Source organism: Lemur catta, chromosome 1, assembly GCF_020740605.2.
Source record: "Lemur catta isolate mLemCat1 chromosome 1, mLemCat1.pri, whole genome shotgun sequence".
Taxonomy (NCBI): domain Eukaryota; kingdom Metazoa; phylum Chordata; class Mammalia; order Primates; family Lemuridae; genus Lemur; species Lemur catta.
Genome location: NC_059128.1, coordinates 253,080,712 through 253,152,800, shown reverse-complemented (window position 1 = coordinate 253,152,800; position 72,089 = coordinate 253,080,712). Strand labels below are relative to the sequence as shown.

At 34.8% G+C, this 72,089-nt stretch overlaps 1 pseudogene; it reads right to left on the bottom strand.

The window, feature by feature from the left end:
- Positions 1-17,817: 17,817 nt before the first annotated feature.
- Positions 17,818-62,411, bottom strand: LOC123649511 (annotated as a pseudogene).
- Positions 62,412-72,089: the final 9,678 nt, after the last annotated feature.

Genomic DNA, 72,089 nt, shown 5'->3' with positions numbered 1-72,089 from the left:
GCTGAAGTCAGGGCTTTATATAATAATTGGAAAAAAGCAGATTAAAAACACTACATGTAATATGACTGTATTTTGGACATCTGTCATTTTTGATGATTTTCTCAAAACTCTGTTTTATCATAAAACCTGAAATTCTTTGCATGTTGCATTGTGTAAATCACTTTTGGAGTTATTCTATCTGCCCTTTACAATTATTCTATGAGGTACATGAGGCAAATTTTAATTCCATTTTATAGATAAGAAAAGCAAATTTCAAAGAAATATTTATCGATTACTGAAGGTTGTGAAGACAAAATATGCTACAATTTGAAAACCATATTATATCAATTATTTTAAGTTGATTTCAAATGGCAAATTTCAACAGTGCTAAAACCCTGATTACTTTTGTATGAGCCTAATACTAGGCAAAGTCTCTCACTTTCTGTGCTGGGCTACTAGAGTTGGGAGAAGAGTGATGTGGGCACTCCCTTATGGCCACCACAACTAGGACTGGGCCTGGTTACACCTGAAGTCATCCCAGCCTTCCCCATATTCTGTGGTGGCTGTTGCCTGAGTACCTGCAACGGTTATGGAAAAGCCAAGGGCTCTTTAGTCAGCAGGTGTGGAATCCTGCCAGTACTGGGTCCTTCCCTTCAGAACACTGGATTCCTTTCCGTCAGAAGGTGGGTCTAGAAATATTGTCCAGGAACTAAGGCCTTGAAGTAGGAGCCTCAAGGGTCTGCTTGGTATTTTATTTTACTGTGGCTGAGCTGGTACCCAAGTTGCAAGACGAAGTCCTTTGTATTCTTCTATTTCCTTTCCCCAAGTGGAAGAAGGCTCTCCCTGAGCTGTAGTTCCTGTAGTTGGGGGAGGTTGACAGAGGCACTCACTTGGCTGCCACCACTGGTGTCTCACTGGGTCATGAGACTCCAATGCTGGCTCCAAGTCAGCACAACCATAGGAGTTGAAAGGACTACAAATTTTGTGGTCTGTCTGACTTTCAAATTTATCCCAGGCCTCAGGTCGCTTTTGAAAACCTGTGGTTGAGCTAGTCAGAGGATTTCCCCCTAGTAGGGCTGGTCTAAATACTTCCTCCATGAGACCTGGCAGAATTCTGCCCTGTGCTGTGTTCCCCTATGACAAGGCAGTCCTGAGTTCCATAATCACTTCACTCTCCCTCCCCCTTCTTTGAATTTTTTTTAGACAGAGTCTCACCGCCCCATGTAGATTGCAGTGGTGTCATCATAGCTCACTGCAACCTCAAACTCCTGGGCTCAAATGATCTTCCCAACACACACCCAGAGAAGTTTTCTATTTTTTTTAGTAGAGACCAGGTGTCACTCTTGCTCATGTAGGTCTCGTACCCCTGAGCTCAACCAATCCTCCCACCTCAGCCTCCCAGAGTGCCAGCACTACAGCTGTGGGCCATGGTGCCTGACCTTGAATTTGTATTTTTTCAAAGATGACTTTAATAAAGCCACCAATTACCAAAATTGTTGAGTATTCTCTTATGACAAAATATAATGAATATTTTGTATTTTGTTGTAATTGTTTTATTTTATGAGCCATATTTTGCCTTTATTTATTACCTCTGTGTCTTTTTGTTTTTAATTTTTTTCTCTTTGTTATCCTAATTCCTTCCTTCTTTCATTAAGTATATTTTGCTGTCTTCTCTAACTTCCTGAACTGGTATTTTGTTTTATCACCCAATTTTACTTAAGCACTTTCTCTCTTTACTCTTAAGCATGTTGATAAACTTATTTAGTGTTTTTTACTTTGCATGATATTACATTATTATAGATGAGGAAATTTGTATACTATGTACCTTTTCATACTCATTTTTCCTTCTTTTCAACTTAACTCATTGTTACTTATATAATTTTTACATTATTGGGTGATACTCACCTGTTGTTCCCCTACCCAAAGCTCTACAGATTTTTCCCCTGTAATTTTACAGTTGGATACAGTAAATTCTCATCAACAGTGTTTTGTTCTAGTGTCTTCACACATTTCTTGGTTTTCCAAAGTTTTTCCTATGGTACTATTATCGACATAGAATGAGAGCACCATTCTTAAGTTCTTACATATCCAAAGATGTTGTTCTTTGTCTTTGTGTTTGAGTGGAAGTTTGAGTATGCAATCAGTGGTAAATATATTTTTAATTGAAATTTTTATACATAATGCTTTATGATCTTCAAACATTGAATTTTATTATGGAGAAATATAAAGCTAGATGGATCTTCCACTCTTGTCTTATAAAATTTTCATCCTTTTCTTTTGCTCCTAAAATTTGTTCTATTTTGTTATTCTGCCTTCCCCTTTGAAGATTCCATTTATGTATATGTGGTTCATAGTTTCTCTGACTTATATATACATCAGTTTCTCTTTAATCCATTTAATCTTTTTACCTATGTTTTTAGGGTATATATATATATATGTGTGTGTGTGTGTGCGTGTGTGTGTGTGTGTGTGTGTGTATCAGTTATCTTACTTTCTTTTCCATGACATCTCCTTTTACTTATTTTCCTACTAAATTCAACCAACTACATTTATGTGAAACATTTAACTTTTCTTCTACTTTATTCTGAGAAAAACACAATATTTTATCTCCTTGTGTTTGCCATCTGTTACAAAGTAATGCTTTTATGCTTTGAGTTTTTTCCTAAGTTCTCATTTCACTAAATTCTATTACAATCTCTGAAATTTTTACTTACTTCATTGAATAATTTCTTCTCAAATATTTTTATATTTCAATTCTTTTTAAATGATACTTTCATCATTAGCTTATATTATGTTTGCACAGATTCTATTGGTTCCTTTTAAATAATAAGCACTAAAGTAACTGAGATTTAGTGGCCCATGCAATTTGTGGTGGATTTGATGATAATGAAGTGTCAGGGGCATGTTTTGGGATGTAATATTTCTTAGGGTACAGAGTTGTGTGTTGGGTTTATAATGAGCTTCTTTCAGGCAATGAAGAAAGACAGTTGTCAGGTGTTTCACAATGCAAAGGTATCCTCTGCTGCCTCAGAAGTACAATGAATTCTGAAATATGGCTTGTCCCTGAGATTCTTTGTTTACACCCATCATCTTTGCCTTTTATAACCCAACCAGACTCATGGTGACATGGCCATTACCCAGACAATTCCCATTCATGCAGTAGCCAACAAGCATGTAAAGTGTGTTGCTCATTTAGAGAAATGTGAAATTTTGCTGCATAAAGCCATAAAGTCTTATAGGAGCTCAGTTTTCTTTCTAATGTTTCTTTGTTCTATTTTTCCTGCACAAGTACTGCTACTGTTCGATCTTTGTAGCTTTTAGACACCCTTCAGCCATTTTCTTCCACCACTCTGTAAATATTATTTCACTGCCTTCTGGCTTGCAATGTTGCTGGCAAGCTATTGGATGCAAACTTGATTCTTTTCTATCACAAATTGGGAATTATAAGCTCCCCTCTTCCTCCTTCTCTCTCTCTCTCAAAATTAGATTTGAACAGTTCAGTACAGTTCAGTTATGCAGTAGTTTTTCTTAGGTAGTATACAGAGGTTTGATTATTGTATCTACATAAATTGTAATTTCTTCCTATATGCTGCTTTTCATTCTGTTTAGTGACAGTTAACATAAAATCCATCTTTACTCTCATCAATAGTGCCTTTGCTCTTTTCTCTTTATTTGCATTTCTCTAGTATCTCTTCATTCGACTTCTATTTATAATCTTACTTTATCAATTTCTTTAGTGTTTTCTAATAATATAGAGCTAAGTTTTTATTTTTGCTAAAGGCCTTTGTTAATAAGAGAATACAGTCTATTTACAGTTACTGTAACAACTGATATGTTTGACTTTATTTTTTCATTTTTGCTCTTTATTGTCTTGGTTATTTTCTTTCTCTTTATTTTTAATCTCTATAAATTTAAAATTTATTTAGTTGCTATTATTATTTTTATTGACACATAATAATTGTACATATTTATGGGGTAGAGTGTGATATTTTGATACACACATACAATGAGTAATCATCACACACGGGTAATTAGCATATCCATCACCTCAAACATTTATCACTTCTTTGTGTTTGGAACATTCAAAATCTGCTATTTGAGAATGTACAATGAATTGTTGTTAACTGTATTCTACCACTATACTTTGTCCTTCTATTAGTAGTGTCTTCTCTTTTTTTTAGACATATTATTAAACCCCTATCAACTATATTTCTCACCAAGTGGACCTTTTACTTTTTTGTTTTCCTATCTCGGTTCTAATAGGATATGACTTTTACTATTTTATTCCCCTTTTCTATTCAACTTTTTCAGAGCATTATTAAATTTCCTCTTGATTTATGTCTCTTATGTATTAAGAATCCTTAGCTATTTTGACATATACCAAGTCCGTTTGTAATTATTTACTTAGATTTCAAAGAAATGCATTACCAAATTACTAATACTTTATACATTTCCAGTCATTTAATATTACTCATTTAACCTATATTTTTACAAAGCTCATTGATCCTATTAATTTCTTGTCTTTCCTCATATTTAATTTGTTGTTCTGATTCATTTGTTTTTTGGTTAAAGTCATTTCTTGAATATTGCTCTTAGAGTGTAGTTTGATATCTTCTCTCTTTCCTTATATGCATATTAAATATTTGTATCTCATAGTGACAAGTAAATGATATCTTAATTAGACATAGAATTATTGGGCATGAACATCCCTCTTTCCGACCATTTTATAAATGATATTTCTTATGCTCCTCAAATTGCTGATTCCTATTCTTTTAAAGGTAATGTTTTCTCTTTGACTGGCAACTTGTCAGAATCCTTATTTATATTTTGCAGGTGATGCCCAGGTCTATATCACTTTCTAATCTGTCTTATTATAAGCTTGGCAAAATGTTCCATTAGAAAGTTCCAGTATATCTTTATTATTTATTTTGTTATTTCCTCTCTTTTTTTCTCTGTTCTTTTTTTCCCTTCTGGTTATTTTATGCCAGTTTGGTGGTACTTGCATTGTGGTATTCTCTGTTCCATCTGCTATTATTTACATTTTATAGTCATAATATAGCCCCACGTAAGTCCATATTTAATACTTGTATTTAGTGGGAGAGCAGAGACAAATGTGCTTATTCCATATAACTCAGATCAGGAAATTCTCTAGTGATCAAAATAAGGAAAAAAAAAAAAGAACAAGCAGTATATTAAAAAGGATAAAAAGATGAGTTTATAAACTTGAAAATAGGCATAAAATTAGTCCAAATATAACAGAGATAGTTATGGAGATTTAAAAACATGAGAGATAAGTTTAGAAACATAAAAACTTAAATGAAGTATTGCATGCATTAAATCAGAATTTTAGAACTAGATAATAAAGAGAATGAGTGAGAAGAAATATTCTAAGAGATAATAGCTGAGAAATGAAACATACTGATAAAGTTAATAAAAATTCTGCATATTTAACATCACTTTAACATATGTTAAGCTAGGGGAAAAAATAGATATAACATGTAATCAACAAAGATTGATTACAAAAATCTCTAAAGCAATTCCACAAATCAAGAAAAATCGTGAAAAAAAATGAAAAAACGATATGAAGAGGTTTGTTTTTGATTGTTTTCTTCCATAAGAGAAAACACTAATGGAAAATAAAAAGATATACAATATTATAGTCTCTTGGTAATCAAAGGTATGCAAATGAAAACTATAAGGAAACCTCATTTTACATGTTTTCTAAATATATTCAACATTTACTTTATTGAGTATTCATTAGATACAAAGCATTGTACTAAGAACTAGAGGGGCCATAAAGTTGGAGAATATAAAGAAAATTAACAGCTATTGACAAAATGTTAGAGGAGAAATAATTTCTACAGAGATAGAGTAAGAAAATATTATCCCAGTTTAAAAGGGACATTGTTAAGACTGAATTATTAGGGTAGTAAAATGAAAGTGTGGGAAAGGAGCTGTTCTATTTAAATAATTTATAGGGAAATAGTAAGATGTACTAATTTTTTCCAACTGTAAAAATGTAGGTCTACCACAAATGTTTCTTAACTTTTGGTCTTTTGAGCCAGAATTAACTATTCTCTTTATTTCTAATATTGGACTAGCCCTTATAACCTAAAAATTAGTACTATATATGTCTACTTCTCTAAATATATGATAAAAATGTTAAGAACAACAATTCTGTTTTTTCATCTTGGAAAGGCAGAATTCATCATTGTATATGTCCTAAAAAATTTTGGTTGCATGAATAAAATGTAGAAAACCATTTATTTAGTGTGATAGACATTGAATACCAGGCACAGAAATCTCTGCTGTCTTTGGTAGACAATGAAAAATCAATGAAGATGGAGTTACATGATCAAAACTGTTTTTTAAGAAGATTAATTTGCCTGTATTGTATGTGATAGACTGGAGAAGGGAAGAAACTGACTTATGAGCAATTAATATTGTCCTTTTTGAGAAAATAAGTATTTGAATGAGAGTGGCAGCAGATGAGTAAAGATGATGAGGCCATTCAGCAGGTAAATTGAATATTAAATGAAGAGGCTTTAACAACTTATAAAGTGAATATTGATGGGTAGGAGAAAACAAAAGCAGGAAGGATGATGACTGTTCAGTTAGAAGCTTGTCTATAATGTGTTGATTATTCAAACTCCATGTTAGAAGAGGAAATGAAGCTAGTAAACCTGTTAAGTAGAAACAAACACCAACACAATTCAATTGTGGGCTAATTAGATATTTAGGGCAGCTCAGAATTAAAAAAACAAAAGGTAAAGAAATGTTGATTGTGCAGGAAAATATGCAAATCATTCAGTGTGGAAATTATTTCTGAAAGAAGATGAATATTGTAAAAATTATATTAACAAAAGAGTAAGCAGAATTGAAAAATAAGAGTAGCAGATGTTATATTTTGTTTCCCACTTGTCAGAGCAAGCATATCCTGCATTCTCAATATTATGATTTAAATTTCTGTTATCCACCATCCACTAAGCATCAGGTGTTTGAACTTCGTCTCAATACTGGATAGGAAACCTTAAACAAAAAGTGTCACTTTTCTCTGGAAGCGCTGCTACATAACTTTTAACAATTTGACCTTTGTACTGTCAAATTCTTCACATATAATTGGCCAATATGAGTTGGAATATTTGCAATATACTTCAAGACTTTATTTATTTATTTATTTTTAAAGATAGCTTTACATTTATTCAGCAAAAGTTGAACTGGAGAATCCAGGTTCAGGAAAAACAAACTATGTCAATCTGCCAAGGCTGGCAAGTCAGTATAATTTTATGTAATTTTTTGGTAAATTTCAGAACATTATGGGGGTACAAATGTTTTGGTTACATGAATTGCTTTTGTAGAGTTTCAGTCAAAGTTATAAGTGTGTCCATCACCCAGATAGTGTGCACTGTACCGCATTAGCTGTGAATTTACTCGTCCCATCCTTCCCCCTCGTACATGGTTGTTTTCAGTTTAATTTTACTACTATATGTGCAAATAAGTATTGATCTATAAGTTTAAATTTAGCAGTGAGTACTTATAGTTTTTGTTCTTCCATTCTTGTGATATTTCACTTAAAAGGATGATCTCCCGTTCAATCTGGGTTGTTACGAAAGATTAATTCACCATCTTTTTTATGACTGAGTAGTACTCTGTGGTGGACATATATCACATTTTATTGATCCACTCATATATTGATAGGCACTTGGGTTGTTTCCACATCTTTGCGATTGTGAATTGTGCTGCTAAAAACATTTGAGTGCAAGTGTCTTTCTTATAAAATATCTTTTATTCTTTTGGATAAATACCCAGTAGTGGGATTTCTGAAACAAGAAGAAGCAGGGTATAGGTGAAGATCAACCTCCAAGAGGCTTGGAATCCAGCAATAAGGTAAGGTGGAGTGGTTTTCTTCTCCCTCCCCTGCATCACTGATTGTCAGTGGGATCCCAAGCTGCTGGAAAGACTTTCTGCCCATACGAGCCCAGAGGCTGTTGCTGCTGCTTTAAGACTTTAAAGAGTTGAAAAATTCTTTCCCTTCATTGTCATTGTCTATGCATTCATAATCTACTCCTTCACTCTGTTTTACACCTAATATTTGAATAATGTTATAATGTAAAATAACAATATAATATATAATGGAAACTGACATATAAATAATACATTACAAATTAGAGTAAAATATTCCTAAATGCTCAGAACTGTATTCTTACTCAAGATTCAAAAATTAATTTGAAAATACTATTTTAAATTTTCTAATACAGATAATAATTTATAATGTAAGTAGGAAATGACATGAGGTGTGTTTGGAAATCTAAATCTACTTTTCAGCATGGGTACAGCCTCCATTTGAAAATCTTCTTTTCATGTTTGCTTTTATATTATAGATGTGTACTATTTCAAGTTAAAATTTAACACACCATGTTGCTGAATTATTATTCTCCATTAACCACTCACCTGCATATATTTAATGATTCATAATGCATGATATACTTCTGTAGACTTTATCAGATAAAATGCTAAATTGATTTAAAGTCAGAATAACTAAATTCTATTAAAATATCATAAAATTTAACATCCCTGTCAATCAATTTCTCTCTCTCTCTAATGTGTGGAAATGAGGTTTGCTTATTACTCTTTCAAAAGAAGAACTAATTGATGATAGGTACTTGTAATAGAACCTCCAGTTCTTTGGAAGAAAACTCACCAGGTTAGTACTTGTAGCATCAGAAAAATCGATTAATATATAAATAAATAATTTTGTTTTTGATGACTGCTGTATACAATTATCTCTTTAGCCAAACTCTGTATTTATAGTCACCATTGAGAGGAAAGCTGATTTCTCCATTGAATAGCTTATAATAAAGCTCAGTCATTTCTGACTACATTTGTTCTTGTCATTTTTTGAATCACATTTTTCCTCTTCTTCAGAATTATTACAAAACACCAACAACCAATGTGCTCCCCTTTTAAATGATACCAAACCCATATTATGGAAGCAAAATCTTCTCAATGATTTTTTTTTGTTTTTTAGACAGAGTTTTACTCTGTCGCCCCAGCTAGGGTGCAGTGGTATCGTCATAGCTCACTGCAACCTCAAATTCCTGGGCTCAAGCAACCCTCCTGCCTCAGCCTCTGCAGTAGCTGGGACTACAGTCTTGAACCATGATGCTTGGCTAATTTTTCTATTTTTAGTAGGGATCTTGCTCTTGCTCAGGCTGGTCTTGAACTCCTGAGCTCAAGCAATCTTCCTACCTCAGCCTCCCAGGATGGTAGGATTACAGGCATGAGTCAGCACACCCAGCCTCAATAAATCCTTTTTAGATGCTCCAAACTGAGTAACGTATTATATTTTATGTTATCTGCATAGTCAGGCTATTGGTTTCTCTATGGTATTAAATATCCCTGTGAATATCTTTATCATGAACATAATCCATACATTATCAGTTTGCAACAAGTAAAATATATGTAAAAATGTTCTAACATTACACAAGCAATTCATGTATATTCTTTAATGGTTCATAAATTTTGAAATCAAAACCAGTGGATTTTGTAATCCACTGAGGTCACCAATAGAAACTTTATTAACACTTTTAGACTAAATCTGAATCTTTTCTGCCTTTTTCTATTAAATGAAATAAAATTTTTATTATAATATTTAGTGAGAAATATAGTCCAGGTTGTATTTTAGGGGTTAGGTGGCATAGAAAAATAATTTTACTTGGTCCTTGTCCCCAAAAATTTGAAGTTTAATCCTCCAATCATTCAAAAGTTTTATTCTTATTTCCACAATTCCTATGTTGTATCATAATACCTGGACTAGAACAATTTGTTAACTCACATATCTTTCTACCCTATATATGAAAATAACTGACAATATAAAATTTTGAGAGATGTTTACTGCTCCAGTTAGAATAAATTGTATAAGGTGTATTTTTTGTTGATTGTTATTACACTGAAAATAAGCAGAAACCAAAAATGTATCATTCAATATTCATAAAGATCATTTATGTTTATATTCTTGGTGAAAAAATATTATAATAATCTTGTTTCAGAAGATACTTTATATAATTATTTTTTATTATCAGAGCTTTTTAGTGTTAATTTAAAAATCAAAGGAAAGTTTGATTTAGGTCATTAAATATGAAAAGTCCAATTTCAAATCAAAAGTGTAGCTTATGATATCTCAAACAAGTAGCAGTACAATTAACCAAAGTATGAGCCTAAACTATCCTCACAGTTTTCCCATCTTAAGGGTAGCTTAAGGGTATACCAGCAGCAAAGGAGCCTGGACAGCAAGTGACTATGAAACCCTCAAAAGCATTTTCCACAGCTTGTTGAGAATTGAATATTTTTCCTTCCAAGAAGTGGTCCAAAGCCTGGAAGAAGTGGTAGTCAGTTGGTGCAAGGTCTGGTGAATGTGGTAGATGACAGAGAGTTTCCAAGTTCAGCCTCTGTAGTTTGAGCAGTGTTGTTTGTGCGACATGTGGTCGAGTGTTGTCTTGCAAGAGGATTGGCCTGTCTCTATTGACCAATCTCAGCTGCTTAATCACAAGCATCCCCATCATTTCATTCAATTGGTTGCAGTAGATATCTGCTGTAATTGATTGACCAGGTTTCATGAAGCTGTAGTGGATAATACCAGCACTGGATCACCAGACACCATTAACTTTTTCTGATGAATATTTGGTTTTTGACTGTGTTTCAGCACCTCATCTTTATCCAATCATTGTGCCCAGTTCTTGCAATTGTAAAAAAGAATCCATTTTTCATCACACATAACAATATGGTGTAGAAATGGTTCACCTTTATGTCCTGATAGCAAAGAAAGGCAAGCTTTGAGATGATTTTTCTTCTGAAGCTCATTTAATTCATACATTACCAATCTATCCAGCTTCTTTACCTTGCCTGTTTGTTTAAAATGGTCCAATATTGTTGGAATAGTAATACCAAATATTGCTGTTAATTCACATGTAGGTTGAGGTAGATTCACTTCTACTACAGCTTTCAGCTCATCATTATCCACCTTGGTCTCAGGTCACTCATGTGGCTCATTTTCAAGATTAAAATCAATAGAATGGAACCTCTCAAACCATCGATGTACTGTGAGTTCATTAGCCACATCCTTCCCAAACATTTTGTTGATATTTTGAGCTGTCTACACTGCATTGGTTCCATGGTGGAACTCACATTCAGAAATAATACAAATTTTTTATTTATCCATGGTTTCAAAATATTGCTCTAAAAAAATTTGAAAGATAATCATAAGCCAAACCATATATTTGAAAGAATGAGGATGTACCTTCACAATAAACATAAAACAAGAAGTGTCAAAGTGAAACATCAGAGATATCAACTGGCAAACTTAATACTTTAGGAAATCATATATTCTGTACTTAACAATCTAATTTTTTTAAATCTTGAAACACATCACTTCTAATGTAATATTTTCATTTGGCCTTATATCAAAAAATTGGATCATGATCACAACTAAAAATTACAAATACAAATAAATTATAGCCATTCCCAGTATAAACGCTTTGGTTTTTCTACTTATAATATATATACCTTAATTTTTAATAAATTAATTGCTTAAGAACTTTAAATAAGCTGGAGCCTAAATGCCATTTGGAATACTCACTTAATTTTCTGTAAATTGGATAAAATATCTTAGGGTATTTTAAACAACAACTGAATGTTTCATACAACTTTTGACAATTACTTACTAGTGCTTTAATAGACTCAGTAAGGTTTGTAATGATTCATGATAACCAGGCACTATTGTTGAATGTTGAGTATATTCATCCTCTGTGAACACCACCGGCAAGGGAAGTCCTGCAATATATGATACAATTAGCTTGATTAGTTTCTTTCCATGTCCAGGTTTTCAAAAAAATATACATTGGATGAAATTGTCTACGTCAGAAAAAACACAGCATTATTTTTATATTAACTGTGCAGTATTATTTTATATATAAAAAGATTTAAAGGCATCAGTTAAGAAATCTAAAAAATTAGTTAAAATAAAATATAGTTTATTTGTGTTATCAATAAATCTTTCATTTCATTTGCAGTTTTTCCCACAATGGTATAATGTTCTTAGGAACTCCACTTTTTTCACATTTTCATTTATGCAAACTTGTAATATAAAATCATTTAAATTTCTTTGTGTCTTTTAAATGTCTTCTAGCATGTTTAGAGGCAAATTAATGTAGAAGAAATGTATTATTTGATAAATAAAATGAAATAAATTTAAATATTGATTTATTCACCTTTCTTTCCTTATGATTTTAGTCTGTTATTTCAAGTATCATGCACATACATATACACACTTAAGGAGACACATACATACATGTATACATGCATCTATAACTATATATACACCTATATAGATATATTTATGTCTATATAAATATATATAGACACACTACATAAATATAATAGATTCTATATATATAGTGAGTACATATATATCTCTACATACACACATACATTTGATATTACTCCTTAAAGTTGTAAAGTATATGTTCTTTCTTTCCCTGAGTGAAAAAATAAAAAATGTGGAAGTAATAACAGAAGAATTCAATTTTTCTCTGTAAACTGCTGAAGAATGAAGAGGTGAATTATGATTAGTTTGACATTCTTCCTTTTTTCTTTCCTTTATAAATACAACCTTAATGGAAAGATCAGAAGCTTATGAGATGGTTTAAAAAAGTAGAAGCAGTAAAAAAACTGTGATTTTTTAGTGTAAACAGCATCTTCTGGGGGTCTTGGAATTGTTATATATTCACTGTATGACTTTGACTATTTATAAAATCTGGAATTTTGGTCCTTTATTTGTAAAATCAAAACATGGAAAAAGAGCAATGGCATTCAGTATAAATATACTTGAGCACACCATAATAAATACATTTTAGAATTAAAGATTAGATGACACAGACCAACTCCTTTTTAGGGACTATTTAGGGGCTATTTAGAAATGATTTGTGAAATATCAGAAATGCCTGATTGAAAGAGCTGGTAAACCTACAAGGTAGTGAATAAGTATAGGTCCAAATAATCCAAAATTGCCAATTTGGCTTGAGACCATTCTTGAACACGTGATTTAGAGATTGTGCAATGCTTTTGACAACCTTCAGAGTCTACAGTGACACAAATTAAAACAAAGAAAATGCTACTGTGAATTCTCATCACTTTGGAAGGGGAGCTTAAAAATCTATATATGAACAATAAAAGGGAATTAAAAAAGAATAACAAAACTCAAATTGACTGGAGTCTATCTGTGAGTCATTGGGGTGACCCAGAAATTTCAACCCTTGAGAGAGAGATTGTCTTGTTATTGCCTTTGAGCATTTGTCAGAGAAAGTGGTGATCTTCCCTAAAGCAAGATAACATCACATCAGACTGCAAATTATTTCTACAATTTCTTCAAGTACAAAAATCTGTCCCACAATCAATAGGTCCAGATTCTGGAATTATCAAACAATTAACTTCAAAATGAATTTTTTTAATTCAAGAGGTAAAGACAAATATTAAATATTTCAGGAGAATTATTAACCATAAAGATGTAATAGTAGCTTTGAAAAAGCACTAAATATAAATTCTAGACCTTAACATATTAACTACAATTAAGACATCTGTGAATATGATTAAAAGTAAATAGAACACAGAAAATAAACTCAAGTTAGCAAAGAAAAATTGAAAATGTTTCAATATTAAGGTAGTGTTATCAATTATTATCATAATTTGATTAATTTACAATGTATTACTACATCAAAAGATCAAATATCCACTATAAAAATATATAACTATTATATACCTATGATAATTAAAAATTAAAATATTTTAGAAAAATAAAAATTAAAGTTTAAAATTATTTAAAACTGATTTTCAACTGGCATATAACATATAAACGCTCGTGGTATTCATATACACTCATATACACACATATATATGAAAAATAGTAATGAAACATAAAACAATCATCTAACAAAAAGGGTTAACAAAGCTGTCTATGGTTAAAGATTAAATGAGACTGATGAGGAATAATAAGAGAATAATAATCAAGGTTAAGAATTAAAAATGACTTACCGCTCTAGATCTTGTTTATTTTGACAATATATTAAAAGGATACTAGGATAAAACTCATGAGAATATCTTTGAAAATTTATGAAATGAACAAATTCCTAGAGAAACTTAACAACTACAGCTCACTTAAATAACATGACAATATATAGAAAATTGAAATATTTTCCATAATTTATTATGAACAAATTTTTAAATGTTAGAAAGAATTTTATAGTGGACAACCATATAGTCATCACCTATATTCTATTATTATTTTACTATACTTGTTGTATTTTACTATACTTGTTATTGCATAACTGTATATCTAAACATTCCTCTAGCCATCAATCCATCTTATTTTTAATGTATCTAAAAATAAATTACAGATTTCAGTACAGTTTCCCCTAATTAGCAAGTGTATTATTAACTACAGTTCATTTTTATGCACATTTTATATTGATATAAAGCTTGCATATAATAAATTATACAAATTTTAAATGAATATTCAATGAGCTTTGACAAAAGTATACACCTGTGTAACTCTAAAGTCTTACAAGGTGTAGAACATAACGTAACATAATGTCCACCCCTGCTTTCTCCCAAGACTATCATCTTTTGATTTAATGCCATAGTTTAATTTTCTCTGTTCTAGAATTTCATATGAATTTCATATGTCATTTCAAATGACGTTATAGTGGATGTACTTTTTTATGTAAGCTTCCTTTCACTTAGGACAATGATTTTGAGATTCATGCACATAGTTAGTATAAGTAGTTTATTCCTTTTTGTTGCTTAGTAGTATTTCAATGTATGAATATAACTGCAGTTTCTTTCTTCATTCTTCTATTGATGGACACCTGGGCTATTTCAGTTTCTGCCTAAGTAAAGCTTATGTGAATATCTTTAAGAAGTGATTTCTAAAACATATTCAGAAATGAAGGGTGGAATATAGAAGTTAGCTGTGTTTATGAAGCTCTGTGCCTTTCATTCAAGGGACTATATGGCAAAATCTCCTAAGACTCTCTCACATGTCAGATTACAGCACTCACTGAATGCCCTTTGTAACAGTGAGAGTGAGTGAAATAGCAGAGCCTAAGCTCTTGAGCACTACCCACTCATGGCTGAGACTTGCTGGGGACACTAGCAGAGAAAGTCAATAAAGTGGAACCACACAACTAAATGTGACTCTCCCATCACCATTGTATGTGCCCACAATATATCCCTATATTGCTCCCCGTTGCCTTTAAGGGATAGGCCAGGAAGACAGAGGAGAGAAAGAAAAAGTCTGTTAAAAGCAGTGTAAACTCAGAAAGAGAGCTTTTAATCATAACCACATGTTAATTCTTAAATTTGATTACATAGCTTGTCCAAAATGTACTGAGATTTAGACTTCAAAAAATTAAAAGAAGCTTTAAATTTAAATTAATTATTAATATCTCAGTATTATTGCCAAAAGAAATGAGTACCTTAAAATCTTTGTAAATGTAATAAAATATTAATATTTGTGTGTATCTAGGTTTTAGTTATCCAATATATATTACTTATAAAATATACTAAGATGAGCAAAAGCAAAAATGCCATTTCTGCTTTGAGCTATTTATGACTTACATCAGTCTCTATAGCTTTATCAAACTAATAACTCATCACTTTAAATTCTTTGTGACAATGAGGACTTTTGTTCTTTCCAATTAGGTAAGTGAATCTTTGCCTAAGAGGTTAGGTTTAAGAAATGAATCACGATCAATACATGACTATAAGGCTATTATAGGAAAATATGAAGTGCTTTCAGTGTAATATGAAGAGGTGTGGAGAAAGATTCATATATTTGAACAGATGATGAGGTATGCAGAAAGCATAAGAAAAAATTGTTTAAAGTGTGCGGAAGTAGAGGAAAAGGGAGAGATAATAAATATTTCATGGTTAATGAGGATCCCAACATTCAGGATCAACATCCCATAAATTTTATATGTGAGCATAGCCACGTTTTGCTGTGGATAGTTTAAGAAAAAAAAGAAATGATAACTCTAAGCTACCAGAAAAATTCAGTAACACAATGCTACTTACCACAATAAAATAGTCACCTACTTTAAAAAAAGTTTTTCAAAACTTAGGCTTCTTGTGTCCTTAATAGGCTATTAGAGAGCAAAACATCATAACTCCCTAGAGCAGCAAGTCTGATATCATGATTTACCTCTGCTAAAAATAGAAAATCTTAACACATATCTATTGGCAATGGTTTTCCACAAATGTCAGCATCATTCTTTGTTTTTTAACTTTATCAATAATATCAATAATACTCTACTTGACTTCAGTTACTCTGAGGAATCCAAATACACACTATATTCTCCAGGGCTTCAGGGCCTGAAAAGAAGACATCAGTTCTAAATAAAGAATAAACAAAAAGGTCAAAAAAGATTTTAGGAGAGTTTGTAATAGAAATGAGAATAAAAATATTGTATGTGTGTTTGTTAAGTTTCACCAAAATCATATTATAATCATTTTAATGCACAAGGCTTTCAAGTCACATTTGTAATATAATGATGCACGTGCATTTATGATTGATGGCTGTTCAGGATATTAAGCATATTCTGACATATTCTTTAGATATAATCTCTGAGTTACTTTATATAATCACTTCTACCTCCTTCCACCCTGAGTACTGAAAATTGTGCAGTCTTTTAGATGAAAACAGAATATCTTTTAAAAAGTTTTAGTGAGATGTTAATAGATATTCTATCATAAACGGGACTATAATCAATAACTTTGAGAAGTACTGGTTTAAAACTTTAAATAATTTTTTTATGTATTTCAGGATTTCTCAGAGAATTTATTACTTTAATGAGAATCATAATAAACTGTTAGTGGAAGATACCCAGGTTAGTAGGTCATGGTAGTGGTCAAGAAACAAGATGCCTTGACAGATGGGAACTGGTGTTTTATAGGAACTTAAATAAAGTTATTGAGGTGGCAAAAGAAGCAGAGAGAACAAGGCTGAAACCCATCTGTAGGCAGAAATGGACCAAAATCTGACCGTGTGGGGCTGTGTAGGACATGTTATGGTTTTGTCACTATTCTATGAGAAATAGAAAGGCTTTGAAAGATTTGAAATGGAGGAGTAAATAACTTGGGTGGTAAATATGACTCTAAAAGCATTGTAGGAAATGAATTTAGATGTTGAAGGAAGAAAGAAAGAAGAATTCAAGTTAAGGAGTTGTGCCTGTTGTTGATGTGAGGTGACATATCCTTGGACTTGAGTGACGCTGTGGAAATGTAGAAACATGGATATGTCCCAGACAGTTTTATACATTGATCTATGCATTCAAAAAATTATTTGCTGCCTACCTTGGAACCAGAGTTGTTCAGGTCAGAGGAGATACATCGGTGAACAAGATAGATTATACTTAGGTATGAAATTTGCTGTCTGTGGAATCTGAGAAGGCCCACAGGAAACTGTGCTTCCTTCGTTATGGTAGGTAGCACAAGGTGCAATTATTTTTCTTTTACATTGGACATTATTTCTTGGCATGCCCCTGAACACTGGATCCTTAAAAATTTTATGTGTATAACAGACCCTTAGTTTTCACAGGATTTATCTCCCCATCTCTAGAATACAGGTGACCTACCAAGAGCTCTAGTGTGTCCAATTCTTGTTCATAATAATCAATACATTGTCATCAGTATGAGAACAAATGATATTCTGGAAAATATTCACACAGTCCAGATCACTTTGTCCTCTATTACCACAGAGGCAGGAGATTAACATAGCATTGGGGAAAACCTTTGGGTTTTTTAATAAAATAATCTCATGCAGCAGGAGAAGAGGATCAGGGGTTGGGGCCGCCGTCTCTTTGGTCTGTGGCCGGGGAGGGTGGGCTCCGCTCAGGGCTGGAGGGCTCTGCGGGCTCTGGGGCAGAGGCTCTGTTCCAAGGCCAGATCCGAGGCTTGGGGACGGGGGTGCCTCGAGCTTCGGCCTGCGTTTGAGGACAGGGGAACGCTGTAGCCGCAGGGGCCGTTCAGCAGGGGCCTGGAGCTGGTCCTCATGCACAGACACTGCTCGTCCCCCAGCCGAGAGAGGCCGCGGCCTTAGCTGGCCACCTTCATTCCTGGGACCCAAATAGGCTCTTCCGGGAGGTCCAGGCTGTCTGGGGAGGGGCTGGCTCTTCTGGGGCTTTGTAAAGGGGGGGGGGGCCTGGACCATCCTGTTGGCCCCAACCACGGCCCCTGAGCTCTGCGTTCAACTGCTGCCCCAGTGCCTTCCAGCTGATGGACTCAGGACCCTGGTGCCCCGGGCCAGGTCTACACGAGGGGTCGGCAGACACAGAGTGGGGACGGGACTTGATCGAGATGGGAGGGGTCTCCGTGGAACTGTCCAGGATGTCACCGTCTGAGCCAGCTTTCTTGATCTCGCAATCTTCCCTTTGCTTCCTCTTGCCTTCGGCACCCCCGCTGCCTCGGCTCCCTCCTATCCCCTGCAGCATCACTTGCACCCGCTGCTCAAAGGATGGAGCCGGCTCCGTCGCTCCCCGCTCCAGGGGCCGCAGCTGTCGGGTCTGGCACCCAGTGTTGCCTCCTCCTCCTCCGCAGGTAGCGGGATCGTGGAGTAGGCCTTGCTCTCCCCTGTGTGGCGAGGCCGGCTCCTGCGGGCAGTCAGGGCTGCTGATGCCCCCTCAGCCCCACCAGATTCCTCGCCACGGCTGGGACGGGTTGGTGGCCGCAGCGGGTCGCCAAGTGTGGTTTTTCAGGTGCGGGGAGCTGCCACAGGGCTGGTCTCTAGATCGGGCGTGGAGCCCGTGTTGAACGAGGTTTCTTGAAGGCAAAGAGGGTGCCCAGCTTCTTTCGTGACACTAGAGTGGCAGCCCCCTCAGTGGCCAGGTCCTCCTCGGGGGCCCAGAGGAAACCCTGCTGGATCAGCCTTTTGGAGAAGAATCCCTCCACGCCCTCGTCCCCGCGAGCGCGGAGCCCGTTCCCGTCCCGCGGCGAGGCTGCCGGCACCTGCGGGCCCCCGGCGGCGGGCGGTGGTGGCGCTGGCTGCGGGGCGGGGCGGATGGCGCAGGGCTGTCCGGCGGTGGCGGGTCCATGCGGGGCAGCGGGCCGGGGGCCGGGGGCGGCAGGGCTCGGAGAGCCGCGCGCGGACGGCCCCGCCTGAGGCTCCGCATCTTCCCCGGAGCCGTCAGCTCGGGCTCCGGGTCCTCAGCAGCGCTGTGGGTGGATGAGGCGGGTGGAAGATAGTGGCTGGGTTCAGGCCATTTCTGAGGACTGCCATCCTTCTCCTCCGCCTTCTCCTCTGGGAAGAAGAGACCTTCCAATTCCCCAGGCCCAAGGGGGCTGGGCTCACCCCCATCCAGCGTGGGCAGGGCAGAGGGCATCACCACTGTTGCCTGTGAGCCAGACTCTCCACCAGTCGGTCCCGGGCTGCACTCATTGTGGCCGGAGCCTGAGCCACAATGTTCTCTGCCAAGGTCCCCGTGACTGACAGCCGCATATCCCTGAGCCTAGTGAACGCATTTTGCAGCAGCTGTTCTGGCAGCAACTCTGGGAAGCCCCTTGAGCCCACCAGGACTCCCTCTAGCTGCTCCCTCCAGCCAGATCCCTGCAGTATCTGTGGGCAGAGGCTCCTTGTTGCGTCCAGTGTGGCCTGAGTGAAGTCCTGGATTTCCTGGCGGCAGACTTCACCCACCTGTCTCAGGAGACCCTCCAGCTTCTGCCGAAGCTGCCAGTGATGGCTTGAGGAGCTCCCAGCCTCATATAGAATGGGGAGAATACTGAGAGAGAAATTGGCACTTTGAATGGCATCCTCGGCCTGGTGCACTCTTGTTCAGTTGCCAAGTTGTTTGCTGCATACTGTGTATTTGGCGATTTCTTAACCTGTTCTAACAAAAGAATCACATCTGGCACAATGGCTGGAGTCAAGGTTATAATTGGTCGACTCTTTAATAGATTACAATCATCCTCCAGGATATATCTGTTTTTCTGTAGGGATCACACTATTGAGTCAAATGGAGATACGGCAGAGATCACTCTCCCTAAATCCTCTGAGTTCTTAAGGATGCAATAATCTCTGCCAAGCCTATTGCCCAAGATGTGATAATGGCTTTGATTTACTATCATGTTTTATTTACTATCATGTTTGTAATTGCAAAAGCTTACACTTGACCCATTATGATAGCCTTTGCCCTATAGACTAAGAACCCAAAGTGAGCATTGTGTCAACTGCCAAATATATCAGTCCCAATTATATATTTGGAAATCAGGAAAATGACCACCAGATGCCTTTATGCACCGAAGGTGTACACTATAAGCCAGATCTTGGTCAGGACTCCATTTATTCCCTCTGCCTCATGTACTCTAAAGGTGCTATGACAATGAATGCTCCAGGTCTCTGGCTAACAATGTCCTCTAAGTTCCAGTGACCACCCATCCTCATAATGTCTGAATATTTCCCTATTGCTCAGTGCACAGTTATCTGCTAAATGGCTATAAATCCCTTTTAGAGAATTACTGGAAGAATAATTACCTTGTATACTTGTCACATTATGGTAGGGTGATTCCTCCTAAGTACCCAAGTACCTCTTTATTTGATGGATTCTAAGATGGTCAAAGAGCTCAGTTGTGGAAACCAGACAAGAAATCATAAATTTGTATCAGGGGAACAACCTTCAGCCTCCCAGTCATCCAACCTTGATATTTTCCTGCTCAGTATTACCCTTGTCAGCTACCCATCTATTTTGCCTCAAGGAATACTACATTTATCAAACATCCGCATAACTCTCTGTTGGTTAGAACTTTTTGGCTGCTGTTTTGACATTGTGGGTTGTTGCAATAATTGTGACCTCCCTGACTTCTAGAAGGTAAATGCATCTACTTGTCCTCAATTGTTTCAGGGTTCTCTCATTCCCATGCTATATTGAACCTAAGTTTTGTAACAGTCTCTAGTATCAATTTGGGTGACCAACTATCTGGGATTTTCCAGAGCTAAAGGTTTCCTGGGACATAGACCTTTCAGTGTGAACACTAGAACTGTTGCCCATCTTACATAGTCCAGTTCCCTCTGAACTACAGAGAAAAACCATCACTCAATTATTTAATTGATGCTGGTGCCTCTCTATAATAACATTTCTCATGAACTGCGTAAATGATGTGGCCTCCGAACTTTTCTGTGGGTCATAATTATGTAATATGTCTCTGGCCATATGTAGTGTAGTCCTTCAACATGTCTTATTTCCCAAAGTTTTTAATCCCATCTTTTGCTGCTTGCCATGGCAATTCTGGCATTTCAATTCACTCAGTGAAATTTAGCATCTTTCTTTGAATGTGTCTAACAGCCACCTTAGTAATGAATTAACACCATTTTCTAGAGTTTTGCCAGAGATGTTAAATCTTGTCTCTTGGGTGAATGCTCCCAAGCAAGAAAAGTATGTCCTATCCATTTTTGTGTTTGCCATTCTCTGCCCTCTGTCCCCCTACTAGAGAAGATGGCTTCACTGTATGCAACACAAGATACCTGTATGCAATCAAAGATACATCTGGCTTTAACACTTAGATTTCAGTTGCCTGTTTCTCAGCCTAAGTTCCTCTGTCTTTCAGTAGAGGGCCAAGTGCTTAGCAATAGCCATCCAATCTCTTATTCTTATAGCCACCATATACTAAATGTCAAATATCTAACATATCATGTGGGCTAGTGCACTGTCTTCCACGGAATAGCTTCCCAATTCATCCTTGCTGAGAGTTTTAACAATTGGACGGCCACACTGTGCCAGTGGCTCCCTATGCTCCATCCATCACTACTCAGAGTGTCCTCATTGCCAGCCAGGTGGTGAAGTATACAGCTCTAAAATTCCATCTTATCACCTGCTTTCTTGGACCACTCCAACACCAAGTAGTACAAGCTGGGTTCTCTGAAAGCAGATCTTGTGATGGAGTTTAAGGTGTAAGATAATTATTAGGGCTTAATACTCATGGAAGGAAGAAGGAATAAAAGGTATCAGGCAGAGGAAAACTTCAAGCTGCAACTGAAACTCTCAAATTACTTGATCCATTTGATGAGGAGCCCATAAGATTGTCCTGCGTCGACCCAAAAAGTCTGTACTGTATACAACTTCTCCCTCGCTCACTAGATGTGAGCTGTCCTAGGCAACGGGATCTCTATAGTTGAGGCAGTCCTTGAAGGACCTCGCAGCTGGAGAGTGTGTGCTGTCTGCTCCCATAAACTGTGAGTTAATCCTGTCTTTTTAAAAAATTTCAGACTATTACAGGGGTACAAAGGTTTTGGTGACATAAATTGCTTTTGTACCATTTGAGTCAAAGTTATAAATGTGCCCATACCTCAGATAGTGTGCATTACACCCTAGATAGGTATGAATTTATACATTCCCTCCTCCCTGCCACCCACCTGCTTGATTTACAATGAATGTTATTTCCATATGTGCACATAAGTGTTGATTGATTAGTTCCAATTTAGTGGTGAGTATGCATGGTGTTTGTTTTTCCATTCTTGTGATACTTCACTTAGAAGAATGGTCTCCAGTTCCATCCAGGTTAATGCAAGAGGTATTAATTCACCATCTTTTTATGGATGAGTAGTACTTCATGGTATACACATACCACATTTTATTAATACATCGACGTATTGATGGGCACTTGGGTTATTTCCACATCTTTGCAATTGTGAACTGTGCTGTTATAAACATTCGAGTGCAGGTATCTTTTTTATAGAATGTCTTTTTTTTCCTTTGGGTAAATGGCTGGATAAAATGGTAGTTCTACTTTTACTTTATTGAGCTATCTTCATATTAATTTCCATAGAGGTTGTACTAGTTTGTAGTCCCACCAACAGTGTATGAATGTTCCTATCTCTCCACTTCCATGGCAACATTTGTTGTTTTAGGACTTTTTCATAAAAGCCATTCTCACTGGAGTTAAGTGATATGTCATGGTGGTTTTGATTTGCATTTCCTTGATGATTAGATACGCTGAGCATTTTTTCATATGTTTCTTGGCCACTAGTCTATCTTCTTTTAAAAAGTTTCCATTCTATGTCTTTTGCCCACTTTTTAATGAGATTGTTTGATTTTTTTTTTATTTTTGCTGATTTGCTTAAGTTCTTTATAAATTGTTGGCCCTTTATCAGATATATAGAATGCAAATATTTTCTCCCAATCTGTAGGTTGTCTATTCACTCTAATGATTGTATTCTTGGCTTTGTAATTTGACCAGGTCCCATTTATTTATTTTTGTTGTTGCTGTGGTTCCTTTTAGGATCTTCTTCACAAATTCTCTCCCTAGGCTGATGTGTATAAGAGTTTTTTCCAACATTTTATTCTAGAATTCTTATAGATTCATGCCCTAGGTTTAAGTCTGTTATTCATTGTGAGTTGATTTTTGAGAATGGAAAGAGGTGCAGACCCTGTTTCAGTCTTCTACATGTGGTTCTCCAATTTTCCCAGCACCACTTATTGAATAAGGATTCTTTTCTCCAGTGTATATTTTCCTCATATAGACGGCTATACGAGGATGGTTTTATATGTGGGTTCTCAGTCCTGTGCCATTTTTCTATGTCTCTGTTCTTGTGCCAGTACCATGCTGCTTTAGTTACTATAGCCTTGTAGTATAGCTTGATGTCTGGTAAACTGATGCTTCACAATTTGTTCTTTTTGGTTAAGGTTGCTTTGGCTATACAGGGGCTTCTCTGTTTCAATATAAGGATATGGAAAAAAAATAATTATTTTTTTCTAGATCTGCAAAAAATTATGTTGGTGTTTTAATAAGGATTGCATTGAATCTGTAGATCCCTTTGGATAGCATAGACATTTTAACAATATTGATTCTTCCAATCCATGAGCATGGTATGTTTTCCCATCTGTTTATGTCCTCTGCTATTTCCTTCCACAGTGTTGCATAGCTCTCCCTGTAGAGATCTTTCATCTTCTTAATTAAATACATTCCTGTTTATTTTATTATCTTTGTCACTATTTTGAAAGATATCAAGTCTTTGATTCTCAGCTTGACTGTTGGCATATTGGAATGCTTCTGATTTGTGTACACTGATTTTGTAACCTGAGATATTGCTGAATTTATTTACAAATTCTAGTAGTCTGTTAGCAGAATCTCTGTGGTTTTCTAAACATAAGATAATATTGTTAGTGAAGAGCAATAGTTTGTCCTCTTCTTTCTCCATTTGGTTGCCTTTGATTTCCTTCTCTTGTCTCATTGTTCTGGCTGGGACTTCCAGCACTATGTTGAATGGAAGTGGTGGTAGAGACAACCTTATCTGGTTCCAGTTCTAAGCAGGAATGCTTTCAATTTTTCCCCAGTCAGTATGATGTTGGTTGTGGGTTTGTCATAAGTGGCTTTTATCATTTGGAGACAAGTCCCAATTATGCCCATTTTGTTAAGTGTTCTTATCACAAAAGGGTGATGAATCTTCTCAAATGCTTTTTCTGCGTCTGTTGAGATGATCGTATGGTCTCTGTTTTTACTTCTATTTATGTAGTGAGTTACATTTGCAGATTTGAGTATGTTGAACCATCACTGCATCTCTGGGATGAAGTCCACTTGGTCATGATGGATTATTATTATTATTATTATTTTTGATGAGCAGCTGAATTGTTTTCTAGGATTTTATTTGGAATTTTTGCACCTATATTCATAAGAGACTTTGGTTTGTAGTTTTCTTTTTGTGTTGCATTCTTTCCTGGCTTTGGTATCAAGGTGATGTTGGCTTCATAGAATGTATTGGGGTGCGGGAATTCCTTCCTTCTCAACGTTATAAAATAATTCCTGCAGGATAGTAAGAGTTCTTCTTTGTAGGTCTCAAAAAATTTGTCTGTGAACTCATCTGGTCTGGATTTTTTTTGTTGTTGTTATTACTGTTTGGAAGGGTTTTTATTGCTGCTTCAATTTTGTTTCTTGATAGTGGTTTGTTCAGAAATTCTATTTCTTCCTGATTGAGCCTAGGGAGGCTATGTGTTTCTAAAATTTGTCCATTTCCTCCATGTTTTCAAGTTTATGTGCATAGATATTTTTACAATATTCAGAGATGATAGCTTGTATTTCCATGGTATCAGTTGTAATTTCTCATTTTTCATTACTGAGTATTAGCCTTATTAGATTCCTTTCTTTTCTCCTTCTGATTGACCTAGCAAGAGGTGGGGGAGGGGAAGAGGAGAAAAAGAGTCTGGTTGGAGGAAAGTCAGGACTCTGGTCATCTCCGACCCTCTCTCTCCAGGAGGCAGTCTGCCCAGGGTGATCATGCTCTGGAGTAATGCAGATCACCAATGATCCACTGGACTCCTGTGGATCCTGCAGTCTAGGCCAGAGTTTAAAAATATCTGTGTGGAGACAAAGAAGATGGGACCTGGGGAACTGAAGTCCCCTGGGGAGGACAAAGGCACATGGTAGGTAGAGAAGTGATATGGCGCCTGCCATCCGGCTCTTGTCTGTGGGGTGGGAGGTGCTTCAAGTGGCTTGGAACCTGGTGCCCTCTCTGTACAAAGATCCCATTTCACTGGAAGCAGCAGTTGATGGGCTCGTGTGGACAGAAGGTCTCTCCAGCAGCTTGGGAGCCCACCAACTGTCCAAGAAACAAGGGAGGGAGAAATTAACCACTCTACCTACCCTTCTTGCTGGTCTCTGAGCCTCTTGGGGATTGTTCTCCACCAATATCTTTCTTCTCCCAATTATTCTCTGCAACCCTTCCCATGGAGTCTCCTGAAAGTTCTGTCACCCTTCCTTCAGACACTCATCTGATCTCTGTTTTTCTGTCTTTTTTTTTTTTTTTCTCTTTCATCTAAAACTTCTCCTTCTTACTGAGACACTCTGGGTGGTGGTGTCTCTACTTCGCCATCTTGGAGCTCCTCTAGCAAGTCCTGTCTGAAAGAGAGATCTGTGGGTTTGTCTCTTTGTCCACCAAAACCTCATTCTCTGATGTAATGCTATAAAAGGTAAAGAAAGTACACATATTTTAAAGATTATTTTTTTTCCCTATTACTATTGGCATCTATATCCTGAATAAAAATATTTATAAAATTCAAATGTATCCAACCATTTTAATAGTACCTGTAATTATACATAAAATGGGCATTCTCATTGTAATTATACATTTATATATGTGTGTATATATATACAAAAGCCGCACATGAAGAAAGGTTCTTGAATGAAAGGTTGGCCCTATAGCAGTGGATTATAATAAAAGCATAGACCAATTAGGATAGAATTCAGCTGCTTATAATAGAAACCTGACAAAAAAGCAAACAGTGGTACAGATGGATAATTAACTTTGTCTTTCTCATGTTACAAGTAGTTGGAAGGTAGGTATTACAGGACTAGAATTGCTGCTCAATGTCCCAGACTCCTTTTATCTTTCTTTTCCACTATTCTTAGCCTGAGCCTTTTATCCCCATGGTTATAAGATGGTAGCTACACTACAGGCATTGAGCCTCTGTATTAGACATAAAAAAGGGAAAAGGGTAAATGGCAAAGGTGGTTGATAAATCTTTTCCTTATATCAGGGAAAAAATAGCCTTCTCAGAAGCCTTACTCAGGAGATTTGTGCTTATATCTCAATGTTTAGAACTTTGTCACATGGCCACCACTACCTGCAAGGATGCCTGTAGGTGTAGTTTTCTACCTGAGCATATTGGTACCCAAAACTATGTTATAATTCTTTTATTAAAGGAAAAGCAGAATGAAACAAGCAGTGTTTGCCACAGGGCATGTTTAATTGTGAAAATGGCTAACCACTGACTCTTAATACTATTAATGTTGTGGAAAACAAACTTAATAGAGAAATGTAATATTTTTAGAATTATTTATAGTATTACAGACTATGTTCAGTTTCTTTTAAAATGGAAAGAGCCCAGTTTTAATAAGTCATTTTGCCCTGAGACTATCTTACAGATAGTAAACAAATTAAAGGTAGGTGCACCTGATAGTCTTTCCAAATTGAAAGACATTTCCAAGAGAAAAAGAAAAAAATAAACTTACTTGTAGTTATCTATCATAAAGACATATAAGACTTTAAGTCCAGATGTTGTTGAAGTGGGCTTTAAAATTTCTCCTCAAAAATAGAAAACTTATTATTTTATAAAAGCACAAGACCACACTATAAAATAAGATCAAAATCCTAACAGACCAGAAATAAACAAGCTCAACAAGGTAGGCCTAATGCCTGAGGCCAGCTGGACAGCAAGACCTGAGGACGAAAAAAGTGGCCAGGAGGTCATTTTCTGTGGCGTAATTGGGAATTAAGATGCCCCTCTTGAGATTACAGTGACCAAAGTCAGCATCACTGTATGAAACAGCAAGCTAGAGCATGAATCTTTGTGCATGTAAGACAGCTGAAAATAGCTGAGGGCAATCATTGCTTGGGGCTGCAATTTCTATCAAGCTGTCTACCTAAGGTCTCAAGAGGAAGCAGGCAGAGTCTCAAAGCCAGAAGTTTAGTCATGTTCCTGCTAGCTTAGTGAATCTGTAATAACCTCAACATAGCTAAGGAGTAGGAGTATTGAGCATGTCTGTTTCCACACTGGGGAATCCCATACGTTAAATATGGAGGTAACAAGAAAACTACTGGGCAAGAGATAGGAGAGAGCAGAGTTTCTCCACAACCCCATCCCCTTTCAGAGCCATCCTCTAACTTGCTTGAAACTCTTCTCCTGTTTTCCTTCCTGTCCCTCTTCAGTTGTCTGAATCCTAGGTTTTGAAAAAAAAAAAAAAAAACCTAATATCAGAAGCTCTAAAAATTTAATTGGAGCAATTTATTATTTCTCAGAGAGACTGGTATCTTTTAAAAATTTTTAGTGATAAAGTGTCACTTCTGCCAACATTTTCTTTTTAATATATGCCTACCTCCCATAAGACACACTAATGAAATCAGCTATGCAACTTCAGCCTTTTCCTTCTACTTGAGATATCATTTATTAAATTAGAATCGCCTAAGAAGTATATTGATAGACTGCTTTCACACCTACAAGTGAGATGCATAACTGACTTAATGTGAGAGAAGAAAGCATTAAACTACACAGGATTTCAACAGCATCTGAGGAAGTAAAAACAATAAGGCTGAGAGAGAAACTAACCTTGGAAAAGAATGGAACTCTCCAAGTGTTATCTTCTCAAGCATCCAGCCTGGAAGTCCTGAAATCATCTTCCTCTAACTTTAAAAAAAAAGTCTAGCATATACAGAAAAACATATATAGTTTTTTTTCTTTCTGTGAAAGAAAACTGCATGATTTTCTCATCTAAATACCACCATTTTCCAGGTAGATCTAACTAATTTAGCCTTACAATTTTTTTGTATTTTCATTAAATCTGAGTTATCATTGATACTTCCTCTGATTTTCTCTCTAATGAGACAAATAATTAATGCCTAAAATTTAAATAATTATTTTTCATCAGGCAAACAAATGCGTCTATAATTTTGGGACAGAAAAAGAAACAAATTTCATTTTTACTCTGGCTATCAAAATAGACTCCAGTTTAAAAGTACAGTTTATTTGCTTTGTCTCCGTAGTAAAGATAGTCATAACATAGTAAGAGATAAGATATAATATATTATTTCATATGCATAAGCATAGGGTTACTTTTTGCCTAAGAAAATTGAGAATTGAAGATAAACATGCATGAGTGCAGACACACATACATACAGACACATACTCACTCATACACACAATGAGTGTTTAACATTTAAACATTTTTGGTGGATTCAATACCCCAGTCCTGTTCTTTTCAGGGGCAGAGATAGCTCCTACAAAGCACTTCAGCAGTCACCATGTTTAGATTTGAACGGAGATTAAATAGATTTTACTGTCACTTATCTGACAGAATTGCAATGTGATTTGTTGACAAGTTGGTACAGAAAACTCGGGTGGCATTGAAATCTGTAATAAACTTTATTTTTTTCTTAGCAGTTTCAACATTGGGTACATTTTTAGAATCTGTACAGTTTATTTCTTATGCTTTCCTTTCATCTTATAAATCTCTTTCTCTTTCTATCTCTGTCTCTCTCTCTTTCTCTCTCTCTCTCTTGCTACTTCCCTTTTCCTTACCCCACCTCCACTCTTTTATCACCCACCCCAACTCATGTGTATTACATAATAATCTATTGCTTTATAGCAGAGCTCATAAACTGTTGGCTTCAAGGCTTATATAAATGTTTTACCTGGTGCTTGTACCCTAAAAACATACAAAAATATCAACATCCAATGTCAGTACTTAAATCTAGATTTGTAGCTTTTCTCAGAAGCAATTTGAAACTCCCACACTGTTCACTTTCCTTTCCACGTGAAAGAAATTGGCAAGGACTGAATAGAAGCTGTCCCTCTAGAAAGGTTAGGTAGTTTCCAGTTCACAGAGGATTCTCCAGCCTCTTTTGTGTTATGCTTGGTTTAGGTTATTTCTCTCATTTACATTAACGTCATGGACCCTGTAGACTTTTGAGTTTGTGACCCCTATTATATAACTTTCTCTTTCAACTGTCAACTAAGACCAATTAATGTGTTTATTGATAAGACAATTCTCCCACTGGTATATATTAAAAAGAAATTCATGAAAGCCTTCAACACTTAAACCTTTCAAAATCATATTTCAAAAAAAAGAAAGTGGTTAAAGGGAATGTCTGTTTATATAGTGGTTTTCTATGGACAGAATCTATCACGAAAAACTCATAAACATGGAATACCAATCCAAGGCTCCCCATTTGGCTATGTCTTCTTACTACACCTTTTTGAACCTGTATATCTTCACCTATAAATGTATGCAATGCAGATTCTAAGATCTCTTTTTCCCACCTCACATTCTCCACTTTCATTATGATTTCTTCTTTTATCTTTCTCTTACTTTTTAAAACTCAGATTTATTAATTCTTTCTGGAAGACATGTCCAGCCCCCTACTTATTTAGACAGAGCTCTTCTGTATTCCCAAATGTTTTATGCACACCTCTATTATAATGACTATCCCATTCATTTATTTAAATGTGTTCTTTAAACTGGATCATCTATTCTCAGGCTTCAACTTTCTGCCTAAGGGGAAATCCAACTCTAGGCCTGTTAAGAAGAAAATTCTTCCTCCCAAATGATAGGAGATTTTCATGAGATTAAAGGATAAACCCTCTTCTCAGTCAATAGTGGTTCTCACTGACAGGGGGTTTTGCTGGCTCTGTCAAGTTTGAGAAGGGGTAGCTTTGCTTGGCTGAGGCTGGAAACTTGGGAGCTGAAATTCAGTCTCTCTTATCAGTTCATTCATCCTTGATTACCTGGTACATTAGGAGGTCCATTTCCCAGTAATTACTGAAACCACATAGCCACCCTCTTTTTCTTTAACTCCTAACTTCAAGCAAGCCCCCCCACTTGGCCTCCCACAATGCTAGGATTACAGGCGTGAGCCACCTCGCCTGGCCAACCCTCTTTCTCTTGCTTCAAGAAAATCACTCAAAATTTTATTTGCTTCAAATTGACACACTTCCACTGCTTCTATACTTTGACATGTTTGTCTTCTAGGACCTTTGAATTGCATACACTCAAAGCTCTAAGTAGAGATTAAATTTTAGGTGTCTCTCAAGTTTTCCTTTAGTTTCTCAAATATTAAGTTTGTTAACAATCTTTTGAGGGAATAATAAATAAAAACAAAAAGACTTCAACAACTTCATTAAGATGGAAGTATGGTAGGCAGAATTCTAAGATGGTCCCCATGATTCCTGCCCCTCGATGTAGACACCTTGTATAATTTCCTCCCCTAGAGTGTGGGTGAGGCTAACCTAATTAGGTGGACCTCTTAAAAGAGAGTACAGAGGTGAGAGACAAAAGAAATCAGAGATCTTTAAAGGGGCACCAAATGTTCTTCTGCCAGCCTTGTATGAAAAAATTATCATTTTGTAGAGAGGACCATGTGGCTAGCAACAGTGGGAAGCCTCTGAAATATGACAGTGACCTTCATCAGACAGCTAGCAAGAAAACAGGGGCCTCTATCCTACAGCTTCACAAAATAAATTCTTACAGTAGTCCGTGAACTTGGAAAAGGACCTTGAGCTCCAGATGAGAACATGGCTTGGTTGACACATTGATTTTAGCCTTGTGAAATTCTGACCAGAATAGCCAGCTACATTGTGCCCAGACTTCTGAATTACAGACATTATGAGATAATAAATAGGTATTTTTAAAAACACTAAATTTGTGGCAATCTAGTATACACTGCAGGAAACTAATATTGAGATTCTTTATAAGAGCTGGGAGAAAAGATAGATTAATGTATCAAAGAATATTGAAGAGTATATATGGTATTTATTATTTTTTCTCACTAAATTTTAATTTTATTGATGGTAGAGATTTTGTCTTGGTTGTCTGGTATTGCTAGTATTAATCTAATATCTGGATCAAAATAGGGCACATATTTTTTATTGGATAAATTGATAAATAATCTAAGCTAGCAAATACTATTATTTTAAGAAATTTAGATATTAATAAAGAGAAATATTTGGTAAAGATGAGGAAATAGCAGGATTAAATGTAATACCTTTACCACAGTGTATATTTTAGCAAATTTATAAGTTTAAGCAAAAGAGAGTGAAGATAAATGTGTAAAAGAACAAGTAAATTAATATGCATTTAATATGATTCTGTCACCAGATAATGAGATATAGACAGTCTACTAATTGACATTTTTGTTTTAAAAAGAACACCTGAGGGTATGAAAAGACTTCTATTTCTTAGAAACATTTATATATAACACATAAAACAAAAGCATTTTAACCTTTAACAGTATGAAGGAGCACACACAGATGTATACACATACCTAAAATGAATTAAATGAAATCTAGCGTCCCTGAAAATCCTACATTTGAAGTAAGGTATGTATGAACACAGGGGGCATTAAAATCTAATGTTATACAGCAACAAAATCTAATACAATTTGAGACTTCATACAGAGAGCAATCATATCAGGGAAGTATGAAGGTAATAGTTCCTCTTTACTAAGTTCCAATAAGAGGGAATACATCACACATTTAATTCTGGGGATCTCTAGCCTGAAAAGAAAAAAAAAAAAGCCAATTCATCAGTTAGAAATAGGTGAGAGAAGAGGTTGGGGTGTTAGAAGGATTGAGGCATTTGGAGAAAATAAGAAAATAACTTAAAATGTCTAATAGACCCAAATCGTCTGGAGTAGGTGAAATTTCCTTCAGTTATGTGCAGAGTGTAACCGAAGACACTGAAGAAATTACTAGGGCAGTCCTTCCCAAAGGTTACCTTGAAAACAATTTTTTTAGGAATCTGAATGGACTCTGGAAAGCAATTCAACCTTAAAATTTTTCCCCACAGTGATTTTTCCTATCACCTCCCACTCTACATCTTGTTATTTAATATTCTTGTACTGTCTAGGGATTTATCTTTTCTTTTTGTTAGAAACTATAAGCTACTTTATATAAAAATGTAACCAAATGTTATTTTTGTTTTTGTTATTATTAACAAAAATGAGCAGATTCATAATTGTTTTTAAATTTCAGGACAATTAACATATATGTTTTTTATTAGTAGAATGATTAATTTGTTAATCTGATTTATGGAAGTAAAATATGAACAATATTCATGATGATGTATTGCATATTTTTGTGCATTCACTTGTATCTTAGGGAAATCCAGAATATATGGTTATGTAAAAAAAAATGGCAGGTGTTTGTTACTTAATACTTAAGTAACTTAGAATTATAAAATAAAACACACTAAATCATTGTTAGTGTTGGATGCTCTTTGGCTTCATTTTCACAGCCACAAATTTCTGGCAGCAGTGTTTCTCCTGTAGTTAGATATCTTTCTTTCCTTTAGTCTTTTTAACAAATCTTTCATTAAAATAACCCACACATTTAATGAGTCTTTATCAGGGTATTTTTGTAAAATGCTTAAAAATGCTTAAAAATACTTTTAAAATATTTTAATCATTTTCTTCATGCTGTTTTAATTTAATTGATGATACAGTTGTTTTATTTTTGTGTCCTTAATGAGTTCTTGATTATGTCCCTCCTGAAAGAGGTAAGCCTATTTAATAGAAACTAGCCCTGGTGAGGCTCTTTCAGGTTTCTGTGTGATGCATTTTGTCCCTTCCATCTGCTGATAGAGCAGTGTGTGCTGCATGTCGATATCCTACGCAGTTCCTTCCTCCTCTTCCCCACTGTCTTTACAGGTACACTCTGAAGAAGAAACAATTCAAAGATGTTGCTCCTTTCCTTTGGACCTTTAGAGCTAGGAGTTGTTGCTATTGTGTCTGTAGTGACTGCTGTTAAAGAATTGTAAGAAATTGAAACACAATCTTTCAGGAGCAGAAGGATTTGCCTGCCACAAGAAGGCTAATGATAACCCTCAAGTCTTCTTATTGAGCAATTGTGTTTTTGCTCAACAAGGAGGTAAAGGCTTTTTAAATTCCATTTTCTTTATAATAACTTATTTTTGTGTAAGCCAGTTCATTTTTGTCAAAAGGAGGTCAACAATATACCCGGAGACCATATGCTATTTATATGAGTTGTAAAAATGGGTAAATACAGAGGGTTGCAGTTGGAATGAGTGAAGAAAATTAGTGCTCAATGAGCCACCTCTTAGTAAATTGTTCTAACTGAATTCATAGAGGTGTTTCAAACAATTGGAGGTATACACATAAAAAGGTTTTATTTTTAATCATAACTATCAATAGTAGTACTGTATGCCAAATCTACTTTGCTGGTGGGAAATGTTCTCTCAATAAAATTTCAGTCTGATTTCATTTTTAAAAGTAATTTGGATCCGAATTTCAGTGTCATAAAGTAAATTTCAATCTCATATTCATTTTTTTCAAAATAATTTCTCTTCAACACAGGTGAGGCATGGCTCTGGACTGAAAGCATAGGGTCATTTATTATTTTCTAATTCCTTCTATCTTCATAGGGATTGCTCTTGTGTACTGGCAAGAGGAAGGGAAAAATAGAATATTTCTTATAGCACTGTTCTTGTGAATTGGTTATCTTCAAAGTTAGTAATAAATGATGTTTATTTTGTAATTGCAAAGTATGAAGACAAGGTTGTTGACACTTCTTATTGATCCTAATGCTGATTTAGTTCATGGCTCAGTCTTAAGTTGAATGTGTTGTGTGGAGGTCCTAGCAATCTTTGTTGGCAAGCATCTCCCTAGGTTTGGGTGGTTCTTTTGGAGATATGACTGCATCATCTGACTGTTTCCCACGTGGTGACATCACACTAGATTCTTTGGAAGGCTTCAATCCCCACCAATTCCATAATCCCTGGTCTCCACCATTTTCCCAGTTTCTAACTTAGAGGATAACAGGCAAAGGTAGAGTCCATTCTCCTACCTCTTTGAGACAGGATTATTAGAATGCTCTCTCTGCCTCATCTCAACACATAGTCATATTTCTGTGGTGTTCTTTTTCCACACTAGGAGAGATCAACCCAAGATACAATAAACATACATTCACCTGGAGTAAGATGTTGACCCTAGCTTTTGAAAGGCAACCATAAACTTTATAATTTTTTTTTAACAGTCTACTTCCTAGGATTTCAAAGGGAGAACCAGCTGAGTACCATGCCAAAATTCCTTATGGAAGTGAGAAAGTAGGGTAATTGCCTTTTACAGATAATATATTCTCCCCCAAATCAACCACCCTATCTTGAAATTTAAGAATTTTTACTAAATCTCATGATCGTATTGAGAGATCTACTACATATGCCCAAACTGAGCAACCTTCTTAGCAGGAGGTTCAGATGCATGGCAAGGTATGTGAATCATTAATGAGTTGGTGTGCCACCACAGATATCTAGCCCAAAACATTAGTAACACTGCATCATCCTTTTATCATTTTAAAAATAATATGATAGTGTGGATTCCTAGTGATACCGGAGTTACTGGATTGCTAAAATAAATTTTAAGTCAAAACATATGTATCATAAGAAGATACTTGTGAGGAAAAAATTCAGCTATGGGAGAATATTTGCCACTAATATAAAAGTCCATTTCTGATTTCTTAGTGCTATTTCAGTTGCTGTTCTTGCTCCATTAATAGACACATCTCAAAAAAAGCAGCCAATGTAATATTTAAATAAATAAACAAACAAACAAAATAAACTTTCAGCAACTTAGATTAAATCAAACCCTCCAATGGGTTCTATCACTTTGGAATAAGTTCAAACACATGGTATGTCCCGATGTAATCAAGGCTGGGTTACGTTTTAGTATTATTCCATTCTGTCATTTTCCTAGTATTTTCCTCCTCCAGCCACAACTGAGTTCCCTCCTGTCCCTGGAACATATTCAGCTGATTCACCCCTCCAAATTTTGCCTTTGCTGCTTCTTCTTCCTAGAATATTCTCTTAAATTCTTTCATAATATACCTTTTTTTTTCCTTGAGGTGGTTGGATAGACTGAATTTTGTCCTCCCCCAAACCATATTTGAAGCCCTAATCCCCAATGTGACTATATTTGGTGATAGGGTTTCTAGGAAGTAATTAAGGTTAAATGAGTTCATAAGGGGTGGCCCTAATCCTATAGGACTTTGGCCTTATAAGAAGGGGAAGGCAGATGGTGTATGCATGCACAAGGAAGGCCACAAGAGCACACAGCAGGATGGTGGCTGCCAAGCAGCCAAGGGAAGAGCCCTCAGAATGAAACTCACCTTGCTGACACCTTGATCTTGGACATCCTTGCCTCCCAAATTGTAAAAAATAAATTTCTGTGTTTAAGTCTCCCAGCCTATGGTATTTTGTTATAGAAGCCTGAACAGACTAAGACAAGGTGATATCTCAAATGCCACCTTTTTAGAAAGAAATTTCTTAGCTACTCATAGCCTCTAACTAGTCTCAAAGAGTACCATCAAATATATGCTTTAAGACTTCATCCTTATTCTCAGCTTTGACCTCATCTCCTCTCCTCTATTATCTCATTATATTGTATAGTCCCAATGCTTAATATTACTTCCCTTTTTCTTTTACTTTTGAGTATGACTTGGACTTCTGTGATGAAATTGACTTTAGCCTGCCCATGGTAATTACTCCCTTTGATCCAGTGTAGCCCTTGGGGATGCTTTATCTCAGGGGGCCCTCCATGGAAACTATTCTTACCAGGTGTTCCTGTAGCCTCATGAGAAGAACTCAGATAGCATAGCAAGAAAGATTAAGATTTTGCTCCAAGAGTTGTTATAATTGATATCAGTGTAATGCTTCCTCCACTCCAAAAAGTGTAAACTCTTCAAAATGTGCCAAACTATAATGTGGACTTAAACAACTATGCCAAATAGAATATTTCTGTCATTATATTGGTATTTTTTTCTTAATTATAACATTCCTTAAATAAAGGTTAGGATATAATGTAAACAAAAATTCAAATATCACAAGAAGTTAAAATGCGATACACAATGTTTAATTCATATTTTAAGCGGTAACTTTATTATTTAAAATGACAAATTAACAAAAAGAATTCTAAAACTATATTTCCAAACTACTGTTAATTTGAAAAACTCCCTCCCCATCATGTTCCCTGCTGACATATCCTTTCTAAGCTTGTTAATGCATTTATATCAATGTGTAGAGGTATAGTGCTCGTAAGACTATGCATATACTCTCAATTATCCAACCTCGAGTTAAAAAAATAAATCTTGTTACCTTAGATGGTAGTGAAACTCCTGTGTGTCATGTGGAATGCAATCAATGATAACCACCAAGAACAGTAATGAACAATGGTATTCTAGAAATCATGAAGCAGGAAGGCTCTCTGACCCACTTTAGATGTTATATCTCATGATTTATTGAATCAATTTAAAACACACATTAAATAGCTCAAAGAAAGAGATTAGATAAATTAACATATATTTAGGATACAGTGCAAGATGGGTAGAGACAACTTAAAGTGAAAACACAAATTAGTGAATAATCTTATAGAATTTGTTTAGGTATATAGTTATGTAAAAATGTGGATTTAACACAACATATGTACTCTGTTGTTACCTTCTTTTGTCTTTAATAAATCGTCTCCATCAATAAACGTAGATTTACATAATAGCTTCAATAATTTTTAGCATTATGTTGTATATATGTAATATAATCATTTTTGTAATCCCATGTTATTAGAAATTTAGCTTTCCAATAATATGGCTGTTTAGTATTATGTTTAGAAATTGGGCAATTGTTAAATTTCCTTAGAGTCAATTCCCTGAGGTGTAACCTCTGAATAAAAGGGTATGTTTTCTTGAGACTTTTGAAAGAAGAATTAAAATTATATGTTGTGCCAATGTACAGGTCCTATTGTCATCACCAATATGGCTCTTGGGAGTGATTTACTACAGAGGGTACATTCTTGGTTACTACTCTTTATAGGTTCTCCTCCAGCCTTAAATGGTATAGGATTTTAGTTTGATTTACATGTCTTCACAAACACTGTTTTAAATTTAACTTTTCATTACTTTAGAATAATGATTACCTTAAACTAGTTACACAAATCTGTGTGCTCTGAGGACTCTCTTTTCTAAATTATGGCACCAGGTTCCAAATGGCTTTTTTCTAATAAAATATAATCAAAAGGATATTTTGATCTTCTTCCTCTTTCCCTTTCCTTCCTTTCTCTTCTAGTGTCTTTTCTTTCCATTCCTTTCTGAACTGTTCAGTCCTAAATGCACTAGTAGGGACAAAGCAAGATAGAGGCTCATGGTCTAAGGGCTGGAAGATCGGAAACCACAGTCACCTAGAGCAGGTTATAAGAGCTTGAAGACAGAGGTGTGGGTGTCCACACAAAGGAGTGTGCAATCTGTGTGGAAAATCAGTCAAAGCAGAATGAAGAAGATGGCCAGGCTTGAGATATTACACCCAGATAGGATGAGAAAAGTTTGCATGCGGAAAGGTAGAATATTCTGGGATATTAGAGTTCAAGAGGGTTGAGAGGGGCCTCTGTAGGGGATTGGTGCCCAGCATAGCGTATCATAACCAGACCAGAGAGGGCAGGCCCACTCCAATATTGTCACATCTTGAATTGTGATAAACTTGAGGCTTTGTGGGGACCGGCTGGCATGGAGAGTCTGAGCTCATATGAGATTACAAAGTTATTCCTTCCTTGGTGAAGCCAATATGGAGCAGCAGGGGCTGTGAAGGGTGTGGAGAACATACCTACGAGATGTATCTCAGTGTGGGTGTCAGAGCACAAGCAAGGTGAGGAGGGTGTGCAAGTGATACAAGATCTGTGCCATGGTTTGAATGTATTGAAACCTCAATCCCCAATGCAATAGGGACCTGGAGCCTAAAGAGAAGTGATTAGGCCATAAAGGGTGGAATAAATGGATTAATATCATTATCAAAGGAGTGGGTTCCTTATCAAAGGGGGAGTTTGGGTTCATTTTACTTTCTCTCCCACCCTCTCTCTCTCTTTGTCTCTGCTCCTTTCTTACCATTCTGTCTTCTGCCACGGGATGTTGTAACAAGGAGTCTCTCACCAAATGCCAGCCTCTTGATCTTGAATTTCTCAGCCTCCAGAACTGTAAGAAATAAATTTCTGTTCATTATAAATTACATGGTCTCAGTATTTTGTTACAGCAGGACAAAAGGAACTAAGATAGTCTTGCATAGGAGGACAGAGCTAAAAACTGGGTCAGGAGACTGTCCACGCGATGACACCAACCTGGAGTGTCCAGCCTCAAATCATTTTAAAAGAGCATCCACACAGAGTGACAGTCTGGTATAAAATGTATCAGTGCACATGGGATGATAAGAGTATCCACATAGGAGAGGAAGTGACAATGAAAATGGGACATTTATTGTATACAACAGACTTGATCGAATAATTAAATGTAACAAGGATAATGAAAACTAGATTTTTACCATCAAAGAAAGAAATTCTAGTAATAGAAAGACAAGTAACTAGATAGCCACTATAGTAGTGTTAGTTATATATTTGCATATATTTGTTGTATACCTATATTTCTTAGATATATATCAACATATTTCTGAATACACATATATATATGTGAGTGTACATGTGTGTATATATGTGCACACACAAAATCCCCTAGCTAAGAGGATTTGAGAATAATCACACCTCAGTAGTATTAAGTGTACTGAGCCTACTGGAAAGGAAACCCAGGCTTCTTATAGAAATGGCTGATTTCAAGGCTGAGTCAGGGAAAGTACAAGATGATCTTGAAGCATGTTGTTGTGTTCAAAAGCAAGAAAATGTTTAAAGAATGAAGAGGACATATCCAAATGACACAAAAGCCAGTTGTACTGAGTTTTCATTGGCCAGATTGAGGATAATTTGACCATCAAAATATGGTAATAATATGTTACTTTGCATTGAATACAATTTAAAAAAATATGAATCCATACAGAAGTAAATAAATGAATAAACAAATTGAGAGTTTGAAGAAGAATGGAATAGTTTATAGATGAAAAATAGGTCCCCACAAAATACTTATTAATATCTACTACAAAGGAATAAAAGAGTAACTTCATAGCGGAGAAGTTTGGCAGAAACCCCTTAAGTGGTCCAAGTTACCATCACCAATAATGGAACAAATTTCTATCACATAAAACTTGATAGAAGCAATGAAAAAAAGATACCATTGCTTCTGTGATACTCCTGCCAAAAATGCTATAACCTAGATGTCATAATGAGAAAATACTAGACAAACTCAGCTGGAAAGATAGCCTACAAAATAACTGGTCCGTAACTTTCAAAATTGTCAAGGTCTTGAAAATTAAGTATAGACTGAAGAAATGTTCCAGACTAAAGGAGACCAGGGAAACAAAACATTTAACTGCACTGGATGATTCTGATAGAAACTTTTGCTAAAAATGATGTTGGTGAGATCTCTGACAAAACCTAAAAATCTGATGATTAGATTGTGTAGTAAACAGCCTGTAAGATGCTGCCAGTGCCCCCCACTGCTGATATTCACAGCCCAGTGTAGCTTTCTTCCTTTCAGCATGAGATGAACTTAGAAACTCATTTCTAGTGAAAACTATATGGCAAAAGTGATAGTGTGCCTCTCTCAAAGTTTGGTTGCAAAGAGAATGGGGCTCCCATGTTTTTGCCACATCTGTTACTCGCTCACTTTCTCACTCTGATGGGAGTTTTCTGCCATTTTGTCAACAACTCTATGTACAGGATCATATGACAAGGATGTAAGAGAAGTCTGACCAATAGTCAATGGGGAACTGAGTCTTTATTCAACAACCTATGAGCAACTGAATCCTGCCAGTGACCAGGTAAGCGAGGTTGATACCTGGTCCTCTCTAACTTGAATCCCCAGATGAGAGCACAGCCAGAGTGGATACCTTGACTGTAATTGTATAACCCACTGGGAGACTTTGTAAGCCACATCCAGATTCCTGATCCACAGAAACTGCGAATTAAAAAGTGTTTGTTTTTGATGCCATTGTATTTTGGGAACTTTAATGCAGTAACAGATTAACAACTACAAGTATTTAGTAAAATAACATATCATTGTTAATTTGTTGATTTTACTAATTGTATTGTGTAAGAAAACGTTCTTGTTTGTAGAAAATGTACACAAACATTTTGGAGGGTAAGGGGCACCAAGTTGGCAAATTACTCTCCAATGATCTGAGAGGAAACATTTCTTTGTAATACCTCCAACATATTGCTATTTAAAAAATGTCTGTAATAAATATTAATATAATAAAGCATAGATTTTCTTTACTATCTTGTCCCTTTTTACTTGGAAATACTATTATTTACTTTAGTTTACTTTACTTTGGGTTGTATATCAAAAAAATAATGTTTGCCTCCCTGAAAACCTTATTGTTTTTCACAGATTTAAGAAAGAAGATATAAATTTCAAAGTAGATGAAGGAAAATGTGTGAATTCAATAGCTAACCCCAACATCTTTTTTTTCTTTATTTCTGGATGAAGCTTCAATGATCTGGAAAGTATCTAATAATTCTAATAGAATATATACCAATTGTGACATCTGCAGAATTGCATTCCTCCATTAGTATAGATTATTAAAACTTAGCTGAGCAGAAACAAAATTGTATATAGGAGGTGGCAAGACAGCATCATGACCTGCAAAGCAAGATTATTCCTTTCTTAGTTCCATAATAGGCATTGTTACCTGGAGCAGTAATCTAGAATAATGGTAATTGTCACTAAGCATTAGCTTTTACATTAAATATTTAGATATTATATTTTCTATAACTTTATTTTAAATCATGCATTTCAGTTCCTCCATATTTGCATTTTTATTTATGTAAACACTTCTTTTTAAAGGTAATCATTAGAAAATATGAACGTCTACCTTTTGATCCTAAAACAAGAAGGGAAGTAGAATTTTTAATGCACAGTAAACCCATATTCGTGGAACATTTATTACTGACTTTATAGTAACCATTTTGAAAGTATTTCTACAAACTTTTTTTCTGTTGAAAACTGTGTGTTCAGTGTACTTAAAATTAAGCATTAAAATTTTCTTTCTTGAATTAATTATTTTAAACAATTTTACTAGTGGCTGATAACTCATTAGTACCTGCCGAGATAAACTGAATTCATAAATAATAAATCAGGCTCTTCAGAATCAGCACAAATCCTACATATAAATAACAGGAACAATCAGATGGTATAGGTCAGGCTTAGTCAACCTGTATTTCTTGTGTTTTCAGGAGAAACTTCAGTCAATTCTGAGGACAGTATGTCTTTCTACCATGTGTTCTTGAGTTTTTTTTTTTTTTCCCTTATTCCTTTCTACTTTCTTTTTTTTTTGTTGTTGTATTTCATCTCCTGCTTTCTTCATTTAATACCCTCCCATCTAACACTTTTATTCTGTTTTTATTTTCTGAGCCTATTTTTGCTTTCTCTTTCTATCATTCCACATTGTCCTGCAAAGATGGATTCAAAGAAGATATTTATGTCTTTTTCAGGATTACCTTCTATAATGATATTGAAAAATTTTGTGGGACCATATGATTTAAAAATTATTAAAGAACCTAAAAAAAATCAGCACCAGATCTAAAGCCAGCTGTAATGTAAGATTTTCACACATGTTTCTATGTTGTGGAAATTTGCTTGCATTGTACTGCTTGCAATTTTCCAACCCAAGGATATGATCGAGACTTTCTTCGATGACTGTGTATGCCTTCGGAGGGAAAAGTCACGTGGAATAAAGACAACATATATCAGCCTTCATCGAGTGAAATAGCAAACTACAGCTATGCTGCTGTTCCCTAGGACCACACAACAATATTAGAGTTATGAAACTATTTATTAGTATCTCAGTCTTAATAAATAGTACCTGAAGCTTTAGAAGTCTGTGTGGCTTTTTGTAAACATCTTAATTTTAGTAAATTTGGCAGAATGTTTAATTATCAGAAGATCATGCTATTAATCAAATTTGGAATTGCTACCATTACAAATAAATTATTGTAGGCAAATTGAGGATTTAATTACTTCATTTAGACACAACATTCTGTTTGATTTCTCTTTTGAAATCTTCCCCAAATGAAGATGACACAATAACATCTTGAAGAAAGTACTGATAAACCTCATTTAATTTGTTTTCATCCATTTTAAGAGTCTATTCCTATTAAAAAGAAATGGCTTGTTGATAAGAAAGCAGTCCATTATTATGACAGATTCAATCTCCCCAAATGACTGACTTTCAGTTTGGCTCCAGTGAAAGATTATTGCCTGAGATGATATTTATTTTGCTGGTTCTCATATAGTTTAAACTCCACAGTTGAGTCAAAATGTTAAAAGAATAAAATGATCAGAGAACTCTGAGAAATCTTATTAATTTTGTAATGGTGTTGAAAGCTTGCCAGAGGTTTTTGTTTCCTAAAACTACTGCTTTGAGCAAATCAGAGGGGATTTCTATTTCTTTCTAACTGCTGAAAAGGGGCAGGGCTTTCTCTGGTTTGCTGTGCATGAAATAACAATTGTGGAATCTAGGGATGTCTTATGGAAGTTTGTCAATGTAGATTGTGTTTTTGTGGAAACACAAACACACAAAAATGCATACCCACCTATATGTATACACACATACAAATATATAACAATATAAACATTAATGAACAAAAAGTAATATAAACCAATTGAGAGAATTTATACAGAAGACATCGAAGTTCACTTGATTGTGGAATAATCTTTGCCATGGTCTAGCATGATACAGATAACAAAATAGATAAATTTAGCCTCTCAAACCTAATTCTGGTACTTTTTTTGTTTATGATTGTGACAAAGCACAAACCTAATTTTAGCTATCATTAAAAGGTATAGAAATGCTACAGAGTTGTTTATGAAAAATTGATATGATAGTTTAAGATTAAATCTAGGGGTCAAGAGTTAGTGAATTCCAACTGGTAAAAGAATAGCAGTAGTTGTAAAGAAATAAGAATTGTTCTGAATATCTGTAACAATACATAATAAAAAACTTTTCTATTTCACTTATTCCATGTTAACATTATTTTCATGCACTGTACTCAGGCCCACCCCTGTGGTCAAAGCGATCTATTGTTATGATTAGCTCCTGAAAGAAGATGGGCTTATGTCATGAAAATCTGTGGATTTACACATATCTATGAGTTCCTTTTGTATACATATTTCTACTTAGAATTAACTCCTTGTAAACTTAGATTTTTTATTTATTTATTTATTTTTTTTGAGACAGAGTCTCACTCTGTTGCCCGGGCTAGAGTGAGTTCCGTGGCATCATCCTAGCTCAGAGCAACCTCAAACTCCTGGACTCAAGCAATCCTCCTGCCTCAGCCTCCCGAGTAGCTGGGACTACAGGCATGCGCCACCATGCCCGGCTAATTTTTTCTATATATATTTTTAGCTGTCCATATAATTTCTTTCTATTTTTAGTAGAGACAGGGTCTCACTCTTGCTTAGGCTGGTCTCGAACTCCTGAACTCAAACAATCCGCCTGCCTCGGCCTCTCAGAGTGCCCGGCTAGATTTTAAAAATAGTTTAAATGTGATTCACTTCAGTTTCTCTCAATGCCTCAAGGCTTCATACTTCTCCAAGTCCTCTCTGTTCAACCAGTTAGTTCACAAATATTTATTACTTATTATGAGCTAGGAATTAAGCTAAAGTACTAGTTATATTTTGACTAAAAACATTTTTATAAAGTAAAAATTCTTGCTTTTGTCAGGGTAGGGAAGAGGACTCCATACTTAACCAATTCCTAGGATGAACGGGCTAGTTTTCTACTAATTTCTAATAAAATAATGTATTATTAAAATAGCTTTAATATAATATCCTCATATCTTTTGACAGAGTTTGCTACAGATACATGTTCCTTAATTTTACAAAGTAAATACTATGTAGTACATGTATATTTATATTAATATGGACATAGATATAAGCACTAAATAGAACATTCATAATTTTAGAAGTATTAAGTTTGAGGGCCCATGAATAAAAAAAAATATGCTTCAGTGAATTTTATCAGAAATATATTTTTATCAGAGACCTCAAATATCAGTATTTTTCCAGAAATAACACATAGCTTTTTGTCCCTACAAAAAGTAGGTACAAGACAATTTTCCCTGTAGAATTTTTTTTTTTTTCTGAGATTCTCTAACTGCAGGTGGCTTTTAGAATTTCAGTTGCATTTCTCTATCATATATAGTCTCCTTTGTGCTTCATTTTGTGCATCCTTCTCACAGTTAGAACTGACAAGGCCATACTATAAATATATTTTATTCTCATTTTACTACTTACTTCTTTGGTAGAAAATAAAGTGACATTTTAAATATAAAATAAAGCATGACATGTTATACACATTATTTATTTAAATTACTTACTTATACATATTGATTATAGTATACTTTCCTTTTGAACTCATCAATTTAGAATTTTCTTATGTAGAATTTCTTAATAACCAAGTGCTGACATTTCAATATTTCAGATATTTTGTTTGTTTTTTGTATAGAAAACATTATTTTTCAGGGAATGATAGTGTCTTCTGATTATAGAAAAAGCTAATAATCTGTAACAAAGCTCAGACGTAAAAATGTTAAATGTAGTAAATAAGGAAAATAAAATCCTGAAGAATGGCTTTACCATTTTCCAAATGCCTTAGTCATGAGTTTTACTATTTCACAGATGTACCAAAAGGGAGAGAGGTAGACATTCTCTACTACTGACCCTCACCTTATTCCAGTGATGGTTGGGGTAAGGTTGGAATACTGCTTAGGAATAAATAAAAAAGTTTCCAGTTTGACTGAAATTCCAGATGAAGCCTTGCTGAGTCACAGAATGCTTTACTAGCTCATGGTGTATAAAGAGTGAACATTTTGAATTTAATTTATGAAGACAGAGTTATAGGACTTTATAAAATCTATTGTGAGTTTAAGTGTTTGTTTGTTTGAAATCTGGAATCTCAACACATAAGACAAGACAAGGAAAGTAGATCTTGAAAATATTCTAAACATATTCTAAAATTATGTTAGCAATTCTGAATTGACAAGAAATCTATACAAGAAGAGTAATTTGAAAACAATGTGGTTAAAATTATGGAAAGGCCATAAATAAGGAAATTTTTAGGATTATTTCCCTATTTTGCCTAATATCCAATTATGGGAATAATAGTAATGATGCTTGTTGAATACATAAGCCATACCACAACTCCCTGTCACTCATTCATCTTTTTTATTCATCAGAAATTGAGAACAGTAGTCACAGATGGTCATGAAATTTAAAAGAAAAAAAAAGAGGAAGAAGAAATAAGTGTGACAGGAGAGGAGCTCACAGCACTGGTAGGCAGGGAGAGCTACAAAGAAAATCTAGGCAAATGATTCTTGGCAGCCTATGTAACAGCTCCCAGAGAAGTGAGAGTAGATTTAAAAAACTCACACAATAAGCATCATAATTATTGTGTATAAAGGAACCATGTTCAACACTCTAGATACCTCACCTTATAAAGTCTGTATTCAGTTATTCAGCCAATAAATACTGATTGAGCACTACTATGTGCCACACCGTATTTAAGGCACTATAGATAAAACAGTGAGCAAAACAAGACAAAAACACAAGTTTTCATGGATTTTATATTCTAAAAGGATAACAAAGAATATACAGGTTAATTAAACAAAATATATAGTAATTTATAAAGTACATACAAGTATATATACTCGTAGAAAATTACATAGTGTTGCTATATATAGTAGATTGTAATTTCGAGGGTGATACATATTATGGAGAAACATAAACCAGAAAGGGTATGAAGGTAAATTTTAGTATGTATGGTGGTTACAGAAGGTGTCACTGAGAAGGTGCCCTTTTAGGAGAGACCGGGGGCAGTGAGGGACTATCTCTGTAAGATGTGGGGAAAGAATATTCTTGGTGGAGGTGTAGCAAGTAAATTGGCTGAGTGAATGTGACATGCCTCCCTGTATTTGAGAAAGAATATGTGGCGATCGTATTAGAAGCGTGTGAAGGAGAGGAGGAGCAGTAGGATAGGGCATGAACTCCTGGAGGTGACAAGCTAAATCATGTAGGGCCTCCTAGGCCAATGAAGGATTCTAGCTTTTACTCTGTGTGAAGAGGAAAACACAGAAAGAATGTGATTGGACATATGTTATAAAAGGATCCCTCTGTTGATTGCAGTGATGGTTTCATCAATGTATACATATGTCAAATATTATCAAAATGAACACTTTATATATGTGTAGTTTTAAAATGTTAATTGTGCTTCAAAAAAAGCTGTTTAAAAAATTTCTCCGACGACAATGTTGAGAATAGTGTCCCAGGGACAAGGCAAATGCAGAAAGACATGTCAGGGGCCAATGCAATTATAGTAGAGTTGTGAGAGCACAGTGCCTTGGACCAACATGGTATCAGCGAAAATTGTAAGAAGTGAGTATGTGCTGGATATATTTTGCAGCTGTTGCAAACAGGAGTTGCTGATGAGTATATGTATAGCATGAAAGAAGGGAGTATAAAGGAAATATCAAGGTTTTTGGTCTAAACAACTATGAAGATGAGATTCTCTTTTACCTAAGATGCAAAAGGTTAAAAGAGAAGCAGGTTTGGATATGGACTAATAGAGGCTCAGTTTTAGAAGTATTATAAGTGAGATTCCAATTAAAGTGAAGGTATCAAATAGGCAGCTGGATAAATGTTTTGCCTTAAGTGGAACAGTCTGGGCTGATAATATGAATTTAGATTTCTCTATCATTTTTGTTTCTATATTTAGCTGGATATCCATAAATCTATATGTCTGTATCTATTAATAAATCTAATGCTTAAAAGTGTAAATGTATACTGTATGTTATTACTTAGATAAAGAGTAGACAGTGAAGGAGAGACAAAAATACTGAGCTATGGGGGCATTCCCATAGTTCAAAGTCAGGGAGCTGATATAGCATCAGAAAATAAAATCTTATGGGCAGTAAGCAGAATGTATTAAATAGAAGGCAAACTGAGGACAATAGAGTGACTAACCATATGAATTACTGTTAATATGCAAAGTAAGATGAACCCTGATAAACTGTCTTTCACATCATTCAAGTACTGTTAATGATGGGCAGTTGAGAGTGAAAACCTATTGAAGAAAGTTTAAGAGAGATTAGGAGGAAAGAAATTAGAGACAGTGAATATGCGCAACTCTTTTCCAGTGTTTTTCTTCAAAGGGGTGAGGAGAATTATGGCATTAACTGGAGAACAATTTTTTAAAGGTGAGAACAAACAACATATTTCTATGTTAGTAGAAATAAACCTCCAGGCTGAGAAATTTTGAGGTAACAATAATTAGGGGAGAATTGCTGAAATGATCTCCTTAAATCAGCAAGAAAAATTGTGATCGAGTTCACAAATATAGGAATTAGTCTTAACTAGAGCACAAATAGCTTATCCAAAGAGAGAAGGTGGGACGTGTGCCTACAAATGCAGATAACCGGGTAGATATGGTTGCCGCTTATAAAAATCCTTGTCTCTGATTACATTTTTTTCAATAAAATAAGAAGGAAGGTCATTAATTGAGAGTGAAGTTGGGGCAAGGGATGTGAGGAGTTTGAGGAGAGAGGAGAAATTATGAAATAGTCATCTTAAAGGCAGAAGAGTGAATGACCTAGGGATGTATAATGATTGCCTGACAGCATTAGGACCTATCTGAAGTTCATAATAATGAACATAAATGGATATCAGCACAGTATCATCATTTTTTCTTACTATAGCCATGTTTGAAAACATGAATAGTTATGGGTTAGGAGGAGACTTAGATTCAAAGAGGATTTTGGCTTAGTCAAAATGAAACTGATGCAATGGTCAGAGCTCTAAACCCCATTTGTCTGGCTGCAAAGCCCTTTGGCTTAATTATTCTAATAGATTGTGCCTACAGAACCTACAAAGATTCTAAGAAGAGAAGCAAAATAAAACATGCCATCTTCTAGATGCTTAGAATATATAAAAGCATCTGGATACCAGAGATTTAAAAATTAATTATAACCAGGTGTTCAGTTTTTGGTTAGATTCCATTGTACTGGATAGTAAATATTTTAAGTATTTTTTTAAATTTCAAATTATTAAGGAGACAGATGTTTTTGTTACATGGATGTAAAGAGACTCCTTTAACATATTTTTCAGCATATGAGAAAACATATTTTGGAAACGTTCTCCTTAGTAAATATTGTAAAAATTGAGTTAATAGGGAAATAAATCACTTTTGTTATTTTAAAAGTTTGATATATTCTAAGGAAGACTATTCTTAATGTTACTATTGATGTTCACATATGTAACAACCAGAATGCCCAGTGAAAACCACCATGATATTTTAGATTCAGTCTTATAGATTCTGTTTGTTTTGGATCAATGATATTTGATATAACTGTTAGTTGTATACCTAAAATCGATGCAAAATACTTAATTTTTATTGCAATTAAGGGAGAAGTGCATCTTTTATTTCAAATACTAGAAGTCTGTCTGAAACTTACCACAAAAAAATAACAATTTTGTAGGTAAATTTGGTCACTAACATTTACTGACCTCTTATTTTATTTCAGATATTGTTTTCAGTGCTTTACAAGAATTTTCTTTCTTCAAGTACACAACACTCTAAAAACAGAAGCTAAAAGTATCCCCATTTTGCATATTAAAACTCAAAGAGGATTAATACAAGGTCATATACCATATATATAGTAAGAATTTGTATGCAAATATCTACGTACATAATCATTCAATTTTTGAAAAAAATATTACAAGTATACTTTGTGAAATCAGCTTGTAGTCATTTGGAATTTTGGCATTTGTTATGGAAAAAGAATTTCAATTTAATCCAGATGAAAACTGTTCAGAGAAATTCAGATAATGGGCCAATGAGGGTGGAGGAGAAATAGAAGGTAGAAAATAAAATAAAATATATGGTAAAAATATAACAGTTAGGCAAATTTCTGTAGAATTTCTTTATAACAACATAGTAAATATTAAAGAGAAATATTTTTACACACATTTACATATACATATGCACACACAAATAATATACATGTGATGTGTATAAAGATATACAGAAGCACACACATGTGTATGTAAGAGTGTGTGTATATATTTATATATATCTCCTACTCTCCTACTGTCATCATACATATCATAGAAAAATACCTATGCAATTTTATCAAAAAGGGAATCAGAATGTTAAATAATATGTATTTGTTTAAAAATAAAATATATTTTTCATATTATTAAAATATTTTCAGTACTTTCTTCAGTTTTCTGTTATTAAATTATATCAAATATATTCATTATCCTTCATGTTCTTTATAAGAAATAAATTTGAAATGCTTGAGCATTTTGCAAACTTTCTAAAAAATGCAACATTTTTTAAAATGATGTTAAAAGGCAAAAACAAGTAAGTTGAAGATATTATTGTTAAATAAAATATATTTTATAGGGTTAGCCTAACATATTATAATATTTGGCCAATTCACTTGAATCAAAAATAAAAATAAAAATTATCTATCCAGGCTGGTGTGGTTTCTTGAAGACAAAATAGATTACTTTAGTTGACAGTTATCAAATGGTTATTTTGTTATATGGTTTCTGATTAGGATATTTAATGCATAATGCAAATATTAATTTAATCGTTGACACTCAACTAATTGTGGTGATAGAAATATAGATATATTAGAAAGAATTCCTGACTTAAAGGAGGCCATTGTCTACAGAAATGAAATAAATAATATATTACAGTAAATCATATTCTGGCGAAAATGTATTCAGCGTGCTATGAAAGACCATAGGAGGAGTACCTGAACCAGCTTTCTTGTGTGTGTGTGTATGTGTGTGTGTGTGCTGATATTAGAAAATATTTCACACATGAATTGAGAGGGAGAAGAATCTTAATGATAAGTAGCAATTAGTAAAGTTGAGGTAGAGTGTAGGTAGAAAGGAAATTGTAGAAAGAAATATTGTTACAATCTTGGTTCAAGGCACCAAGAGTTTTCACCTAAATTATTACAATAGCCTCTTAACTGGTATTTCTGATTTCACTTCTGCCCCCTATATCCAGTCCTCAATACAACAGCTCAAGTAACACAGCTGCCCAAGTAATGCTTATTTTTTTTTATTTCAGAATATTACAGGGCTACACATGATTAGGCTACATATATTGCCTTGCCCCTCCTGAGTCAGAGCTACAAGCGTGTCCAACCCCCAGACAGTGCACAGCACACTCATTAGGTGTGAATATACCCATCCCCTCCTCCCCCCTCCCACCTGCCTGACACCCCATGAATGTTACTACTGTATGTGCACATAAGTGTTGCTCAATTAGTACCAATTTGATGGTGAGTACATGTGGTGCTTGTTTTTCCATTCTTGTGATACTTCACTTACATGCTTAAACTCATATCTCTCAAATCTTTCCCCAACTGCTGCCCAGAGTCCTTACAAGGCCCTCTCTGACTCCCATTCCCCCGTCTTACCTCACTGATTCCCTCTCCTTGTTCATCACTCCACCCACACTGGTCTGTTTGCTCTTTCTCAAACAAGACAGGTAGAACACTGCTTAGGGCATTTGGAATTTATGTTCTGTCTGCTTTTTTTCAAATAATCTCTTCCTCATTTTCTTCAATACAAGTCATAAAACTCCCCCCTATTATTCCCTTTTCTCATGCTCTACTTGTTTTTCTCATAGCATTTAGTGACTACTAATATAGCACGTGATACACTCATTTTCTATTATTTTTGCATACTGTATATCCTATCCCCAAGATTATAAGCTACAGAAAGGTAGGAATTAGTTCCTATTTCGATTACTCATGTGTGCCAAATTCCAGAAACAGTGTCTAATATACAGTGATTGCTCAGTAAATATATATTGAATATCACAACAGAATTGAATGTTATATGTGAAAAGGTACAGAGGAGTGGCCATTTGACAGTCTGGAAACTTCTAGTGGTTTAGAACTTCTAGGATATATGAGCTTGAATGTCAAGATTGAAAAGAGATCACTCTAAAAACTATGCAGAAGTTATTCTGGCTCCATAGGTCAAATAAAAGAAATATATATATCTTAAACAAATAAAATAGGATAACCTAGGGCTCATATTAAAACATGAAAAATTTATGTCAAAAGAATAAATATTGGTACTTTTATACAGCAAATATTACTCAGAGATGCAAAACTGCCACATGAACACAGCCATGTAACAGCCTCAGTTTGTTTGGCACTGGTAGGAGAGAAATGTTTAGAATTTGAAACTCCTCCCCACACTTAAAAAATGCCCTAAGGATAATTAAATGTCTAGCCCCATGCAGAGGTATAAAAAAATTAGGATTTTCCTCTCCTTGGAGCTCTTTGTAAAAGAGCTAAGTATATGCCTGTTAAAATAAGTCTATTATATCCCTGCAGGACTCTTAAGTTAATTACAATAACAAGTTATATATGATTTTATAATAGAAAAAAATTCCTTGGCTTCCTGTGAGACAAAAAGACAGATGAACAAAGAAAGCTTTTTGTTATACAGATTTTCTATTCAATAAACCTCTCTCTCTCCTGTCTCTCTCTTTCTCTCTTTCCCTCTTTCTCTCACATTTTTTCTATTATAAATTAGAAATAAAGTTTAAATCACTTAGAAGATTATTTTTTATACCCAAGAAGCCAGACAGGAGTATAATCTATTCTGAAATTCATGAGAAAATCCTTTAAAATGTCAGACAACAGTTAAAACATTCTATGATTAGGGCATATTTTAATTTTCTTAATGTCAAAACTCTGCTGTGGGAGAAGCTTATGCACACTCATTTGATATTCACATGAGGTGATATTAAAATGGAGCCACACTCTTAGAAGTATCGATATCAGGGATTGAGAACATTTTTAAAAAAATAGACCAGTCTGACCTTCAGGAAAGACAGTGCAGAATAAAATGAACCAGAAATAAAATCATTTTGAAACAATAAATAGCATAATTTCTTTTAGTGGGAGCTGGGCAAGGGTGGATCAGCTTTTTCTCCTGGATGTTGCTCAGTAAGTACATCCCATTCAATAACAGGGACTGACCTCCGACAGGTATTAGTAAGGGTCAGATAAGGTGACTTCAGGTGTTAGATGCTACTGTCCTTTCAAACAAAGCATGAGGGGCAATGGAAAGGTCGTGTGAATGCTTCTCAGACATGGAAAAGCACAGACAAATTTAGTGCCTTCAATATTTTATAAATATTTTTAATGAGATGCAATGTGCCAGGTCCTAACCAATAGATTTCTTTCTTCATTAAGCCTAGGCTTCATGAATGTCTTCTTTGTATTATGCACTATATTTTGCAAATACAGGAGAAAGACAATAAAAACATAAATTGATATTAAATGTAGCATCAAGTGGTGAACAATATTATGAATAAAAAGCAAGCAGAGTATGGAGGTAGAATATGTCAGGGAAAGCACTCTTTCCAATGGTGGTCAAGAAAGTTCACTGGGAAGCTGAGACATTGCAACAGTGGCCCAGGAAGTTGGTGACAAGTCTGATGAACATACAGGGGAAGAGCCTTTGTGGAAGGGGGGTTGCAAGTTCAATAGCCTTGAGGTGAAAATATGCTTTATTTTTGGAAAACTGGAAGCCTAGCATGTCTGGAACAGAGAGTAAAAGGCAGAAGAGTGGTAGGTGGTGAGGTAAGTTCAAGAGTCATGTAGTTCCAAGACACTTAAAACTTTGTAAGCTACTGGCAAGGGTTTTAGATTTTCTACTCATTGCGAAGAAAAGTCATGGGAGAACTTTGAGCAGGGCAACAGTGGAGTAATATAATCTGATTCACACTTTAAAAAGTTGCAAGGAATAAACACTCAGTCTCCTATAGTTTATATTCTAGTGGCTTTAACTATAATGAAATGCATTTGAATTTCAAGTTAGTAATAGCAGCAATCAAACATAAAATTGTACATGACCTTATATTGACATTAGCATGGGCCAAGTCTTTCTATACGAAATACAAAAGGTCAAAGTTGACAGGGAACTCTCAGTGTCTTTTGTACATACTTTTTTCACTCAAGAGAAGCTTTTGACCGTGGCCTGTTTAGAGAGGGCAAAAAAACCCAAAGACAACATGCCCTGCATGAAAAGTGGAAAAAAAAAAATAGTGATACTCTCATGTTTTGGAGGATTTCAACGTAATTTTTGAAATGCTAAAATGGAGCATACAAAAATATAGCAGATAAAAGTCAAAAACAAAAAAACCTAATGTGATCCCTAAAAATACATTTGATATAAATGTGGAAAAATTAGACAATCATTGGCCAACTTGAAATAATGCACATATATTTCAACTCCTTCCTCTGAATTATCTGAGATGTGTAGCAGCAGCTTTTCACTCCGGTGCTCGCTAGTGAGGGAATAGTTATTCAAAACATAGTGTTTAGAGAGAAGAGGAGAGACCAAAGTCTGAAGGAGAAAATGGCCTCTTCAGCTAAGGTCTTTCTTGTATTTATTACCAAGGATACCTGTAAGAAGTCAGGGAGTAAACAAGGATGCGGAAACTTAAGCAAGCATAGCTCTTTGCAGATAAAGAATAAGATGTGTAGATATCAGCTAATAATTCTTAGAACAAAGAACTTAGCTGGAGGACAAAAGTCTGGGCCATTTGCTAACTTCTTTGACAAAATCTGTACACGTCAGCTGTTTTCAGTTGACCTTTGCACACAGCAAATAAGCAGCTTCCGGTAGGCATTTTGGCCTGACCCTTCATTCAATCCGCTCACATTCTTTCCATCCATCCATCCTTTCTTCTAGGCCCAGGCTCTACAGAGATGTGCTCAGGAAATGGTGGCCAGACTTCCTGAAAGTGGTGGCCAGACTTCTTGAAAAGATACTGGTTTAGAAACTTGGGGGAACTCTAGTAACACACTAATCTCCATGAATGGATAACAACTCTTAGAATCCCCTTAATGGCTCACTTAATAGGCTAATAGCAAATAGCCCTTAGTTATACATACAATTACAATCCATGTAGTTATCATTATCTATTATTTATTTATAAGAATCCATGAAAAGACTTTCATTTTTGGATTATTTTGGGGCCCAGCAGGAAATATTTAACCACTATAGGCCTACACTGAAAAACATTATTCAAGTGCAAAACATTGAATAATCTTGACATTTGAATGAATATATTATTTTAATATTTTGTGGCTAGCATAATTAAAAATTAGGTAATGAGGATATCAGAAATATTTAAATTCAACATAATATGTAAATTACTACATTTTTGCTATATAAAACAAAAAACAATAATTTTGTTGAATCTTCATTAGATATATTGGTATTAAGATAATGATTTATTGTTTTACTTGTATTTCTTTCCCTTCTGTGTGAAAACGTTGATTTTCTCTTAAAATAACAAAAAAAATGTTGAAGTGAAAATAAATATACTTTATCAAATCCTTGGGTCTCATACATCCAAAGTAATGAATTCTGTTTATTTGATAATATTTAGATACAAACATACATTTTTTTCTAGTTCCTAGAGTATAAAATAAACTGAAAAGTCAAATAAAATTTGTATATGGCTAGACATGGTGGCTCACGCTTGTAATCCAAGCACTTTGGAAGGCCAAGGCAAGAGGATCACTTGAGGCCAGAAGTTCAAGACCAGTTTGAGTAAGAGTGAGACTGTGTCTCTACAAAAAATAGAAAAATTAGCTGGGCATGATGGCACCTGCCTGTAGTCCTAGCTGTCGTTGTGGGGGTAGGGAGGGGCTGAAGGATCACTTGAGCCTGGGAGTTTGAGGGTGCAGTGAACTATGATAACACCACTGCACTCTAGCCTGGGCAACACAGCAAGACTCTGTCTCAAAAAAAAAAAGAAAGAAAAATTTATGTACAACTATTTCCAACTATTTCTATTTTAGTTAAATGTAGTCCTTAATTTTTCCATTAGTTTTTTTGTGTAACCAATGCTGTTGTATCAGGAAAATATTTAATATGTTAGAAAAGGATACTGCACAAAAATGTTTTCTAGTTGTACCTTTATCTAGTATATGTGTATATATGATGAATCATAAGTTATATAGTCATCCGTTAGATAACTTGACATTACAGATTACATTTTATTTTTATTATATATCCTATTATACTTTGTAATGATCACCTTAGTATGAACTACAGTTGTCTTGTTTTTCTACGTATTTCTATTGCCTGAAATAGTTATCTGTTGAAGAAATGAATATTTTTATTATATATCCTATTATACTTTGTAATGATCACCTTAGTATGAACTACAGTTGTCTTGTTTTTCTACGTATTTCTATTGCCTGAAATAGTTATCTGTTGAAGAAATGAATAAGTGGTGATTCTCGGTACATCTTGGCTATGCCCTATCTTTTTTAATTTCCCCGCTGCTACTGTGTCAAGGGCTTGCATGTTATGCCTTATTTTATGATCTTCCAAAATCGAGTCTATATCTTTATATATTTTTCTTACCGGAGATGCCTTTCTTTTTGATTTTGTTTATGTATCATTCTCATAACTTTGAGTATTTTCTATGTATCATTGACTTCCAAATTTTAAATTTCAGCCTCCAAGCTCCAAACTTTTGGTCAATTGATATCTCCACTTAGATATTACAGAAGCACCTAAAATTTACCATAGCCAAATCAGAACATTTGGCTGCACCCCCCCATTTCAAATGTTTCTCATCTGTTCTTCTGTATCTTTGGAGTCAAGTTTGAAGCTTAGATGTTTCTGTATCCCTCATCTTGTATGTCCAAAATGTCAGCAAGTACCATTATCTACTTGTCAATACAGACACTCCTTGAGTTATGATGAGGTTACATCTCAATAAATCTATCATAACTCTCAAATATCATAAGCCAAAACTGCACTGAATACCTCAAAATATTCATTATAAAGTAAAAAATCATAAGTTGAACAATTATAAGTCAAGGTCTGTCTGTATATCTTGAACCTAAGCACACTTTATATTTTTAATCTTACCAGTTTTATCCAAGCCACCATCATCTGTCACCTTAATCACCACAATACACCTCTGATTCACTTCCCATGTATACTCTTGCATCCGTATACATCATTTTCTACAGAGTAGTCAGAAAAGTTTTTTTCGCTATTAACACTGCATATTTAAGGTGTAAAATCTGATGTTTTGATATAAATCATCCATGAAGCTATCACCATAATCAAGAAAATAAATGTATTAATCGCCTCAAAAGCCTTCCCTTCATAATTCTCCGTTCATGCTTTGTCCCCTTCCCTTCATGCTCCATCCCCAGTCAACCACTGATCTGTTTTCTGTTTTTAAGGATTACAATTTAAACCATAAGGAGAATAAGAAGTTGAATTGTAGAGTATCTACTCTTATCTGGTTTCTTCCATACAACACAATTATTTTGCAAATTCTCTGTTGTTGCAAATATCAATAGTTAAGGATGTTTTGTAGCAGATATTTGTCCTGTTTATGATTGGCAAATTTGTGTGAACACCTTTATGGTATTTATAGAATTTCCATATTACAATTTGTATTCACTTGCTATTGTTACACATTACCACAAATGTAGCGACTTAAAGCAACACAAATTTATTCAGTTACTCTTCTGGAAGTCAGAAGTCTAAAAGGGGTCTTCAAGGCTGCATTCCTTCTGGGAGCTTTAGAAAAAAATACATTTCCTTGCCTTTTCTAGATTCTAGAGGCCCCTTGTGTTCCTCAGCTCATGACCCCTTTATCTATCTTCAAAGACTGGAGCATACCATACCCCTCTCTCACTCTATCTCTTTTTCTCTTCTTCCACCCCTACATAGAGCTGTAAAGTCTCTTTTGTAATGCAAAATAACATATTCACAGATTCCAGAAATTAGAATGTGAATATCTTTGAGGGTCCATTATTACGACTATCATATGAGCCCTTTAACTTTAACGTAAAATTAAAATGCACTTTTCCAGGCTTCTTTGTGGCTAGACTGTAAACATGTATTTTAGGTTCCACCAATCAAAATCATTTGTGCAAAGATTAAAATTTGGAAAGAGAGAAATGAGGCAGTAGGGGTGAATTTATTTTTTGTCATGGATGATGAGATAAGTTTCTAAATTCTCAGGGGTAGCAGGGTAGCAGGGGTAACCATGGTATAACTTCTAGATCCCAGTGCTGAATAATGAAAGTGGGCCCTTCATTGTCTATAGAAATTGCATTGCTCCTGTCACAAGGTTGTTTCCATAAAATTATTGCTAAAGAAAATCCATATATTGTAGTTTAGCATATTTTTTTTTTTCCTAAGGAGCTCCTTGATCCATCCAGTTCTTCTTTTCTTTTCTCAATTGAAAACTCTTACTGATTTGGACATTAGTTCTTAAAGTGGTTTCTGATGAGAGACCCTAAAGAAAATGAGGATCTGGACTTTTTTATCAGGCCTGCCTGGGTCCAAGGGCCCTGAGATGGTAGGTACAACTACAGAATTGGACTTTTATCAGCCCATGGAATGAAGGGCTACAACAATTAATACAGGTATTTCCCAGTTATCTGTAAAGAAGTGCCCAGAAAAGGAAAGGCTTTGAGAATGATATGATTAGCATAAAGAATATAAGGACTATGAGTTATGTTTGGAGTTGTGTCAAAATTGAGAATTATGAGCTTAAAATCCAAAATTTTGGCTGAAGGAACTCTCACAGAATAGAGATTTTTTTTTTTATTAGTGTAAAGAATCTAAACTCAAATTCAAGAAATAAGATGGTCACAGTAAATCTGAAAATGCTATTTTTTTAATTAGAATATGATCTGGATTCACAGCCTCACCAAATCTCATTTATGAAAGAGAAGGCATTAGTAGTAAAAGAGAGGGCCCTCTGATTTGCAGTGTGGCATAGGGGAGCGCTTAGTCCTCTCAGAGTCTGCTAAGCCCCTAAACCTTCCTGCTTCTCAGCAAAAACAGTGCTTCCTCCCCTGGATGCTGATGCTGATTCTCCTTTGCTTAATGATCCTGTCATGACAACCCCTGATGCAGTTACTCTGCTTAGAAAGCCTCTTCTCCCTTCCCATTTCAACACCTTTATTAACCCTCATAACTAGAGACAATTGGTTACACGACTCAGGAGGCCTATTATTCAGTTAAATTTTGGAGAAAAAAGACTTACACCTGAAAAATGAGATTTTATAATAATCAGAAAAATATGTACCTATGAATAAATTCTAAAGACAAGAATAAAAAGGATTGAATTTTGATTCAGGCTAAATTTAGCCAAATAGGTACATTTACCAAACATTCCAAAGCTAATGTTTACATTCAATCCAAAGCCTATGTTTTAATTTAATCAGCTCTGAGTAGTTCTATATTATTTATTTATTTATTTATTTATTTATTTACTCAGTATGTTGACTTAAGCATGGACTCTTTGGTGTCCTGTGAGAAATAAAGTTGCACATTAAAATTTCAGCATATAATGTTAAATAAAATTTTTAGGAGGCTGTTGTTTTGGACTGAGCTCCTGTAGTGGGCCCCAGTGGACCAAACCAGAATGGAGTTACTTGTGCTAAGTTCTATGTAATCAAACTCAATTTCAAAACAGGCCAGTTTTCCAGGAAACAGGAGATTCATAGCAACTTATCAAAAGGGACCAAGTCAACCTGAGCCAGTATGGTAAGAAGTCCTCTCTCCTTTAACCCATACAAAGAAATTATCCTGAAATAACCTGATGTTAAGAAGTCTGTTATGTGTACTGCACGGTATTCTTGTTCCTGCAAAAGCCTCCATAAATAATCTACTATTCTGCCATGCCTGCAGATCACCTGTCTATTTTGTAGACTGGATGCTGCCCATTTCATGAATTGCTAATAAAAGCCAATTAGAGCTATAAATCTCAAATGTTGAAATTTTGTTCTTTGACAATGTAGATAAAAAATTGCAAAGATTTAGGCAGCCAGGAATGCTGGAATGGATTAATCTTATGCAATCCACCCTATGGCCCATTAACACTAACTATATTCCCGGTAGGGGCTCAGATGACCATTTATCAATGTATTGAGATAGACTTCATCAGAGTAAGGATAAACATCCCTGAAAAACATAATATTCATATTCAGTAGGCTGGGAATGCAAGTTGAGACTTTGCCATTGCAAAAGGTTTTCATTGTGGCAGAAATCATGTTGCAGCATTTATAAAATAGAACAATTTTTATGTGGTTCCATAGTAGGTAGCAAGACATTAATGTTAACATGCACAGACAAAATATATCATTTTTGTATTTGAAACTTTCACATCACTTACTCTATGTTAAATATCTTAAGAAGAGATAGAATGGTAATATAGAAAAGAATCTGTGTATTCCCTGTGCACTCTTATTATTTATATTCAAAGACAGTAAGTCAAAACAGACATTGTCATTAGCCAAATCTAATGCATTAAAAATAATCACAATAGATCATAATTAAGTGCAACTTTCTTTGTTCTAAAATTTGGTCATCATAATATGATGAACATAATTTTCATCCAAGTATATCTCACACTGATAAATTATGTTTGTATGTAAACAATATTCATTATCATTTTTTGGGGGGGTGGCAAAGAGGAAAATAGATACATGAAAAACTTCTAAGATACAGGTGCCAAGTGGAAATTTGGAAAGGATAATTGGTATTTCATAGGATGAGAATATAAAGAATGTGCTTGAGCATAGACTATTTTAGGAAGTAGTATCAGAAATAAAGAATGAGGAACTATGAAGAACGAAAGATGTAAACAGAGAAAACCAATACAGATATGTGTTAAAGAGCTGGTTACTGAAGGAAATGGGTTCTCTATGATTCAAATATCCTAAGGAGACTTGGAACAAACCTTGACATTGTCCATACCAGTCACGAAAGATGTATCTATGACTCTTACCCCTTTTTACTCAGAGGGTGTTTGTAGAATGTTAATTCCTTTGCACTTCCAGGATTGCTTATGCTAGAGAGCAAGCAGGTTTCCTTAGGCATCCCAAGATTGCCATTTCCAGGAAAGTTGTTGACCTCTGCTCTTACCTTGATTGAGACTTTCCAGTATCCTGATTTTCACTGTAGCATGATACCAAATCACAGTCTAGGAGAGAAAGACATTGATTTCTGTTTGTTTCACTCCAGGAATGCTCTTCAAATTGTGCAATATTCACTCAGTTGATTTTTCTTGAGTGTAAAATTAATCTAGATGCCATTAGCGTAAAATGTATTTATAAATGCATTTCAGTTTGAATATAAAACTGGTAATTAGAGAACTTTGCATATAAAAATGAAAACTTCACCTGGAATAACCCAGTGCCTGCTGTTCATTTGCATATCCTCACTTTACAGATTCAGACAGTCAGAATATGCTAATAGCTGTACCCATTTCATATTCTAACACAAAAAATCCAATAGCTCAATGATAGGCATATATGTGCCTTCCAGAGAATCTAAAATTGCTTGAGAAAGGAAAAGTATTTCTTGCAGTTTTGCTCAAGTTCTCAGGGAGCCTTTTCAAGAGCTCCAGTGAGCGTTCTATCAGCAGCAGTTTTAAGCCACATAAATGGAATCTTTCTACCACAGGCAATATGTAATCTGAATTTTAATCACTTCCTTTTCTTACTCTGTCTAATCCTTCCCTATGTATTCTCAAAGAGTCGACTAATTTAGCACTACCTTATAAAGAAATCTTCTACATAAGTTCTGTTCTGATATAGGAGAGAAATTCTGTAGTGGCTAATGCAATGTTCTTGGTTCAAATTAGGATATAGAAATCTAAACTTAGTAAAATAACCTCCTTTGACACTCCACCATTATATTAAATGTCTATTTAATCTCATACTTCAGAGTGCCTAAGCTTTACCCAAGGCACTGTTCAAAATTAAGGTCTCCAATACCTATACCCAGAAATGCAAATTTAGTCAGTCCAGGTGTGCCTTGTGTTTGTGTTTTCAACAATCACCTAAATGATTCTGATCCTAATTTGAGAAATTCTGTTTTGTGCTGTTTGACAAATAAAGACATATGGTATATTTATCAATGATTTATCAATGTACAAGAATTGTTAGCAGCATTCAACTACATAATAAATCTAAACCAAATATTTTTGTATATTCCAATGACTACCTCTCTCTAGTTCCCAAACAGATATAGCCAGCATGAGAATATAATAACTGCCAGGTGTGAATTGGAACATTGTATCCCAACTACAAAGTGTTAGGAGAAGCTGCCAAATGCTTAACACTTTCATGGTTATTGGGGGTAGTAGATCATCAAGTCAAAGCATGAAATTCCCCATTAGGCCAGAAGGGAATGATATCAATCAGTCAAAGTCAGCTTTATACACCATTTGGGGATAACATCTCAAAGTGTGAAAACTTAGTGCATACATTCACATAACATAATATCTTATATATGATTAACTCCAACTCTATTTTGGGTTTCGTGCTTTATTTGCGTATTTATTTCTGCATGCATAGTTCTTCAACTAGAAAGAATACTAGTTTATAGTTGAATGGATGCTGTTCATAAATAGGTTTTTGGAAATGACAATATTTACCTGATATGCTCAGAACTAAACGGTACCTCTCTTTACATTACTTCCTCATTTTGTATGCCATAGCCATTTGCATTAGGAGCCAGTTTTGATGGGGCTGGTGGCAACATTTCAAACTGAAGATCCCTGCTCAGTGAGATAGTTTTAACACCTCGCTTCTTGAACGATATTTTGGAAGACTTCCCAGTTCTACCTAGAAAACAGGTGGGACTGGGAAGAGATGCGTCTGTCAACAGGGCTCTATTACTACTTCAGTTTCTGTCAAGTATTGCACTGGTGCATTTGCCCTCCCTTCTTTCGTCATTCAACATGCGGACATCCGGCCGTTGGCTGATGAACTGCTTGCTGCCGGTGGGAGCGGCAGTCCGGACAGACCCACATCTCTCAGCCGCCTCCGCGAAGGAAAAACACGCTGTAACCATTCCTTGGAAGTGGAACATTTAGCGGGGTCATCTGAAAGGGTCAAACTTAATCCAAATGAAAGTAGAATGAGCAGCCCATTGTATTCGAAACCATAATTTAAAGTCAAGTTCACATTTTAAAGCATGTTTCACCTCTGTCTGGTTGAAGTCGGTGTGATGGCTAGGAACATAAACCTGGCACATTATGACCGGCATGACAGATACTCAGAAATCACTTTTGGACAGAGCAGTTTGATTCAGATGGTTAAATGGGCTACATTTCAGTCATCAGCTTTTCAGTATGAGTTCACTAAAATACTTATGGGATGGGAAATTTACTGAATAAAGGATATTTCATTCTTTATTACCTCAGTATATTTATATTAGTTTAAGAAAAACATTTGGTATTGTTTTTATAATAATTGTTTATTAACAAAAAATAATTATAAGTTTGAAAAATAACTATAAGTTCCACCTGGGATACTCCGTTTTTCATGTTTTTCCCCTAAATGTATTATTGATTCACTTTTTGATCTTCTCTTTGTGTTCATTTCCCATTTATTATAGATGTGTATGTTGCATGAGGATGAAACTAAATTAAAATTAGAACAAATTTTAGTGTGAACTTCTTACAGATTTTGCCTTCCTAAAAATGCAATATTTAACATACAACACAGGATTCTTTTCTGAGGAAGCTGATTCAAAAACCCATTTCTTAACATCAGATCAGTTTCTGAACATGTATTGATACATCTAGAAAATTATTATATAAATAGAAGCAATATAGGTGGATATTTTCAAAAGTGATTTATAATGCTTTTCAGTTTGTCACAGTGAAGCTTTCTAGCTAGTTTTTTTTTTAATTTTTAGTTTATATAATTTAAAGTAACTGTAAAATAATGTTGATTTGCCACAAGGCATACTTGTTAAAGTTTTCAATAACTTCTAGACAAATAGCCAAGCTTTACAAAATTGTTATTCATTTTGTATTCAAATTAAATGAAAGATTTGTCCTGAAATATTCCAATATTATAAGCTGGAATGGAGTGGAAAGAGAAATAGATTTTTTAAAAAGAACACTTCTATTTAAATTGATACTAAGAAATAATATCATTTCACCAGTCAAAGCTTTCATAATGCAGAGATATAAAAGAGGCTTGTTATCTATAAGGAGGCAGATGCTTCTGAATTAATTTATATATATCACTGGGAATTTGGTTTTTAGGTGAAATAAAATTTATCATATTATGTATAAGGCAGAAATATTAAAAAGAACCCCTATGTGATTTATCGGACTCCTAAGAGAAGTGCTTTAAAAGGAAGGAATCATTCTCTCAATTAAGCATTCTTGTTGATGGGTTTTGTTCTATCAAAGATGTCAATGTTCCCAATTTGTAATAATCTTTTAATAAATTATATTTAAGTAAAAATAAAAGAACTTGGAAGATAAATAAGCTATACTTGCAAAAATTAATATATATTGAATAACATCAGAGACAATATTAAAATTACTCAAATTAGAAACTACCATACAAACTAATTCTAATGTGCTCTGCAGTGTGCCAGAACCAATACAGTATCCACTACTCAATGTATTCATAATCTAGTTGAAGAAATGGTACAAAAAATTGAAAAGAAATTAAAAATGTGCACTTATGTAACTTCATGTTTGGTACAGGGTAGTACAATGTTATCATAATCTATGGTATTACTCTATATTTATATATTATACTACTCAGTGAAGGGTAAGACCTCTATGTATAAGGGTACTCAGTGAAACGTAGGATTGCTAAGTATTGACTTCAGGGAGGAAATGGACTCTGTAGGTTGGTTAGGTTGGTTAGGTTTTGAATAAGGAAATTTCAGAAGTAGGCAAGTACGTGGACAAAATCTCATGTTTATAGAGAGTAAGAAAACTGACATGAGTACATGCATCTAACTTGTTTCTTTAATCTAAAGCTTCTTTTCAGATAATAGATATGAAACTATCTAGGAAGAGACCAATACATATAGATTTTAAGAACTGACAAAATAATTAAAAATATTCTTTAAGCAAAAAGTATTTCAGAAGTGAGAGGGTTCCTTTTTTCACTTTCTTAAATAAAAATTTGGTCTGGAAACAGCCTGAGTTTTTGCCAAATTTGATGTAAGAATTACAGTATAAGTACCTTTGAAAAAGTACTGATAATATGAAATTGATGCCAATTTTACTTTCTGAATCCATCAGCCAGCTTTAAATATTCTCTCCTTCCATCCAGGGTCAGAATTAAACTACAAATCATGACAATTTAAAAAAGTGTCCTGTTTCCTTCTCCAAATCTATCTATGTCCAGACAACTTTTTTCTTAAGCTGGTAAATTTAAAGATTTTTTCCCACATCCATATATTAATGTAGGAAATGAAATAAAATATCTTCTTTTGTCTAATTTTATGTAGACAATTTTCTTCCACTTATTGCTTTATTATCATTTTTTATAGTTTCTTTTCCTAATTTCAGATTATTAATTTATGTTTCTAAAAATTTCATTTTATAGTACTGAGTGTTCATAAATATAAAAAAACAAAAAGTACAAGAGTAGGAAATAAAAGGAAAGACGTGAAAAAACTAAACCAGCTTTTTTTCTTTTTGCTGTTCATTTTAGTAAAAGCCAGAATTATTTACTATAGCTGACCAGGCAATTCTTAAATATAACAATCAAAATTAGAGGAATTTGAGAAATAGTAATTGACAATAGAAAACCAAAGAGGAGTGAGAAAGAGAAACAGAAAAATTTAGTTGAGATCATACTTTATATTCTCCTAATGCTTAGGTTAAACAAAGTGTCCTAATTCTGTCTATTTTGTTCAGATACACAAAGGAATTTTTTCAAATTGTCCCAAAGAAAGCTGGCAAAATATCCTTCACTAAAGTATCTCATTTAACATGGTACTCTATTTTTCTGCTTAGCAAAAGGAGAAAAAAAAAAAACAAACTCTCAAATATCTAGAGCTGAAAGAAATAAGAGATTTCCTAAATAAATAAAATTCAATCTTGAATTTTAGACAAAGAAAATGAAGCCTAGAATATTTGTAACTTTTCCAAGAACACATAGGTAATAACAACTGAAATGACATTTTATATGTCTATATCTATACCTATATATATAACATATTTCATCTATCTGTCTAATCCATATTTTCATTCTTGTGCTCATTCTAATATATAAAAACATGCCTTTTATCCAAAATGATGTAATTAAAATATATAAATATTAATATCTCTCTCTCTCACACACACACACAACTCACACTCATGCAGAGGAAAGAGGAAGAAGGAGGAGGACATGGCAAGGCAAAAGAAGAAAAGAAAAAGAAGAGAAGGAAGAAAAAGGAAAAGAATGGAAGAAATGAAAAGTGAAAGAAATACAGGGAAGAACGGGAAAAAATACTTTAAGTACTCGAAGGAAACGTGAGAGATTGTCTAGTATATTTGTACAGTATTAAAGGGCTTTTCTGAAATCTCATTTACCGTAAAAAAATTTAATAGAGGGTGACCATTTTTTTTGACATTTCTGTATCTCTTTTGACAACTTTTGCCCTAGAATATCTTTTTTGAGGATGTTTACATAGCATCCGTCCAGTTTGTTCTATATCACCTTAATGAAACATGGCAGGGATGAGGAACCGATGCCAACATGAAGAGGCTATTTGCTGTGCCATAGGTAATAAATTCCTTTGTCTCTCTGATCCAGATAGCTCATGTCCTCTGCCAGCATCTATGACACTGTGGCAGGATAATTTGTTAGTGTATTAGTACAGTAAGATGTCAAACTCTTCACAATTTCTGACTGAAGGCTACCTCTTTTTAAGGGAAAGTTTTGATGAGGGTCCTATGGAGATGCAGGAGTATATTAAATACTTTGTCATTGTCCTTTATAGTGAATAAAACTGAGTAATTTACTCTACAGTTCAATGTGGTTAAATAACTTTATTACTTTAACTGATGAATGAGGTTATAGAAAATGATCCTTACTCAAAAAAATGGTATATCAGTAATGACCATATTATGTGCATTGCCTAGATGATGGTCAAGCTTGGCTTTTCATGTTCCTTGAGTTGGGGGCAGAGCTTCGGTCTTTAAGCCTGTCAATCTGTACACATTCTTTAGCACTAAAATTGTTCTAGAATCTAGGATACAGTTGAGAGTAATTGGGAGCTGGTTTGATTGAACCTGCTGTCATCCATGTACCTGCTTTTTACAGAAAGACTGCAGATGTTAGAATATTATTTGTCAAGCATACAGTGAGATAAAGAATCTGGAGATGCTATTTTTCCATGCCACAGAAATTAGAAAAGATATGCTGAAAAGATAATATACTGTACAGCTGGGTCAATCTTCCAGGCCAAAATGGAATGTCAAAGTGTCAGTTGTGATAATTATAAGATACATTGTGATTAAATGGACTTCCATCTGGAGCTCTGGCAGTAGAATTATGGCTTGAGAAATTATGCCTTGAGAGATATAACTCAAAGGGCTGATGGCACTTGGTAGTGAGTAACCCCTGAACAGATCCAACTGGCTGCATAGCAGAATTCAGATTGATGGTCACTGCCCAAGTTAGGCACTCTGCTGAGATATTGCTATGATAGGCATAACTTAGTAGATTGTTAGAAAAAACAATGTAGCTCCCTTCAGACAATGATAATAAATAAGAGTATTTAAAATTTAGAATATGTACTTTCATTTATGACTTAACTTATTCCTAAACCAATTGTCTTTTTACTCTGTCAATTAGAACCATCAGTACTATTTTTTTTTCAAAAGAGTAAGAATTATCTCAATGTCTAAATGACCTCAAACAATTGTGGCAGTTCTGTCAAATGAAATATTTATATTTCTTATATTGAAATGACATTGATGTGATATTTAAGTACTTTTATTTCCTATAACATCTTAATATAATCTTAATAAACTCTATAACCATAGCTTATGACAGTGTTCAAAAATTTAATATATAACATCAGTCAGTAAATAATGTTTACTAGGTACATTCAAGTTCCAACATATTATTAAAGGTGATATGAAAGGAAGAAATTTGTATGAATGCTGAGATTAAAATACTTACATACTAGTTGGGAGTACACAGTATATGTGTATAAAAGGAAGCAATTTAATGTAGTTGGGGAGTAATCTATTCAGGGGTATAAATGATTTCAAATCATAATATTCAATATATACTGAATATTCTCTGCAAATTGCATTGAGAGGTATCTGAAGAGTGAAATGATAACCAAAGTATAAACCTTAAGCCCTTATGATGAGTCATGGCTGTCTTCTCTGAACACTACTGTGATGATAATTTTCTTGGCATCCCTGAGGATGAAGAAGAAAATACACAAAGGTTGGATAAACCATTTGAGGATATAATGGAGGAAAATTTCCTTGGCCTTGCTAAAAATCTAGATATTCAGGTACAAGAAGCTCAATGGACTCTTGGGAGATTCATTGCAAACAGGAAGACACCATGACACACAGTCATCAGACTAGCCAAAATAAACATGAAAGTGGCCCTCCTACAAGCTGTAAGGTAATAGAAGCAGGTAATCAACAAAGGAAAACCCATCAGACTAACTGCAGACTTCTCAACTGACATCTTACAAACCAGAAGAGACTAGGTCCCCATTCTCACTCTTCTCAAACAGAATAATGCCCAGCCTAGAATCTTGTACCTTGCAAACTAAGTTTCTTATACAAAGGAGAAATAAAGACCTTCTCAGATAAGCAAAGACTGAGGGAATTCATCAAGACAAGACCTGCCCTCTCAGAAGTACTCAAAACAGTGTTACATACACATGGATCAGCACAGTAAACACTCAGCAGTGTAAAAATCATCCAAAAGCTAAAAGTCAAAGGCCAGATATCACAATGGCTTAAGAGAGAAAACAAAGCAACAGAGTTCAACTCAACAGGATGAATAGAAATCTGCCTCACTTATCAATTCTTTCAATAAATGTGAATGGTTTGAACTGCCCACTAAAAAGACAGACTGGCACAAGTCAAGTACCTACTGTCTTCAGGAAACACATCTAACCCACAAGGATGCATTCAGACTCAAGGTGAAGGGATGGAAACTATATTTAATGTAAATGGAAGCCAAAAGAAAGCTGGCATAGCAGTTCTGATTTCAGATAACTCAGTCTTCAATAAAATTAAGAAAGACAAATATGGTTACTATATAATGCTGAAGGGTACAATTAAACAAGAAGACGTGACAATTCTAAATACTTATGTACCTAACTCAGGTGAACCCAGATTCATAAAGCAAATCCTACTAGATCAAAACAAAATGATAAACAGCAACACTGTAAAGGTGGGGACTTCAACACCCCCTGACAGAACAGGACAGATCTTCCAAGTAGAAAATGAACAAAGAAACAATGGACTTAAACAGAACTCTAGAACAAATGGAGCTGACTGATATTTATGGAACATTCTACCAAAAACCACTGAATATACATTTTTCTCATCAGTTCATGGGACATTATCAGAGATTGACCATATCCTAGGCCACAAAGTATGTCTCAAAAAAAAAAAATAGAAACTATATCATGCATCTTCTCTGACCACAGTGGAATAAAATTAGAAATCAACACTAACAGAAACTCTCATCTGTACACAAAGTCATGGAAACTGAAAAACCTGCTGAACGATAATTGCATTAAGGGGAAATCAAGAGGGAATTCAAAAGATTCTTTGAACTAAATGATAAAGGAGACAAAAGTTATCAAAATCTGTGGGACACCACTTAAACCGTCCTAAGAGGAAAATTTATATCCATAAATGCCTAAATCCAAAAGACAGAAAAATTGCAAATAAACAATCTAATGAATCATCTCAAAGAACTGGAAAAGGATGAGCAAACCGACCCCAAACCCAGCAGAAGAAAATAAATAAGAAAGATCAGAGCAGAACTAAATGAAATCAGAAAAAAAAAAAACAAAAAACTATACACCAAGGAAACTGTTCTTAGAGCAAATTGACAACCTACAGAATGGGAGAAAATATTTGCTTTCTATACATCTGATAAAGGGCTGATAGCAAGATACTATATAGAACTTAAGAAAATCAACCAGAAAAAATCAAACAACCCCATCAATAAATGGGCAAGGACATGAACAGAAACTTTTCAAAAGAAGACAGAATAATGGCCAGCAAACATATAAAAAATTGCTCAACATCTCTAATCATTAGAGAAATGCAAATCTAAACTACAATGAGATATTACCTAACTCCAGTGAGAAATCCTCTATCAAAAAGTTCCAAGATAACAAATGCTGGCATGGATGTGGAGAGATTGGAACATTCTTACACTGCTGGTGGGACTATAAATTAGTACAACCCCTGTAGAAAGTATTTTGGAGATGCCTCAAAGAGCTAAAAACAGAAATACAATTTGATCCAACAATCCCACTACTAGGCATGTATCCAAAGGAAAAAAAAAAAAATCTTCACTCGAATATTTATAGCAGCACAATTTACAATTGCAAAGATATGGAAACAACCCAAGTGCCCATCAATACATGAGTGATTAATAAAATGTGCTATATGTATACCATGGAGTTCTACTCAGCCACAAAAAACAATGGTGATCTAGCACCTCTTGTATTATTCTGGGTAGAGCTGGAGCCCATTGTACTAAGTGAAGTATCCCAAGAATGGAAAAACAAGCACCACATACATTCATCATCAAACTGGTATTAACTGATCAACATTTAAGTGCACATATAGTAATAACATTCATCAGGTGTTGGGCAGATGGGAGGGGGGAGAAGGGGATGAGTATATACATACCTAATGGGTACAATGTGCACCACCTACGGGATGGACACACTTGGAGCTCTGACTGTGGTGGGACAAAGACAATATATGTAACCTAAACATTTTTACCCCTGTAATGTGCTGAAATAAAAAAATAAATTTTCTCAGCTGAAAGACTTAATTTAGATATAACTTTAGTTTGCAATTATCAAGTGCTGGCTTCTACATAGATTTTCTAAGCCCTGGATCAACATGACTGTGACTTATTAAAAAAGAAAATGCTTATTTTTCTACATTATTCTCTGTTCTTCTCACTGAAAGAATGTGTTAACAGAAAGTCAGTATGCTTTGGGTCTTGTTAGTCCCAAAGATAAGGATAAATCATTGATACAGTTTACTGCTTCTCTTCTTTCTAGCACTGGTTATATATTTTATCCAAGTCTACCTATTTCAAATAGCTTCCATAAGATCTTCTTGAAATTAAAATATAAACTTTAGCCCACTGAATCATTGTAAGAATTCAAAATCTCTTTTAAAGTAAGCTAAATTTCTATGGCTAATATTCTTTCTAGACGTTTATATTTTCTTTGCTATTTATTTCCTGTTCACCTAAATGAAAGATTAGGATTTTATATTTACTGAATTATAATATCCTACTGGTTTCTTTTTTTCCATTTGAAGAACATGGAATATCTACTGACAAGTGAAAATTACATAAAGTGCATAAAGGGATTAGTATAGTCTTTAATAGATTTTAATTTTTTTTTACTGCTTTATTTAACTATATGCTTTTGTTTCAGCAAATACATATATTTCTCAGCCATCTTTCCCATATCATTTATTTTACATTCTCACCTTGTTATTTTAAATTTAGGCCTGTTTTCTATGCTGGTATTCCAAAGCTTATAAGAACTGCTGACAACATAGAAATGAGATCTGGCAGAGGGATGTTGAGATCTCCTGCTACTCAAAGAGATATAAAATAGATAAGGCCAAGAAACAAAATATCCTTCTGGGTATTGGCAATTGTAGTGCAACTTCTATTGCAGTTAAAACAGTTTAGCCTCTAAGTACAAAGACCATTTTGTGTTTCATGCAGCTGTTCCAACAGATTGTCTTCTTGAGTGAAGTACAAGAGGAGATAAGAAGTGGATATTTCTAAGTGAAATCTGAATTTAATTATTTCTTAATTAAGAAAATGTTGTTCAATTATACCAAAACACAATGAAAGAAAATAGAATCAAATGGCTTAAGAGATTTTTTTTTTAAAAAGCAATACAGAATTAAACAAAATGTTGAATGTGCATCCAGTGAAGATAAAGAGCAATAAGAGATTTGAGGAGAGACCTGACAGAAGATAAGTTATATCAGGTGCAAAACTTGTCATTTTGTTTTATTGCTTTTCTGGCATTAATTATAAATGACAGGTGACTTGTCAGCCACGAACGGTGTGTTCACAGAGACTGTGAGAAAGTTTTAGATCCTTTAGCAACTTGGTTGGGAACAAAGCCCAAGATTTCAAGTTATTTTTAGCAAGAATATTATAAATAATGATGTTAGCACCAATCAGCTATTCAAAACATTTCACAAAAATTTGCTAATTAATCTTTGCATCACTGATAAATACTGCTTTAATTTATCAAGGCACAGAAAGAAACAACATATGTATTACTAAATTCTCTGATGTTTCTAAATTTTAGACAACACTTAAGCCTTTCCTTTCCACTCTAACTTCTACCTTCATACTTCTAAAATACACATAAGCTTGAAGTTCAAAAACTGTAGTTCCACAACAAACAATTTGTGACCAGATGGTATTTTCATCACAGTAGAATTACTTTATAAGACTGAATATAAGAATAGGGAGCAAAGCCTATATGTAGCCAATTATATTTTAGTTCTCTTCTTATCAGCCCCTC